The 58,925-nt window shown below is 56.4% G+C and overlaps 2 protein-coding genes across 2 annotated transcripts; one reads left to right on the forward strand and one right to left on the reverse strand.

Annotated features, from left to right (window-relative positions):
• The first annotated feature begins 17,337 nt into the window (after nt 1-17,337).
• ADAR (adenosine deaminase RNA specific) lies at nt 17,338-38,118 on the forward strand. The gene is made up of 15 exons (XM_065420026.1): nt 17,338-17,827; nt 19,650-21,220; nt 26,147-26,333; nt 26,958-27,115; nt 27,572-27,713; nt 27,870-28,087; nt 28,300-28,456; nt 29,503-29,674; nt 30,323-30,416; nt 32,156-32,284; nt 32,760-32,893; nt 33,719-33,901; nt 34,374-34,486; nt 35,140-35,267; nt 36,058-38,118. The coding sequence occupies exons 2-15, from the start codon at nt 19,749-19,751 to the stop codon at nt 36,296-36,298; spliced, it is 3,528 nt and encodes a 1,175-aa protein (XP_065276098.1). The 5' UTR covers nt 17,338-17,827; nt 19,650-19,748; the 3' UTR covers nt 36,299-38,118.
• A 3,849-nt stretch (nt 38,119-41,967) lies between these two features.
• On the reverse strand, nt 41,968-57,123 carry CHRNB2 (cholinergic receptor nicotinic beta 2 subunit). Its single transcript, XM_065420034.1, has 6 exons — nt 57,060-57,123; nt 48,606-48,751; nt 47,950-47,994; nt 46,958-47,067; nt 45,563-46,559; nt 41,968-42,138 (listed from the first exon to the last, which is right to left on the reverse strand). The coding sequence occupies exons 1-6, from the start codon at nt 57,121-57,123 to the stop codon at nt 41,968-41,970; spliced, it is 1,533 nt and encodes a 510-aa protein (XP_065276106.1).
• Between the last annotated feature and the right edge of the window lie 1,802 nt (nt 57,124-58,925).

Here is a 58,925-nt window from a genome sequence, read left to right on the forward strand (position 1 = left end):
GATTGGCTCCAAGTGTTGTCTTTGGTGTGAGCTCTAAAGTGCAACAGACCTTGGGCAAGTGACTGGTCTTTGAGGCCTGGGAGCAACCGGAATATTATTGTGATACTTGGTAGAAGGGACTGTCCATCATGAAGGGAGGTGGCGTCACAGAGCAGAGGACCCGAGGGGATGGCCTGTGACTCCATATTTAGGCTGTTATGGTGCCTGGGAAGTTTACGCTTGATAATTTGCTGGTGAAATCTAAGTATAGAACTCCCAGGCAATTTAAGGTTTGTGCCCTGGCTCTTACCAGTTTGCCCTGAGGTTGGTGCTTATGCTCTTGAGCGACAGCCTGACAGAGCTCAGCTGGGATAGAATATTCTGGAACAGGCTGCAAGCTTCTTTCCTATGCCATGGAAAGCAGCAGAACTAAACAGTCTGGTATCCACCTGGCCCAGATGAGCAAAGTCCTCTTAGCCATTGGAACACCAAGACAGTGCCGCTACTGCCATCGCAGAACATCCGTGTTATCCCCCAATGAGACCCGCACCGGACATGTGCCAGGAGCCCACGGCCCATAGACAGTGAGTGGCTAGGGCTACAGAGCACTCAGCCTCCGCTGTCTATTTTCTGAGCCACGCTGCTGCCCACGTGGATGCCCAGCTCAGCCGGCAACGCCCGTGTCCGCCAGGGCCAGGAAGGGAGTGGGGTGTAGCAGGGGGAGGACCCCGCCTGCACACGGACATGCCCGCCAAGTGCCACTGTGGCGGGCTCCTCCGAATCTGAGTGGCAAGAGGCCGGAGCAGGGAGCAGGACCCAGGCCCACAGGTCAGGAGCGGACGCTGTGGGGTGAGCATGGGGCGGGCTCAGCCCCCCAGCGAATATTTTCACCAGCAGCCTATGCTGAGGCCCACACCTAACTTCCATCAAAAGGGAGCACCGTCCTCTTCAAAACCAAAGGGCAGCCCAGTGTGACTAATGCCCCTCGCACAGTGGGGCCTGGGAGCTTGGTTCTGGATGGCGCACTGCGGGTTAGGACAGGCCAACTAGATACTGCGATTGGCAGCCTAGACATGCTACAGACTAAATTCAATTAGGCAGCCTTGGCCTGCACTGCAGAACACCCCAGGCTGGATCTGGCTACGCCTGCAGCTTCCCCGGGGTGATACGTCAAGGGATGGTCAGCCAGGGAGACTGCTTGAGAATCAGAATGTTCCGATGCCTCTTTGTAATAAGCCATGCTGCCCTGCGGAATAGCCCTAAGGATACTAACACCTTCCACTGCTACAGCTGAGGTGGGAGCTCCTGGATTTCGGCTCCTGACATTGATCCCCCTGCAGTGTCCGCACCTGCTTTGCGATGGCGCAACTTTCATAGACTAAAGGCAGCCTGTGCAAATGGGAGACTGTCAGCACACTGTCGGACCAGGCAAGTGTGTCACCAACAGCTGGACAGATGTGGTTGCTCTCCCCAGAGCCTGGCTTCCCTCCCTCCCCACACCCGGAGCTCGCAAGATGAGTAATTGTTGCTGCCTCGGCTTGATCAAAGCTCAGGTTCAATCATTCATTCAGCAGCAAGAAACCCCGAAAGGAACAGCTTGTGCAATGCCCCAGATAACACAGCTCGTTTCTGGGACCCGCCAGAAAGCTGGGAAACCCACCCCGCTCTAGACATTAGCAAGGGACAAGGAGGTGGAAGTGAACTGGCTTCCCGCCACGTTTTAGGAACGAAAGCCCTCCTCTCTGGTGTGGAGACAGCGGTTCTGACAAAGCAGCAGACAGACCCAGGATGACACAGCAGTCTTCACGCACAGGACAAGCAGACCGGGCGGTACACTGCCGTATGCAACCTACCTCCTAGTGCCTGTTTGGTTAACGGTCCATACCAGCTCATTCACATGCCATTTCACTAGTGTCTTGTGCTCATGTAATGGACACATACCAGTGACACTTTGCTCGGCAGGATTGTTAATTGTCCCATGCTCATGTTTGAACAAACGCACCGTCTTAAACACACCCTGCTGGACATCTGTTCGCTCGCACGTTGTGATACTGTCACAATGCTTTTAACAACAACAACAAATATTGAAAAAAATGTGAAGGGGAACTGAAGGCACATGGGATGCGGAGACTTTCCAGTCTAGGTCACTGGTTTGAACGGGCCCCAAGTGAAGACAATGCTGTCTGTTGTGGGGGCCATGTGAAATGAAGGAGTGACATCAGTCTCGTTTTTAGCGCTATGTGACAAAACCCCTTACTGCTCACTGGGAACCTCTGCAAGGCGGCCAAAACCGATCCTATCTTGAGCTGATCCACCCAGTGCAAAAACAGTGCATGGGCGCGGGAGACGTTTGTACCTATTCCATGGGTAACGAGGAGACGACTCCAGGGCTATTAATCCAGCACCATCCACCCCAGGAATCCATTCATCTTAAACAATAACGTAGGCTGTTGGGTTCGGGGAGCAAGCACTACAAATGAAAGCCCCCAGCCCTTTTCTGCCTGGTGAGAACAGGCTGACGTCAGGAGCAGAGAACGGAGGTTCCAGTGTCCTTGAAAGCCGTTTACAATGAAGCTCTGGGGGAATGGCAGCCAGTTGGATGGGGGAGCTGTGCTGCAATTCTTTTTATTTCAAAAGAGAAAAGCAATACATTGCAATCAGACGCTAGCTGCGGGTTCCAGAATCTCCTTGCCTAGCTGCTTCTTGGGCAAATGCTGCCACCGTGTGGCCTCTGGAGAGCTCTCTGCAACTTTTTAGGAGAGCAAATCATTTGGAACCAGCTCTCCATCTCCCAGGAGGAAGGCCTAAGAAGAATAAGAAGCACTTGGCAGAGCTATAGCAAACCAGCCCCGGATCCCCCACCCTCACAGAGCCTAGAGCTGACTGAGCCCCACGTCCCCCTCAGCCGGATGCACTTGCTGAATCTCAGCAGATAATACAGAGCATGAAATGAAAGCACGTCGTCTTCCTGTGCTGGAACAATGTCCACCAGTTAGCGTGGGCTGCCAAACAGCCCACCGTAATCCCTGACTCAATGAATACACCGTGTCCACATTTTTCTGTACTCCGACCCATGAATGAGTTATTAGACACTGGCCCTTATCTCCAGGATAAACTCACTCGCCCAGCCCGTTCCCAAACAACAAGTGAGTCTTTGTCGTTACAACTCCAGGATGCAGACAGGATATTAAGGTTTCTTTTAAAATTAAATCGATAAAACTGCAGTTATTAAAGATGTGACTTTGGCAACTTGCAATCTGCAGAGCATCGAGCCGCATTCCTATTGAAGGGAGTTTGGAATCCAGCCGATTCTCCATAACTAAGTAGACCTAAGGATGAGCTCCCATTGATTAGCTGATACTCGTTGCATAGAAATGTCTCCATTGCACAATGCTCGATAGCCCCATCATTCCTAGCACAGACTACACATCATTCCTGTGTGGGAAAGAGAGGCTCTGTTGGGTTTTAAGAATAACAAATAAGCACTAAATTAAACAAGATTGTTTCAACTTACAGAATGATCACAAGCAATAAAAAACTGAACCGATCTAGGGCTTGATTCTTCCCTGCCCTGCATCCTGTGGAGTGAGATACACCAGTGCAAAGTGGGTGTAAAGTGCTCCATCCACCCCTCCCCCCTCATCAGAAGGGGAGCAGAACAAGGAGCAATGGTCTCAAGTTGCAGTGGGGGAGGTTTAGGTTGGATATTAGGAAACACTATTTCACTAGGAGGGTGGTGAAGCACTGGAATGCGTTACCTAGGGAGGTGGTGGAATCCCCTTCCTTAGAGGTTTTTAAGGTCAGGCTTGACAAAGCCCTGGCTGGGATGATTTAGTTGGGGATTGGTCCTGCTGTGAGCAGGGGGTTGGACTAGATACCTCCTGAGGTCTCTTCCAACCCTGATAGTCTATGATTCTATGATCTTACCCCTCACTTGCCAGTGTTGCCAATTCTTGTAATTTTATCATGAGTCTCATGATACTTGCGGTCTGTCTCAGATCCCCAGCCCCCAGTCACATGAGAACCTTCACTTTCATGTTTTATGCCAAGGAAGAGAATCAGTTCCCTTGGGTCTAAAGCACAAGGTCCCGATCCTGCCAAGACCAAAGCACCTGCTTAGCTTTACTACTGTGCAGGGTCCCAAATGAAACCAGTGGAACTACTCCTGGTAACAAAGTTAAATACACATGGAGCACGGGGGCATCAATGTGTACTTATGAGTTACAAAGTCTAAAAAACGATGGGTTCATTACATTGACATTTCTCTATAACTGGTTTTGTTACAGTCAGACCCAGGACACATTTATGACTTGCCCAGAGGGTGCTGACTGCAGTTTACCAGGAATCACCAAGCAGAGCTCCTACAGACAGTCATACAAGTTCTGTCAAACTGAATGAAAAGGCTGCCGGAGCTTAGGGAAATGCTCACTGTTAACTGCAATGCAATTCTTTTTCGAAGCCACCAGTAAAGTCTGCTTCGTGCCTTAGGCCCCAGCCCTGCAATGAGCTCCACGCAGAGGATTCCCGAGCGATCCCAGTGGGGGGTCCAGCCACACACAGTGCAGAACTGCGGCTTTACCTTCTCTGTCTGAATTACTTGTCAGGTGCAACTACTGCCTACCAGTTATACCCATGCAAACCACCAAAACCATGGGGTCAACAACATTACACTGGCCACCTTACCCGTCAGGTGGAAAAACCATTCATTACACCGTTACACTTTCTGCCACTTGTACTGTATTCAAAGTAGTTGCTGTCTAGATATTTTGATCTCCATGCCAGATGGTAAATTACACACAACTATTTACAGGAAAGAAACAACGCAACAGACACGAACAATCTGTTCTATGCCACTAGTTTTCATATTAATACAATTAAGAGGGGTTTCACCTTATGAGATGGAGAATCCGCAGTATTTGAGGGATGAGTATTTGAGCACTGGAATGGGTTACCTAGGGAGGTTGTGGAATCGAGTTTTTAAGGTCAGGCTTGACAAAGCCCTGGCTGGGATGATTTAGTTGGGATTAGGTCCTGCTTTGAGCAGGGGGTTGGACTAGATACCTCCTGAGGTCCCTTCCAACCCTGATATTCTATGATTCTATGAAGCTGTTTTTTAATCAGGATGGATGAGTCCGCCTCCATGTTCCTGGAAAGTGACGTGGGGAAAAAATGATGGGGTGATTAGTTTTTGTTTTGTTTTTTTCAAATAGAAATTTTATTAAGAACTGAAAGCAGCAGCAGCAGCAGCAGCTCTTCTCTGCTCAGTGCAGAGGGGGAACCATAGAAATTAGAGATAGCCGACAGTCCGTTAGCACCTTCCCTTAGAATTCTTTGTTGCCACTCACCTAGGGCGAGAGCAGCCTTTACTCTTACTGAAGCTGGAGGCATTCTGCACTTTGCAGACTACTAACAATGCTGGCAATGCAGTGCAAGGTCAGAGGGCCCTTGAATCCAAAACTAGCAACTCAACCAGCTGATTCAAGGGAGACTCCTCCTTAGCTGCTGGCACTTATTACTCCTGCCCTCTCCCAGACTGACCATTGCACAACCCTTCCAGTGGAGATGTTGAAGTGGGGTCCCTTCCCTTCTGTAGCAGATGTCTGGCTGGAAGTTAAAGGCAGTTGGGTATCCACAAAACTGTAATCTTGCTTCTTTGTCTACTGAGGAATAAGGCGGGTCAGGCCCAGATGCTGTTTTCCTCTGGGCTGTCCCTCAATATTAGGATTCACTCATTTCAGCAGTAAATAAAATATTCATGCAAGTGCATTCCTCCTACAGCAGTCTTGTAGCCAGCGTGCGCTATTAAAGAGAAGAGTGCGTGCTACTCACAAGTGAAATGGCCCCTTGCCAAGACGTCTATTTCTCGCCCTAATGGATGACACCTATAAGTAAAACACACTTATTGTCTAAATGACTCTATTTTAGGAGGAACTACGCTCTCAGGAATATTGAACATTCCCATGGCCCTCTTCAAAAAACACTCAAGAGATAACCCAGGTTTTCCAGTCCAACATTATCACTCTCAGTAAAACAGGCTCCCATAGAGAAGGATGAACCTGAGAGCATCCACTCGAATACCCAGGGCTATACCTCTATTTAATGCATGAGGCTGGACTGAACCTCATATCCAGCACTATATCCAAGGCTTCTCCCGTGTGATCCCGCAAGCTGAGTACAGGCCCAGTTTTAGGCACAGGGAGCTGCCTGCCTACATTTCCCCTGGCTATTTCATAACATTTTGATGAAACATTATGACATGTTGATGCCAAATCATCATTAGTGCTTTGTGTGATGAGATTCTGAGATCTCGACACTCTCTCTGAACCCCAGGGATGGTTCATGAGAAGATGCTGGCCCCCTATCCTCCAGAAAAACATTTATTCATCCCATCTGCCCCTGAAAAGTCAAAGATCCAGTGTGTGACTCTGTACATTGGGAGGAGAAGAGGTATCGGTCTCACAGAAGAGGAAGGGTAGGGAGAGAGGCACGTCCACAACTGGGGCATCTACTGGCAGAAGTTCAGGGAAGAGAGGATGGAGGTTTCCTTTTAAACAGGGACTGGGGAGGAGAATAGACCGCAACGTTCACCAGCCAGGACCTCAATAAAGGAGGAGATGTCAGATTACAGAGGGCAGGGGCCAGAGGATACATAAGTTCCTGTTCTGCAGAACTCTGGATCAGCAGCAAGAAACCACGTAGCAGATAATTACAAAAATAGTCTGTCCACAGACTTCCTCCTAGGCCACAGCAACTGGCTTTTATAGAGTTTAAGGCAGGGGTTCTCAAACTGGGGATCAGGACCCCTCAGAGGGTCACAAGGTTATTACATGGAGGGTCGCGAGCTGTCAGCCTCCACCCCAAACCCCGCTTCATCTCCAGCATTTATAATGGTGTTAAATATATTAAAAAGTGTTTTTAATGCATAAGGGGGGTGGCACTCAGAGGCTTGCTGTGTGAAAGGGGTCACCAGTACAACAGTCTGAGAACCCCTGGATTAAGACCAGGGAGGCCCATTACGGTCGTTTAGTCTGACCTCCGGCACAACACGGGCCAGAGAAGCCCACCGTGTAGCGTATCTCCTGACCCAAGAGGTATTCTAGTCCTTATACACATCGCTCCTATCTGATGTAAATGTGGATGTTCTTATTCACACAAATGTCTGATCCCTATCTGCATCCTTAGTGCATTCATTTATAAGACAGTGTCTCTGTTGACCACTCGCTTCTGAGGCTCCAGAGAAAGACCAAGAAACATCTGACAGTTTTAAAAGCTACCGTTAACCTGCCATCAACCTGTCACGTTGCACAGCTCGAGGCAGGGGAAGGCTTGTAGCACATCTCTGAGGTACGGGGGAGTGCCACCCCAGGCAGGCTCCAGTTGGGTGGGAGGCAAGCGCACTCCCATGGGGGCTGAAGGAGGGTAGCAGAGTGCAGTGGACTGTGGGAGTGAGGAGCGTAGGGTTGCTATCTATCCAGGTTTGACCAGGATCATCCCTTTTTTGAAGTGGCTCTCCTGGGAAATCTGTCAGGATGCTCACTACGCACTCCCAGCAGGCCAGTTTTATGGGCTCAGCATCATCGCACATGTCCCTTTTTCTGTACCTCAGAGATGGCACCCAACAGTGGGGGGAAGCCCACCCATCAAAGGATGGGTGTCTCATGAGGTACAGGGAAAGAGGGGGTATCCTAGGGGGTCTGTTCCTGTGGGGGATCCCTAAGGGAAGGGAAAATATCCCAGTTCCAGGGCGGGATCCCTGAGGGGAACGGGGATATTCACGGGGGTATCCACGGGGAGGAGGTGTCCCCTGAAGGGAAGGGGAAATATCCCAAGGGGGTGGGGTCAGTTTTGGGAGGATCCCTGAGGGGAAGGGGAGTATCCCAGGGGGGTGGGGTCTGTTGGGGGGTCCCTGAGGGAAGGGGAAATATCCCAGGGGCATTCCAAGGGGGAGTACCCCAGGAGGGATGGAGACAGTTTCTGGGGGGGTCCCTGAGGGGAAGGGGGTGTCGGGGGGTATCCTGGGGGGTGGGGGGTCCCTGAGGGGAAGGGGAGTATCCCAGGGGGGTGGGGTCTGTTGGGGGTCCCTGAGGGGAAGGGGAAATACCCCAGGGGCATTCCAAGGGGGAGTACTCCAGGGGGGTGGAGTCAGTTTCTGGGCGGGGGTCCCTGAGGGGAAAGGGGTGTCGGGGGGTATCCTGGTGGGTGGGGGGTCCCTGAGGGGAAGGGGAGTACCCCGGGGGGGGTGGGGTCTGTAGGGGGGTCCCTGAGGGAAGGGGAAATATCCCAGGGGCATTCCAAGGGGGAGTACCCCAGGAGGGATGGAGACAGTTTCTGGGGGGTCCCTGAGGGGAAGGGGGTGTCGGGAGGTATCCTGGGGGGTGGGGGGTCCCTGAGGGAAGGGGAAATATCCCAGGGGCATTCCAAGCGGGAGTACCCTGGGGGGGTGGAGTCAGTTTCTGGGCGGGGTCCCTGAGGGGAAGGGGAGTATCCCAGGGGGGTGAGGGCTGTTGGGGGTCCCTGAGGGGAAGGGGGTGTCCCAGGGGGCGGGGAGTCCCTGAGAAGGGGAGTACCCCAGGGGGGTGGGGTCAGTTTCTGGGCAGGGGTCCCTGAGGGGAAGGGGGTGTCGGGGGGTGTCCCAGGGGGTGGGGGGTCCCTGAGAAGGGGAGTACCCCAGGGGGGTGGGGTCAGTTTCTGGGCAGGGGTCCCTGAGGGGAAGGGGGTGTCGGGGGGTATCCTGGGGGGTGGGGGGTCCCTGAGGGGAAGGGGAGTATCCCAGGGGGGTGGGGTCTGTTGGGGGGTCCCTGAGGGAAGGGGAAATATCCCAGGGGCATTCCAAGGGGGAGTACCCCAGGAGGGATGGAGACAGTTTCTGGGGGGGTCCCTGAGGGGAAGGGGAGTATCCCAGGGGGGTGGGGTCTGTTGGGGGGGCCCTGAGGGAAGGGGAAATATCCCAGGGGCATTCCAAGGGGGAGTACCCCAGGAGGGATGGAGACAGTTTCTGGGGGGTCCCTGAGGGGAAGGGGAGTATCCCAGGGGGGTGGGGGCTGTTGGGGGGCCCTGAGGGGAAGGGGGTGTCGGGGGGTGTCCCAGGGGGGTGGGGTGTCCCTGAGAAGGGGAGTACCCCAGGGGGGTGGGGTCAGTTTCTGGGCGGGGGTCCCTGAGGGGAAGGGGAGTATCCCAGGGTGGGTGGGGTCTGTTGGGGGTCCCTGAGGGGAAGGGGGTGTCGGGGGGTGTCCCAGGGGGTGGGGGGTCCCTGAGAAGGGGAGTACCCCAGGGAGGTGGGGTCAGTTTCTGGGCAGGGTCCCTGAGGGGAAGGGGAGTATCCCAGGGGGGTGGGGTCTGTTGGGGGTCCCTGAGGGAAGGGGAAATATCCCAGGGGCATTCCAAGGGGGAGTACCCCAGGAGGGATGGAGACAGTTTCTGGGGGGGTCCCTGAGGGGAAGGGGAGTATCCCAGGGGGGTGGGGGCTGTTGGGGGTCCCTGAGGGGAAGGGGGTGTCGGGGGGTGTCCCAGGGGGTGGGGGGTCCCTGAGAAGGGGAGTACCCCAGGGAGGTGGGGTCAGTTTCTGGGCAGGGTCCCTGAGGGGAAGGGGAGTATCCCAGGGGGGTGGGGTCTGTTGGGGGTCCCTGAGGGAAGGGGAAATATCCCAGGGGCATTCCAAGGGGGAGTACCCCAGGAGGGATGGAGACAGTTTCTGGGGGGTCCCTGAGGGGAAGGGGGTGTCGGAGGGGGTCCCAGGGGGTGGGGGGTCCCTGAGAAGGGGAGTACCCCAGGGGGGTGGGGTCAGTTTCTGGGGGGGTCCCTGAGGGGAAGGGGAGTATCCCAGGGGGGTGGGGGCTGTTGGGGGGTCCCTGAGGGGAAGGGGGTGTCCCAGGGGGTGGGGGGTCCCTGAGAAGGGGAGTACCCCAGGGGGGTGGGGTCAGTTTCTGGGCGGGGGTCCCTGAGGGGAAGGGGGTCCCGGGGGATGGGGGGCAGAGCGCGGCCGGGCCAGCCCCTGACAGATCACCTGGTGCATGTGGAGTCACGTGGTTCGCCTCTGCTCCCTCCCCTCGCCCCTCGTCGCGCTGTGACGCCATCACCCCGCGCCAGGCACCGCGGCGCTGAGGAGAGCGGGGTCTCCGGAGGGGGAGGGGAAGAAGGCGCAGCGCGAGCCCCGGCGGGCAGCGGCCTCCCCAGCCACTCGGCTCCTGAGTCCCGGGACGGAAGCGGCGCAGCGGTGAGAGGCCGGGGCGGGGGGCGGAGGGGGGGGGGCGGGGGAGAGAGAGAAGCGGGAAGCGCCTCGGGGCAGCGCGTGCGCAGTGGGGGCTGCGTGGTGGAGGGGGCGGCGCATGCGCGGTGTGGCCAGCGAGGGGCCCTACATCAGCGCCACAGCCCTGTACACCCCGCGCGTGCGAACCCCTCGTTAGCTGCTTTCTCCGGCAGTTCGGCCCTTCCCGGCTCCCGTAGCGGCTGTTCCTGGGAACGTGGCTATTGCCTGGCGAATGGTCCGTTTCCTCCCCTCAGCCCTGCACCATGGTCAAACCTCTCCTCTCCCTGGGGGCGGTGCTGCCAGACTGCGGCGTTAGACCCGCCCGTTCTCGGACAGTGGTGGGGAACCTGCAGTCACTTCTCTAACGTTCCCGTCTCTGCTCAAAGACGGGGCGGGGGTGGATGGCTCAATTCTCCCGGGTAAATACTCCCAGGGAATCTTCTGAGCCCTCCTCCTCTGCTAGGAATGAGAAAACTGAAAAGGATATTGTGAGAGGTCCGAGTCAGATGCTGCCTAGTTCAGAGTGACGAAGTGGGCATTCACCCACGAAAGCTTATGCTCCAATACGTCTGTTAGTCTTAAAGGTGCCACAGGACCCTCTGTTGCTTTTTACAGATCCAGACTAACATGGCTACCCCTCTGATACTAGTTCAGAGTGTGACTGTTACATAACCTACCCGGCAGACCTAAATGTTGGACTGCCACACAAAATTTTATACTAACTTTTAGGGGGAGAAGAGGCCTGTCTGCTGTCAGAATGGCTGCCTGAGCTGCCGTATCTGTTGTGTAGTACCTTTTTACACAGTGTACGAGGATGCTTTTCAGGGAGACTTAGAGGGAGGAAGTGACTTTTTTTGTCTTAAAGGTCCCAGCATCTTGAAAGGATGAATGGAAGGCTAGTGATTTTTTTCTGTTGGGGGTATACAAGTGAACTTAGCAGGCAAGAGCATTAGTGGCTCTTTTGCTTGGTTGGGGTAGAAAGGAAGGCCTGGAGTTTAAAGCCCTGGAGGAGAGTTTGATTGATCAGATGGGAGCAGATGATGTGGTCCATCTTCCTGAATGTACATAACTGTTTTGATTTGTTTGGCGATATTTTTGGTTTCATTAATGTAATAAACCTTATGAATGCTGACAGAGTATGGGGAACCTAAAAAGAGCTTTGGGGCAGAAGTATTGAACACCTATAGCTCTCACTGACTTTGACTGCTGATGTTGGATGCTCAGCATATCTGGTTGTCATGGAGATCCAGGGCCTGATTTTTAGTGTTACAAAGGTCAGGTAAAAGTACATACCCAATTTTACAATATTTTGTTTCATGATAGCCATACAAGCTGCTCCAAGTAGTGCATTCCTAGGTGAGCAGTAACCACCGGGAAATGTGCTGCCTATTATATCTCATTGTTCAGATATTTATCTGTAATGGAAGCTCGTAGACATCAACACAGTTATTTTGATCTGAAAAGACTGGGCGATACTGTCACTTTCTACTTGATGTGGAAGCTTTCAGGAAGCAAGCACAGTGTTTGGCTGGGAAACCAGGACCTCTCTGTTCAAGTGGATTTAGGAGACACAGATTAGCTAAATGTTACCTGTTGCAATGGAATATGGTCCTTTTAAAGTTCAGATTTTTTGTTTGTTTTTAAACTACAAAATGAACAGATGGTGGCAGTATAGGACTGATTATATGGCATGTGCTTTTTAAAAGGGCTAAAACGTTTTTCCTATCTAGATAGTGTTGTGGCCTCCATCACTCTCATGTTTGTGAGACACTCAGATACTGAAAAAATAACAGGAGTACTTGTGGCACCTTAGAGACTAACAAATTTATTAGAGCATAAGCTTTCGTGGGCTACAACCCACTTCTTCGGATGCATCCGAAGAAGTGGGTTGTAGCCCACGAAAGCTTATGCTCTAATAAATTTGTTAGTCTCTAAGGTGCCACAAGTACTCCTGTTATTTTTGCGGATACAGACTAACACGGCTGCTACTCTGAAACCTGTCAGATACTGAAGAATTCTCCTCACAACACCTTTGTGAGTCAGCAAAGCATTACTATCCTCAGTAATGATGGCTGGTCTGAAAGACATAAGAGTTCTTTGGTGAATCCATTAGCTTCAGTAGCAAATGTGCATGAAGGCAGTTTGTAATTAAAGAGGAACACATCTGCTCATAGTGGAAATAATCAGATATTGACTCCTTTCGAGGCTGAATATAGATTATATGTTGATTGAGGCCTAGATCAGCAGTTATTTCCAAGGCTAGTAAATGTTGGTGACCACAAATAGAAGTCGTATGTAGTATTATACACTGCAAATAATCTCCCTGGCTACTCGATTACAGACCTAAAAGTCGCAATATTACAACAAAAAAACTTCAAAAACAGACTCCAACGAGAGACTGCTGAATTGGAATTAATTTTCAAATTGGACACCATTAAATTAGGCTTGAACAAAGACTTGGAGTGGGTGGGCCATTACATAAAGTGAAACTATTTCCCCATGCTTATTTCTCCCCCCCCCCCTCCAGTTCCTCACATCTCCTTGTTAGTTGCTGGAAATGGGCCATTTTCATTACCACTACAAACAGTTTTTTCTCTCCTGCTGATAATAGCTCACCTTAACTGATCACTCTCCTTATAGTGTATATAGTAACCCCATTGTTTCATGTTCTCTGTGTGTGTGTGTGTGTGTGTGTGTGTGTGTATATATATATCTTCCTACTGTATTTTCCACTACATGCAGCCGATAAAGTGGGCTGTAGCCCACGAAAGCTTATGCTCAAATAAATGTGTTAGTCTCTAAGGAGCCACAAGTACTCCTGTTCTTTTTGTGGATACAGACTAACACGGCTGCTACTCTGAAACCTGCACATAATTTGTTACTCATGTAACTTGATCATTCTTACATTACTGGATACGTAGAACAAAACACAATGGGCTTGCTCAAATACATCGCTGATATATTAAGCACTGGTGCTCAGAGTGTCAGAGAACATGCTACAGGAAAACTGCTGCACTGACCCAGGGCCGGTGGTGGGACTGGGGGAAGACAAGATGTGTCTTGAGAGTTTGTCCATCTCTAACTTCTATATTATGTGCAGCTGATTTGTGGTAACTAGACCTCTGTAGTGTCGCTTGCCTCCCAAGCTCCACCCCTTTTGTGAAAAACTGGAGCTGCCGGACATATGATTGAAGTGAGAGTAAAAGCAAGCTGGGAAAACAAAACGAATTTGAACCACAGCGATAGGAGGCTGAGCTGGACACGCAAGGGGATTTATTCCTGCCCTTTGTAAAGGGCCTGTTACATTGGTTTAGAAACAGTTTGGGGAGGGGACAGTGAAATCTGCTGGCACTTCTGCATTGTCCCTTTCTTTTAGTCAGAGGCGTAGCCAGCAGCTTTGAGGTTCGTTTCTCTCAGGGGTCAAGGGAAGAAATCATTTTGTCAGCGAGGATGAGGTTTGGGTCTCCCCCCGAGCGTGTCTAGCTGGAAGGGGCTGTGGGTGTTGTGAACAGAGCCAGGGTGACTGTGGGTGGGGTAGAGAGAGGAGGGGGCTTCCAGGCCAGGTGGGCCTTAGTGAGGGGAGCTTCTGACCAGCATCTCTCCTTGTTCACAGGGGGGGAGTCCAGCGCCCCGAGCGCGGCGTGTCCCGCTGGCGGAGCGGGGACGGGGCAGGCGGCGGCTCCCCACGTGGCTCCGCTCAGTCGCGTGCTGGGGGGGGGGGGTCGCGTGCATTGCGCGTCATCACTCCTGGCCGGGCGCCCTCTGCACAATAGAGGCGGCTTCGCTGGCGGCGGCGGCGGCCGAGGGGGGTAAGGAGGCCGCTGGGGAGGGGCGGGGCGGGAGCCAAGCTCCCCTGGCCCCATTGTAATCCCAGGCTCCCCAGGGGGGCAATGGAGCCCCGCCCCCTCGCTCATTCTCTCCCCCCCCCCTCCGGCCCCGGTGCATGGCACCCCCCGCCCCCTTGCTCATTCCCCCGGCCCCGGTGCATGGCACCCCCCGCCCCCTTGCTCATTCCCCCCCCCCTCCGGCCCCGGTGCATGGCACCCCCCGCCCCCTTGCTCATTCCCCCCCCCCTCCGGCCCCGGTGCATGGCACCCCCCGCCCCCTTGCTCATTCCCCCCCCCTCCGGCCCCGGTGCATGGCACCCCCCGCCCCCTTGCTCATTCCCCCCCCCCTCCGGCCCCGGTGCATGGCACCCCCCCTTGCTCATTTCCCCCTCCCCCCGGCCCCGGTGCATGGCATCCCCCCCTTGCTCATTCTCCCCCCGCCTTGCACCCCACCGGGACCTGAGGGAGCCCTGACATACTTACCTGTGAGGGAAGGCGCATGTTCCTGGGTTTTCACACACGCAGTGGGGTGCACAGATCAGTAGAAGTGGGGCAGATACATTTACTGTCACCGGGGTGCACCTACAGTAGCAGGTCAAGTCGTTAAGAACGGTGATGTGGGACCAAGGCTGGGAAAAGGCTTTGATTTGAAGACGTTCATGCTCTTTCCTTATGAAATGCCCCTATGAGGAACTGCCACGTGACCACATTCATTCACTAGCACGTCCTCGTCGGCACCAAACACAGCAGCTCGCAGACGGGTGATGCAGGAGGGAGGAACAGGTCCCCCCGGTTGCTGAGGGACTAGAATGATGTGCACGTGAGCACGTGGCAGGTTAGCGATTGGCTGGGCCAGCTGTCACAAAGGAGTGGATGGAGAGCCCTAGACATCCCCATTCCACCGTGAAAGAGAGAGCCCCCTTCCTAATCCAGACAGGGAAATGTAGCTGCTTTCCACCCCAAGAATAATTTATAAATATCTGTTGCAAGGCTTCATGTTTTCACTTAGTTCCTTAACACAAGAACAAGGAGAAATTCAATGCAGTTTAAAAAGGCACATGTCTTACAACTGGTAAAAGAACATTTTTTTAACATCAATATTAAATTGCAGAACTTGCTGGGACAATATTAATTCAGATAGTTTAGCAGGATTAAAACAGGATTGGATGTTTTTATGAATATCAAACACTTAACATTACACTAGCTAAGATAAAATTACCAGGGCTATTGATCTTGCTTCAGAGCATAAACTGTGGTCAGGATGAAATTTCAACCCTTGTTTAACTGAGAAGATTTACTGAGAGCAGGGTTAGGCTGATGTCACACCGGATACAAAACCGATGGACCGCTGATCTGGTGTGACAGGCCCTGTGTGCCTGCCATCTCTCAAGAATTTAGGAGAGCAAATCATCTGCCAGCCTGTGTGCTCACTAGAGGGGGGAAGAAGGAATAAATTGTAGAGGGAAAATAAAGTTCACTCTTCTGCACCCCACGGTTGCCAGTAGGGCAGTGATCCCCAAACTTTTTACCTCTTGTCCCCCCTTGCCCCCGTGCACCCCCCCCCCCCCGGGCTCTGGGAGAGGCATGCAGATGGGTAAGGGGGCCAGGGCAGGACGGGGGCCAAGGCTGGCAACCAGTGTCCCAGGCAGAGGGCCAGCAGCCACGTCCGGAAGCGGAGACCTGGGAGCGGGGCCGGCAGCTGGTGCTCCGGGTGAGGGGCCGCGGCTGGCCCAGGAGCGGAGCTGGGTGGCGCTTCCTCCCCGCCCCCCATGGGCCTGGCCCAGGCCCCAGCCGCGCCCCCTCGGAACATTCCTCTGCACCCCCCGACAGTAGTATGTAGGGGCCTCAGTTGAGATCAGAGCCTTGTTGTGCAGACACTGCATACAGATAGTAAGAGACAGTTCCTGCCCCAGACGGTCCAAACAGACAAGACAAAGGGTGTGGGGAAGGGGAGAAAGGAGGCACAGACAGGGGAAGTGACTTGTCCAGGGTCACACAGCAGGTCATTGGTTCTCTTGACTCACAGCCCAGTGCTCTGTCCACTTGATCCATCGCCTCCCCGAAGGAAAGGCTGGCAGAATCCCAGGCGCTTGAAATTGCTGACAATCCAGGCTAAGCGTCAGGGACAAGAAGTAGCTTTATAGTGATGAATGCAAGTAGTGGACATAGAGCGTATCCATCAGACGTGCTGTACAGGTAGACATGCCCTTAAAAACTACCAATGTCATTAACGCTCTTGACACTCATTATCTTCAAAGCATCGTACAAACAATAGCTCATGAATTCTCACAACACTCCTGTCAGCTAGGGGAGTCATGTAACCCTTTTATACAGCCAGGGAATCAAGCTCTGAGCCCTTCTCTACACTACAAATTACTTTGGTATAATTTATGATGCTCAGGGATGTGAATAATCAACACCTCTGAGCACCATAAGTTACACCGACCGAAGCGCCGATGTAGACTGTGCTGTGTCGGCGGGAGAGCTTCTCCTGCCAACGCCTCTCGCAGAGGCAGGCGATATTAAGCCGACGGCAGTTTAGAGCGTCTTCACCAGAAGTGCTGCAGCAGCGCAGTTGTAAATGATGTAACGTAGACATAGCCTGAGAGAAGCAATTTCCTCAAGGCCACAGAGGAAGTCTGAGGGGTTCAGCCCTGAGCATCCCTGCCAGGCTCTAGTAAGCTTCAGGAGCCACAGGTGTGTGTCCTGGGAATGGAGAGAGGAATGTTCTCAGTAATAGGATTTATGGCTTTAAATTCCTGCAAAACAAAATCTTCCACCAAAGAGCCCTTTTCAAGTCTCATTCCCGCCTCCCCCGCTGCTGCCACTTGGAAGCGCAGTGGAGAGAGAAATGCACACCCTTCCTTTCACTGCGTTCTAACGAGGGAAACTAGAACCACCTGTCTTGAGGGCCAGTTCCCGACTGCAGTAGTACAGAGGGGTAGCTGTGTTAGTGTGTATCCACAAAAACAACAGAAGCTGCCCAAAGAAATCGGTTAGTTTTTAAGGTGCCACCGGACTCCTCGTTGTTTTTGCGTAGTACAGTTTGGTAAAAAGTTGGTAAGCCACTGTTTAAACCAGAGCCAGCTGCAGCAGGAGATGGGTAGAAGGGGGTGTATGTGTGGGCACTGCATGAAAGGGTTCCCTTTCTTTCCTGGAGGGATCCTGGAACAGACCCGCCCTGGTGAAACAGGACACCAGGCAAAACAGAGAAGTGAGAGTTAGCTGGGAGAAAATGAAACCGAAACGTAACTTGGAGCCATTTTAAGTTGATCGAGTGGATGATTACATTGTTAGCTCCCTGCTGGGCAGAGGGGAAGGGGTGACTAGCCTGTTTCTGTTGTTTGTAAAAAGTACAGAGGTACCGAACTTTTCTGTATCTAGGAGCCATTTGTGAGCTCTGTCTTCAGCTGTTTGGCTGGCACAGGGAAGAGCTGCTCCGTTGGTGTTTCAGTTGCTTTCAGCCTCTCCTAGCAGTGTGAGTCTGTGGTTAGAGAGACGCGGTGGAGGAGGCGATAGATATCTTTTGTTGGACCAACTTCTGATGGGGGAGAGAGAGAAGCTTTTGAGTTACACAGATCCCTTCTTCAGGTCTGGGAAAGGCAGTAAGAGTGTCACAGCTAAGTACAAGATCGGACAGGTAGTTTAGCATAAGTAATTAGCACTATTCTAAGGGACCATTCAAGGTGAAGTGGCAATAGTTTACAGTTTGGGAACAGTTCTTTACCTTCTGATCAATTAATGAATTGTACTTGTCAGCTTGGGGAAAAACAAGGTAAGAGCAACTTCTAAACCCTCCCTTCCTCCTCCAGGCGTGTTGTGTGTTCTAAGAATTTCTTTTTAAACTTGACCAGTGGACCAGATCTATGTGACCTGGTAACTAATAGGACCGTGATGGCAGGAAAAGGGATACAGGTCTGTCTCATCTTACGCGGGGGTTCCGTTCCGCGGTTAGCACGTAAAGCGAAAACCGTGTATAGTCAAAATTACATTGAGTTCAATGGCAGGCGGAATCGCCCCCACTACAGGTACAATATTAAAATTGTTATTTTTTTCTTTTTTGTTTTTGCCGACCGCGTAAAGCTGAAATCGCCCATGTTAAATGCGCGTAAGATGCGACAGACCTGTACTCGCTACCCTCTGCTAACAAGAAGGAGATGTAGCGCTCCTACCTGCATCACATGGTATCAGTATGGGTTGAACCAGGGAAAAATGCAAGCGGAGGCTGTTTGTCACACTGTTTAATGCGAGTGAAATTTCAAATGGCCTTAGAACGTTTTTGGCCATGTCTATACTAGCACTTATGTCAACAGTGTCACTCAGGGGTGTGAAAAAACACACCCCTGAACAACATAAGTTTTGCCGTCATAAGCAGTCGTGTGGACAGTGCTGTCGTCCCACCACTGGTTGAGCTGTTTTTATTATGTCCATGGGAGAGCTCGCTCTTTGGATCAGTACAGCTGTGCCACTGTAAGCTTGTAGGTGTAGACCTGGCCTTTGATTCTGCACATTAAGGCTGACGCTAAGTGGCATGGCTGGGGTCTGGGGTACTCTTGAGCTCAGTCCTTTTGCCAGCACTTACTGATTAGCTCACTTGCAGTGTCCTGTGGTTTTCTCCCTATTTTTAAGGTGATGTAATTATCGATCCACTTACATCCCCCAAGTGGTTGCTTTCTGTGTCTGGCTGTAAAGGATCCGTTATTGTCCTGCACAGGTTCCCTTATAAAGATCTGGGGCATAAATGTTCTGTTGGGGATATGGTTTCTGTCACTTTATGTTCACATTCGGCTGCTGGCCCGCTTGGGTAGGATTAGAGCATCCCAGTCAATCGTGGTGTCTATCTTTTTTCTTTCATTTTAAAAAGTCAAGTGCATCATTGGTTCCAGCCTGAGCACTCAGACCAAAATTCACTTGTAATCAGATGATGGTGCCACGTTTGTGACCGGTGTGAGCTGGATCTGAACTGCAGCCCTAAAAGGCTCTGCATCCTATTACCAACCCTCTGCGCTATCTGGTTCCCATGTATCTTATCTCTTTAAAGCATCGTGAAATGAGAGAATTAGCTGTATAGGTCACTCTCCATCAAGGGAGGAAGGGATGTTCTTGTGGACTGAGCCACAAGTTAGATGCTCTGCAGACTCGCTGTGTGAGGCTTGGCAAGCCACTTGACCTCTCTGGGCCTTAGTTTTCCCATATGTGAAATGGGAGAATTGTGCTTGGAAAGCGCGCTGAGATCCTTAGATGTCGGGCACAACGGTAGGGCAAAATATGATCATGATTGATCCAGCCTGAAATACCCAACAACCAGGGAGGGGTGCTGAGTCTTAAGAATGAAGTTGTTTCTCATTGTTAGGCTCATTCAGAATTCCTTTCAGGTCAGTTTTGTGTTTGGGGCAGGGGCTTGGGCCAACACGTTGTCAGTTTCATTTACCTGGCATGCATGAGTAGCATAGCGACAGGGCTTGTAGGCTGTAGGCAAGGTTAGCCAAGAAGATGGTTATACATTGTCTTGGAGTGGAGAGGCTGGTCATACTGTAGCTCTGGGCTCCTCTGGGAGTGTAATTGAGTTTTGAACCCTTGTTCTTTCCTTTTGGCAGGCCTCTGTGCAGCAATTGTGCGAGTGGAAAGCGAACCACAGCTGCCTCTCTTCTGGTGTGCAAGAGCCCTGATTCACACTTGCATTCCAGCAGCACGCTATGAACACAGGTTTTGGTCGAGGCAAAGGCTCTTATCAAACACACCCAAAACATAGCTACTGCAGTCCTAATCCAGCCTTTTTTAACAACTCTCTCGTCCCACAGGGAAATAATCGCGACAGATTCAGAAACCAGCAGGTACAGTTCCTATTGGGACAAATCACTGAAGCTCCCCTGTACCCATTTTGGGAACAAAGGCCACAAGTAGAGCAACACATCAGGGGTCCGCGAGCTGCTGTACCAATTCCTAGAGGGAGTGGGCACAACAGCTGGGGCACAGCTGGGAGATTTAGGCCCCCCTATATCAGTCAGCAAACGCAAAGTTTACCGTCTTATTCCCCAACTCAGTACAACTACAGAAAATCAAAAAGGGAATTTGACCATTTCAACCTGAGTTTCCAGAGACTGACTGTTGCTGGGCAAAACAGGGAGCAAGAAATTTTGACAATTTTAGGGCAGCTCAGGCAGGGGGAGTCCTGTACAGGTCGTGAACTCGCCCATAAACTTAAAACCCAAAAGAAAGAAGTCAATCATTATCTGTACAAACTTCTCCAGGAAGGTAAATTGCATAAAGAAGGCGAGACCCCCCCCTTCTGGCGGATTGCGGACAAATCTGGCTCTGTAGGGGCAGTGTGCGAAGGAAGTGCCACCACCGACGGGAGTCGTTGCAAAGACACAGCTTCTGAGAGTCAAGAAAAGGAAAGCTCCACGGTCGGCTCAGAAGACAGTACCGAGTCTCCCATCATGGCTGAAGTCAAGGAGAAAATCTGTAACTATTTGTTCAATGTCACAGACTCCACAGCAATCAACCTTGCAAAAAACATTGGTTTTTCAAAGGCCAAGGATGTTAACACCACTCTCAGTGCCCTGGAAAAACTGGGAGAAGTCCACAAGGAGAACACAACCCCCCCCAAATGGTCCCTCACTGAAAAGAAACGGGAGCGGATGCAGATCAAGTTAAAAGCCAATGAAGTAACGGAAATGGCACCTCCCGCCCCAGAGCCAGAGTTTCCAGCTGCCTGCATAGAGCCGGATCCGCAGGAGAGTGTGTTGCCTTTCACAGAGGTAAAGATGGAAGAAGAAGAAAATGTAAAGAATGGACAGCAAGCCCCTGAGCAAACCGAACAGACTGACGCCAGTGCTCCTGACCCAGGCCTGCGGGCCCGGAAGCCCAGATACCGCTTCATGAACTATGACAACTCGGAAAATGGCAAGTGGGCCACCGATGACATTCCAGATGACTTGAATGCCATCAATAAGCAGGCGGATGAGTTGAGATGCATCATGGAATCCCCCTCATCTCCCAGCTACGCTGCCCAGTTTGATACGGCTTTCCAGTGTACGCCCTTAGAAAAGCTGATTGCCTGTCAGGAGAAGAATCCGGTCAGCGGCCTCATCGAGTACAGCCAGTACACTTATCAGCGCTGTGAATTTGCCCTTTTGGAGCAGAGCGGACCCTCGCATGAACCACGGTAAGCAAGAGAACATGGGTTTCCTTTGCTATGCTTTTCTGATTAAAGAGATGTACATAAGCTAGATTATGATTTAATTGGTATCACAGAGACTTGGTGGGATGAGTCTCATGACTGGAATATTGATATAGAGGGGCATAGCTTGTTCAGAAAGGACAGGCAGGGAGAAAAGGGAGGAGGGGGTTACATTATACATAAAGAATATAGACACTTGTTCTGAGATCCAGAAGGAGGTGGGAGGTAGACCAGTCGAGAGTCTCTGAGTAAAGATAAAAGGGTTAAAAAATAGGGGTGATGTCTTAGGTCTGCTATAGACCACCCAATCAGGAGCGGAGGTAGATGAGGTATTTCTACGGCAAATAACAGAAATATCTAAAACATAGGACCTAGTAGTAATGGGGGACTTTAACTAGGCAGACATCTGTTGGGAATGTAATATGGCAAAACACAAAATTTCCAATACGTTCTTGGAGACAACTTTTTGTTCCAGAAAGGGAGGAAGTAACCAGGGGGCACCCATTTTAGACTGGATTCTGACCAACAGAGAGGAATTGGTAGTGAATCTGAAGGTGGAAGGCAATGTGGGTGACAGTGATTGTGAAATAACAGATTTCATGAGTCTAGGGAAAGGAAGGAGTGAAAGCAGCAGAATAAGGCTACTGGACTTCCGAAAAGCCGACTTTAACAAACTCAGAGACCTGGTAGGTAAAGTCCCATGGGAAGAAAATCTAAGGGAAAAAGGAGTTCAGGAGAGCTGGCAGTTCCTTAAGGAAACAATATTAAAGGCACCACTGCAAACTATTCCAATGCGAAGGCACAAAATGAGTTCCACCTGACAAGAGACATAAAAGGCAATAAGAAGCGGTTCTTTAAATACATTAGGAGCAAGAGAAAGATGAAGGAAAGTGTAGGTCCTCTACTTGGGAAAGGAGAGCTAATAACTGATGACATCAAGAAAGCTGAGGTGCTTTGTGCCTATTTTGCTTCAGTCTTCACTAAAAAGGTTAATTATGACCAGATACTCAACACAAATAATATTAACAACTGGGGGGAAGGAATGCAAGTCAAAATAGGGAAAGAACGGGTTAAAGAAAATTTGGATAAGTTAGATGGATTCACGTCGTCAGGGCCTGATCAAACTCATCCTAGGGTAATTAAGGAACTAGCTGAAGCAATATAATAATTAGCAATTATTTTTGAGAACTCCTGGAGGATGGGAGATATTCCAGAAGACTGGAGATGGGAAAAGTAATACCTTGCTTTAAAAAGGGAAGACGGAGGATGTGGAGAATAATAAGACCAGTCAGCCTAACTTCAGTACCTGGAAAGATACTGGAGCAAATGATTAAACAATCCGTTTGTAAGCACCTGGAGGATAACAGGGTTATAAGGAATAGTCAGCATGGATTTGTCGAGAACAAATCATGCGAAACCAACTTAATTTCCTTCTTTGACAGGGTTACTGGCCTAGTGGATGGGGGGAAGCAGTAGACTTGATATACCTTGTTTTTAGTCAGACTTTTGACACAGTCCCTCATGACAGTCTCATAAGCAGACTAGGAAAATGTGGTCTAGATGACATTACTATAACGTGGGTGTCACGGAGCATGGGGGACTCAGGGCCCTGCACCCCCGGCTTCCTGCGATTCACCATGACTCTCAGCCAGCCAGTAAAGCAGAAGGTTTATTTAGACGACAGGAATACAGTCCAAGACAGGTCTTGCAGGCACAGACAACAGGACCCCCCTCAGTTAGGTCCATCTTGGGGTCCCAGGGCACCACAGCCCCCTTGGGAGATCAGAGCCCGGTCTGCCTCCCAGCCACATCACCAGCCAGCTCCTGAGACTCTGCCTTCAGCGACCCCTCCCACAGCCTTTGTTCAGTTTCCCGGGCAAAGGTGTCACCTGGCCTCTAACCCCTTCCTGAGTTCTCATGTTACATGCTCAGGTATTCTCCGTCGGTCAGTCTCCCATCCCCCAATGCAGACTATCCTAGCCACACTCCCCTGTCAGCATTCAAAGCCCACAGTAAGAACAGTCCCAGTTCGTCACAGTGGGTGCATAGCTGGTTGAAAGACTGTACTCAGAGAGTCGTTATCAATGGTTTACTGTCAAATTGGGAGGACATATCCAGGGGGGTTCTGCACTGGTCAGTCCTGGGTCTGATACTAGTCAATATTTTCATTAATGACTTGGATAATGGAGTGGAGAGCATGCTTATCAAATTCACAGATGGCTCCAAGCTGGGAGGGGTTACAAGCACTTTGGAGGGTGGGATTAGAATTCAAAATGACCTTGACAAATTGGAGAATTGATCTGAATTCAACAAGATGAAATTCAAGTAAGACAAAGTGTCAAGTACTTCACTTAGGAAGGAAAAATCAAATACACAACTGTGAAATGGGGAATAACTGTGTGAGTGGTTGTATTGCTAGAAAGGATCTGGGGGTTCTAGTGGATCACAAACCGAATATGAATCATCAGTGGGATGCAGCTGCAAAAAGGCTAATATGGTTCTGGGGTGTATGAACAGGCGTATGGTACGTAAGACACAGGAGTTGATTGTCCCGCTCTACTTGGCAATGGTGAGGCCCTAGGTGGAGTCCTGTGTCCAGTTTTGGGCACCATGATTTAAGAAAGATGGGGGGAAATTGGAGAGAATCCAGAGGATCAACAAAAATGATCAAAGGTTAAAAAAACTGGGCATGTTCAGTCTTGAGAAAAGAAGACCGAGGGGGGACTCGTAACATATTGGAAGGTTGTTAAGGGCCTATAATGAGGATGGTGATCAGTTGTTCTCCATGTCCACTGAAGGGAAGACAAGAAGTAATAGGCTTCAAGGGAGACTTAGGTTAGATATTAGGAAAATCTTTCTAACTCTAAGGGGAGTTAAGCTCTGGAATAGGCTTCAAGGGAGGCCATGGAGTCCCCATCATTGGAAACTTTTCAAAACAAATTGGATCAACCCCTGTCAGGGATGGTCTAGGTTTACTTGGCCCTGCCACAGAGCAGGGGGCTGGACTTGATGACTTCTCAAGGTCCCTTTCAGCACCACATTTCTGTGATTCTGTTTGGCCTCAATTAACTTCCGATCTAATTGCCTCATCCTAGATTTGCAGGGCCAGTGCGTCAATATTTGCTGTGCTTCCTCCTGTGGCAACCAGTCTAATCACCCGCAAGGTTCGTGTGCCTCACCCAAAGGACTCAAGGTCCCTTAACTAAAATAGGAAAAACCATTCACCAAAACAACCAGCTCTTTCCCTCAGAAACCCCATAGTCACCAGTGAGCAGGACAGAAAAGGAACACACAGTGCTGTCCTTCCTGGTATTTTACACAGCTGAATGGTTCAGCTGGAAAGGAAACCGAAAACAGCTGAGTCTAAAGGGCCCGATTCTGCTCTCACTTACTCAGTTGCAACTCCCATTGACTCTAGAGTTGCCTCTAGAAGGACTGGAATAAGAGTAAAATGAGGGGAAGTCAGTAAAGGCAGGGGAAATAGAGGAAAATAACCTCTAGAGCAGTGGTTCTCAAACTGTTGTACTGGTGACCTCTTTCACATAGCAAGCCTCTGAGTGCAACCCCCCTTATAAATTAAAAACACTTGTTTCTATATTTAACACCATTATAAATGCTGGAGGCAAAGCGGAGCTCGGGGTGGAGGCTGACAGCTCGTGCCCCCCCCCCCCCATGTAATAACCTTGCGACCCCCTGAGGGGTCCCGACCCCCAGTTTGAGAACCCCTGGTCTAGAGAGAGAGTTCCCCCTGAATAGGGATGAACAGAAGCTGATGTCTCTGTCCAGGGGTGGGAAATCCTCCGCAGCAACTTGCTGGGGGGAGGGGGAGAAATGGCCTCCAGGTTTCCTATGGTTTCGTGCCCTTGGGTCTTTTTTCTGATCCCAACACCCTTTGCACTGCTGGAATTTAACCTCATGGAACCCCTTGTTAGCAGCGCTGCAGCTTGTCACTAGCTGCAAGCGTCTCATTGGTGTGGCAGTTCGGAGCATCCTCTGTCTGCACGAGCAAAGGCGTAGCACGTCCCTTGCAGTCACAGAATGGGGTTTTTTTCTGGGCTTTTACGGTTAGTCTGTTGAGGATACTTTTTGATAGTGTGGCCATTCCTGGGCACTGATGTGACAGTGAAAGGCACCGTTTATGCCACACTGGAATATGTCAATAGGCCCACTAGACAGGAAAATCGGCCTACTTTCCAAAGACAAAATCCAAGCTTTCTCTTTAGGGAAAGGTCTGAATGGAGTTAACCCCAACGGCTTGTCTTTAGATCCAGTTCAACCTGCTTTTTCCTCTGCAAAAGGCTGGGTGCCAAAAAGGAATCTAGCTGGCGTAAGCTGTCATTGGGGTCTGCCCCTGAGAGAGAGGCAGGCACATCTGTCAAAGCCAAAAGATTTAAACGAGGAAGTGCCTGGCAAAGATGCTGTGCAGAGAGTTGGCAGGCAGGTCAGATCCTGTCTGAGGGACAAACTGACACAAAGTGACTAGGCACAGATGTGACGACTGGCTTTCAACCTTTCTTTCCCCCGTGCCGGAGACTGTCTTGGATTTGCACTCTGTGCGGTGAGAACAGCCAATGAGTTAATGACTCATGCGGCCTCTGGTGCCTCTGGACCAAGGAGACTCATTCTGCAGCATTAGGGCTAAACTCACTGGGGTCTCTGCCGCCACATCTGCTGTGGAAGGCTGTGTAAACTTCTAAATGAAGCCTCTGAAGGCCTGCACGAAAGTCAGATTGCATCTTCAGTGCATCTGGCCCTTCTGCAGCCATGGCTTGTTTGCTTCTGCACCACGGGGACCAGCAGCTCCATCCCACTAGAGTTCCAAGAGCTATGCTAGAGGCGTAGTGCAGGAGGGGCAGGCTGGTATCTGGAGTGAGCGGTCACATGTTTGTCCTTGTCTCTTCCTCTACAAAGATTTAAGTTCCAGGCCGTGATAAACGGGCGCCGGTTCCCACCAGCGGAAGCAGGTAGCAAAAAACTGGCCAAGCAGGAGGCAGCTGCCAACGCCATGAAAATCCTGATGCGCGAAGCTGAGAACGAAGGGGAGGATGGCATGGAAGGGGAGGAATCATTCATCCCAGACAGCTCCGAAGCAGAGTTGGTGAGTCCCATGCTGTTTGTTCTGGGTGACATGCAGGCTGAAATCAGTGCCTTGATGCCCGTGTTCTTAGCCCCTCTCTCCCAAAAGAGCTGTCCTCTGCTGCTGCTGAGAGTTTCCATTCACAGATGCAGCGCGAAGCAGACCGTGTTTGGGACAGGCTGGCCCAGCACTAGCTGTCAGGGGAGGGTGATGTAAAGGAGCTAGAAATTGTCCCTTCCCAAAAGGAAATGTGATTCCAAATTGTGTGTGGGGAAACTGTTTCAAGCCGTAGGAGGGCACCCCGCCTTTCTCTTTCTGGAATTAGCGTGCTCAGGTGCTATTTGGGTATTGCCCAGAATGGCCGGAACGTTCCACAAAAGGCCCCACGCTTCTCTTGCTTGTCACAAAAGTGGCTTCGTATGAGTATACAAAGGGGTGCGGAAGCAGAACCACAGCTGTGAAGCTGCCATGCTCTTGATGCAGTGTGGTGCTCGTTCTCTTGGCCGGGTTGGCTTTGTCCTGTAGTTAGCATCTCTGAGTTGACAGAAGGTTGCAGCCCCTGGGCTAGTGCCTGACAACAGCAACCTGTGAGTGGGAGCTGGGCTGAGATCTGTGCTTTAGTCGCCTCTGCGTTTCTCACCGTAGCCTGCATGCCCAGAACCAGAGCCTCCATCTGCAGCGGCACAGCTCAACTTGTCTTCCGGGAAGAACCCCATCAGCATATTAATGGAATATGGACAGAAATCAGGGAGCACATGTGAATTCCAGCTGCTGTCTCAGGAGGGACCACCCCATGACCCCAAGTATGGCACATCATGTTAATTGGGGGGCTGGCGGGGAGTAGGGATTCTTCTTTATTTCTTCTCCAATCAGAGGAACCAGCCATGTTGCCCCATCTGTCCAGGTTCCCATACACTTCACTGTTATTTGAGTGCTCATCTTGCTCAGGGACGTCTGGACCTGGCTCCCCCGAGGCCCTGTGCGCCCCAGAAAGAGGTCAAGGAATGCCTTCCTCTGGGAGGCTGGGCGTCTCCAACCCAAGGACAGGTTCAGAGCTCAGGGGCCAGTCCTGAATACCATGCATGGCAGTGCCGCGCCAGTGCTTTTGGAGCATCCAGTCATCCTGATGCTCTTAAACTGCTGATAACTTGGAAATGTTCCTTGTGCATCTTTAGCCCGACTTGAACTGGGAGTGGGTGCAAAGAACAGACTGAAGCGGCTGGGTTTAACATTCTTCTCATGGTGTAACATCCTGCCAGGTTCAAATACTGCGTGAAGGTGGGTGAGCAGACATTCCCCGCGGTGATAGCCAACAGCAAGAAGGGAGCAAAGCAGATGGCAGCTGAGGTTGCTGTGAAGATCCTCCGTGGGGAGGCTGGGGGGCAGTTCTTCCCAGAACAGGTAGAGACACCCTTGCACCCTTTACTCCTCCCTCCAGCAGGATTTTATCCCGGGCGGGTCAGCCGGCAGTAGCCAAGGCTGACTGTGTGCAGTTCCCCTGCTGTAGTACATACTCCTAACTATTTAACTGGCTCCTCTTGTCTAACTCTTCTACAGCCCTCCGTAGAGGTCCCAAGCGAGCCGACCCTGGATCCGCCTGTTGCCCAGCCCCTGAATCCGGATGAGTCAAAGGCAGCAAAAGCCAAGGGCATCGGGGAGCTGATCAAATACCTCAATGCCAATCCCGTCAGTGGCCTGCTGGAATATGCCCGTTCCAACGGGTTTGCAGCAGAGTTCAAAATGATCGATCAGACGGGACCGCCTCACGATCCGAAGTAAGTGGCTGTGAATGTCCATGACAAAACTGGCACTGTCTGGCCGTCCTGAAGTAGGCGCAGACTCCTGCCTAGCATAGCAAATTCCTGGTGAATTTGAGCTAGCTACTGTCAGAGCGTCATCTGCCTCCCTACAGTTGGCAGGTACAAATAAAAACCACTTGGTTTTTCAACATTGCTCTCCCAGTGACATGCTGCTGCTACCTCTGTAGGTTTGTCTACCAAGCCAAGGTGGGAGGCCGTTGGTTCCCAGCCGTGACTGCACACAACAAAAAGCAAGGCAAGCAGGAAGCGGCCGATGCAGCACTCCGAGTCCTGATTGGGGAAACGGAGAAGGCTGAGCGCACCGAAGGACTGAGCATCACAGAGGTAATTTCCCTCTCCCCAGAGCTAGGCTGTCATTTGTCCTGCTGTTCAGTCTGCTGGGAGCGCTGTCCCAGAGCTACCCCCTGCTGAGCGCTGACTTGTAAAGGTAGAGCCAAGCTGGGTCTGTTATCCATTCCTGGCACGTGCTAGAGCTGCTCCCGGTAGGACACACACCTACTCTGACCCTGCCTCCTGCCAGCATCTGGTGCTGGACTGAGCTAGCCCCAAACTCTGACCCATGAGCAGCTGAAGCATGGTCCTGTGGGTGAGAGCAAGAGCACACACTGTGATTCCGCATTCCAAGGTCAGTCATGCTTACGCCGCCTTGTGGCACCTTCGGATATCGCACGGCAGCTCCAAAGGCGCTATGAACAAAGCTCTGGCAGAATTGCTGTCCCAGTTCTGTGCCACTCTGAGTCCTGCTTTGAGGTCTGCGGTCTCTGAGATGTGTGTTCCCTGCTGCAGTGCTGATCCTGGCAGAGGAGATCTTGCCTAGTCAAAGCGGATTCAGAGCAGTGCCAGAGAAGGCAGCCAGGTGCGCACCATACACTCTCCCCGCAAGCACCCCGAGGAAGAATTCCTTAGGCGCTAGTGATAGAGAAGTCCTACTAGCTAAGTCCCAGGGAGCTGGGGCAGAATTGTTTCTTACTGTTCAGTTTTAAACGTTCTCAGTGATGGGGGTTTCCACTCCTTCCCTGAGGAGACTGTTCCTCACCCCAGCGCACCTCGCTGTCCGGAAGCAAGACTATCCACTGATGTGTGGCTCAGAGCTGAGCGTGGGTACAGCAGAATTCTCGAAAGAGGTGTCCCCTCCACGCCGTGGTAATCTCTGCGTTTGCAGTCCAAAACTGCATTGGCCTTTTGTGCCCATGGCAAACTCACCTCTATATACTCACCTGCTCTTTCCCTTGGCATTTGTGTGCTCTGGATTCTACCCTCCCACTGAATAGCTGTCTTTCTGATTGGCTTCCTTCTTGATTCTTTATTTACGTAAATGAATGACCTGCCTGTGATCTCTGAGCAATGCTGGTGTTGTGTCCCCCTTCCAGCTCCCTGTGAGCGGCAGTACCCTGCATGATCAGATAGCTATGCTCAGCCACCAGCGCTTCAATGCCCTCACTGCTCGCATCCAGCACAGCCTGCTCGGACGGAAGATCCTGGCTGCAATCATCATGAGGCGAGGAGAAGAGGGCCTGGGAGTTGTGGTCAGCATTGGCACGGGTATGAGCCACTACTTCCAGCATGCATTGAACTCGGACTCCCTAGCTAGATACATTTCTTACTCGAAGTAGGCACTGGCCAGTCCTATGGGCTCCTTCAGGGAGAGTGGGACACGGTCCCCTCTCAGCATCCTACAGGGTTAAAGAACGGTCCCAGGGTTCACACGGTGTCACCAGTGATTTAGTTACAAAAGGAGAAAACAAAGCGAACGTGCCTTCAGCTCTGTCGCTCGTAATCTTTGCTTGCACTGCCACACACTAGTCTGTGCATCAGAGCGTGGATTTTCCCTCCTGGTGTCAAACAGCACGAGGTCCTACGGCTTCCCTCAGCTTTAGATTTCTAAATCCCCCTCTCCTTAGGTGGCTGGCACTGCTTTGCCTCTCCTCAGAGGATGGGCAAATGAGGCCTCCAGGTTTGAAGGGACACAGGGTAGATCTAGATTTGTGCTGCTCATAAAAAGAGGCAAGTGATTTGTGTGTGGAGTAGAATTCTGTCCTGTTCATTTCTAATGGATAATGAGCCCGGTAACTGGGGCCGTGGTGGTCAGGAGCCCGGAGCAGTAAGGCTTGGTGAGATCAAACACTGCCTTTTCAGAGGACCCTGTGCGTTGGCATTGTGAGACTTTTCCCTCCCTCCCTCCCCCTCTAGGTAATCGCTGCGTGAAGGGGGAGGAGCTGAGCCTGAAGGGCGAGACTGTGAATGACTGCCATGCAGAAATCATTTCCCGACGAGGCTTCGTGAGGTGAGGGACGGGGGAATCTTTGTTCTCTGTTTGGAGGGAGTCTCGGGAGAAAGGCACGAAAGGGAACACCCAGCTGCTCGTATTGTCCCGGGACCTCTGCCTCGCAGGCACACCCCTCTCCAGGAGCACAGCCAGTGTCAGTTTCTGCAGAGAACACTCTGGTGCGTAGGAGCTGTGGTTGCCAACACTTGCTCTTTATCTATCTGGCTGTGAAGCACAGGGACACTGTTTTACAAGGAAGGGTCGTGTGTGACTGTTGCCCACATTACTGCCATGTTGGCAATTTGTCAGGACCCCTGGGCGGTACTTCCCATCCCTAGGAGGGATCGGATTGCAGCCACACTCATGTGCAATACAATGGAGAACCAGGCAGAATGCCATGCACCATCTCACCCACGCACAGCGCTGCGCCGCCCAAGATGGATAGAGCCTTGTGCGCATATACATTTTTATATTTATATCCGGTACCGCCGCGCTGGGGGAGCTGCTGGTGCGGGGCGCTGACTCCTGGCAACGGCGGCCCCACATTCTGCTCCTTTCGCCGCTGCGGTTCCGCAGATATCCATTTGTAGCCGCGCAGGGCTCTAAAGATGGAGCACTGTCTTCTGAGTCAGAGCATCTCTTCAGATCCAACCTCCACGCTTGGGCTCTTCCAGTTCGAATTGCACCATCAAACCTTATCCGTGCAATCTTGCCATAGGGGGTAACAAACCCAGCCCAGTCTGCGGGGCAAGGCTTCCCCAAGCTAAGTCCCACAACCCCGATTGCTCGCTCCTCCCTCATGCATTTAGCATTGCACCTTATAAATAGCGAGAGAGAGAATCTGGACTAGTTCCAGTCCTTATCTGTACCCCATCCAGCCGTTCAAAACAACACCAGCCCCTCCCTGACAGCCTGCACCTGTGTCTGTGCTTGTCACTACACTTGGTGTGTTCCTCCACCCCGGGACGATGGGAGCAGGTCCCAAGCTGATCGGTGAGTTAGAGCAACCGTGTGCTTGTGATCTGCAGCTTTCTTAGTGATTTGTCCTTCCCATGAATCCCTGGGGCTGTGGTGGACAGGCTGTTCTGCCAGCTCGGGTACAGCACAGGCCGTTCAAGGTGAGAGCAGGGGGACGTGTTTCAAGCTGAACTTTGCCTTACTGTACAAAGCTGGGACGGTCTCGACACAGACTCTGCTTTAAGCACCTCTGTGAAGCTGCAGTTTTCCATTAGTCCTTGACAGTGTGTAAGAAACCTCAAGGTTTCCCCTGCGCTTGGACCAAAGTAGCTATAAAAGAGCCAGTGATCGTACAGCCGCAGGACTGGTTTACAAATGATCCTGCCAGCGCTCAGCCCTCCCCGGGACTGTGTCGTCTTAAGTGAACTTTGTGCTGAGGAAATCTGCTAGCTTGGCAGTCTTGGCGTCGTCTTCCCCACAGGATGAGTACATGCAAGCAGCAACCGGGTAAGCATCCCGTACTCTCCTACAAGTATCCCTCTCCACTGACCTGCGAGGATTTTGATCTCTGTTACCTGGTCAGCCCTTGGCTTCTGGGCTGAAACCTCTCCTGGGTCTTCCGCCCTCATGCGCCCGAACCGACAGACACAGCTAACCACATCACGTGTTTCACTGAAGCTCTTTTCCACCTTCAACAGAGACAGCAGTTGGGGCACTGCCTGTCCTGGTCACGTGTGGGGTTGGGGTGGTTCTGATCTCTGGAACGAGGCCATCCTCTGACCCAGCGTGTTTGTTTCCAGGTTTCTCTACAGCGAGCTGATGAAGTACAATCCCGCCGATCCCTCCTCCACCGAACAGAGCATATTTGAGTCAGCAGGAGAAAACAGGCTCAAAATAAAAGACGACGTTACCTTTCACCTCTACGTCAGGTCTGCACGGCGCAGAGCGCTGCTAACCTTTACTGGGGCTGCCCCATTGATCTACCCCAGCTGATCTGTGTCTTCTGATGGGCATGAGCCCCAGGCTCTCCCCTGACCTTCCCAGTCCCCATGTATCGATAGGCTTGGGTGCTGGATAGCAGGGGTTGCAGTGCCTTTCTGAGAGGGCTGCATGGTGCACGCTGTCATGGAATGATGCTGATACCTCGCTTTTCTATAGCATTCAAAGGGCTTTACATCTGTAGTGTATTTCTCCTCCCACACCCCCGGGAGCTAGGGAAGTAAAGGTAAAGCCGCACGTATAGCCAGGTCTGGAGTGGAAGTGACTAGAGCAAACCTCACTAACAAACTCCCCTGGTGCAGTAACTGTCGTGCCGAGCCAGCGTAGGAGTCTGGCATAGCCTGCATTATTTCCATGTCCTTTGGGTTTACGCTAACTCAGCGGGGGCTGTTGGTTTGCTTCTAGCACGGCGCCGTGTGGAGACGGGGCCCTCTTCGATAAATCCTGCAGTGACCAGGCAAGCACAGCAGGGCAGAGCCAGCATCAGCCTCTCTTTGAGAATCCCAAGCAGGGTAAACTGCGCACCAAGGTGGAGAATGGTGAGTCTTGCAAAGCCTCAAGAGCCCTCGCGCCGAGCATGCTGCAGCGCCGAGAGTGCCGGCGTCTGTATCTTCCAGTCACACGGAGGATGCGCTGCGGGAAGTGCTCCCTGCTGGTAACCCCTGGCCAGATTGGGGGCTTAGCTCCATTAAGCTCTTCCACGTGGTAGCGTGATCTGGAGAATCAGAGCCCTGGGGCCAAAGGCTCGGAGTTTCGCAGCTACCTCTCTAGGAAAGGACCAGACTCTCCGCTCTCCTGTGTCGGACAGAGAGCTGCAGGAGGTGGGAGAGGGGAGCTGGCGTGTATCCCCGGGAGTCTGAGCCCCCGCGGGGTTAGGCGCTGGGGAATTGATGTCCTGCAGGCCTTTCTCCCGTTTGTGCTTGTTGCTGCCTGAGGATCAAGTGTGCGAAGGCCGAGAGGGTCAGAGGATGGGTGAAAGGGGCGGGCAAGGGGCTGTGTAGGTGGAAAGTCACGCTCCGCTCTCCGTGCTTTTGTCTGAATCCAGCACCCACGCTCACGTGGCACTGACCTCCTTTGCAAGCGCAAGCTAATTGGGCTTCAGCCGTGTGAAAACCTGCCTCTCTCTAGTCTACCCAGCTCTCTCTCTGCTTGGTGCGAGAGCTTGCCCAGCAGAACCGGCAGCAGGGCACTGGGTGCAGGAGCATGTTGTCCTCTGTCAGCGTGGGGTCGTGCCGTCTCGGAGGTGGGCGTGTTCGCTTCAGGGAGCTCGTGGAGTGTGGCGTGCGCCCTTGGTGGAAGGGGGGTTTGTAGCCGTGTGGGCTGGCTGGCTCTTTGCTAATTCCCTTTCCTCTCCTCTCCCGCAGGGGAAGGCACCATTCCCGTGGAGTCGAGTGACATTGTGCCCACGTGGGATGGGATCCAGCATGGGGAGAGGCTGCGCACCATGTCCTGCAGCGACAAAATCCTGCGCTGGAATGTGCTTGGCCTGCAGGGGGCGCTGCTGTCGCATTTCATGCAGCCAGTGTACCTCAGCTCCGTTACGCTCGGTACGAAACCCTGCGCGCACTCAGTGCATTCAGGGGCTGGGCTGCGAACGCCAAGGGCCAGATAACCTCCTTACTGCAGTAATGGAAAAGAGATTCAGCGGGGGGCGTGGGAACCGAAGGCGAAAAGGTTGATTCCAGCAGAGCTGCACCATTAGGAAACACATGGGACCTTGTGGATTTTAACCACAGGGATACGTGGGGATTTTCTCCTTGGCTCTTGGTTTGGATGTGTGAGGACGAGGGGGAGACCGAAGTTGCCTGTAAATGTTTTATGGCCACAAATGTTGCAATCTGTAAAACTGAACCCTTCACGTGTTAATGACCAAGGACGTGTCTAGTGATAGGAAAATTGTTGTCCTGAACTTTTCCGCCTCCAGCTTTCTGAGCCGAGCGGTGCATCTTCTCAGATTTCTGCCTGCCATTAACAATGCAGCTGCTCTGTTTCCTAATGCCTGCATGTGTCTTTTCCCAGGTTACCTATTCAGCCAGGGTCACCTGACACGTGCAATCTGCTGCCGCATGTCGAGAGATGGGAGCACGTTTGAAGCAGGTCTCCAGGCGCCGTATCGTGTTAAACATCCCGAGGTACCGTAGGCTTGGCAGCTCTCCATGTTTCCATTCTCTCCTCTCCGCACAAGGGTCCAGCCGTCTGCACTGGTGCATTCTGTATTAGTGTGACTTGGTAGACTACCTGCCGGAAGGTTAATGCTCAGTGACCTGCCACCCTCCAGCTGTAGCAGGAAAGTTTAACTTCCTTCTGGTATTTGTGGGCCCAGCGACCTGGTTCAGGACAGAGATATCATAGTGGCTGGTTCTGGACTTCCCTGTCTTTCAGCCCACTGCCACATCTGGCCAGGTGTGAATGGTTAATGAGACCTTTGTGCACATGATGGTGCCTGGGCACGACTCAGTGGACTCTCCGGATTCCATGCATGCCAGGTCTAACCAGAGCCCCGGTGACCCATCTCTCGAGGGGCTGTCACGGGGCGATCTTTGAATTGGGTAGCGTGGCGTAGCTGAGATTGAGAAACATAATAAATGCTTTGCCGGTGGGGGAGCTAGAATGCAAAGCAATTGCTGGGCACTCCAGCTGGCAGGTCGCTAGTGGGGGCCACAGGTGAGAGGGTTCAGCTGCATTACCCGTCTACCAGTGCTGAGAACCATGCACCCCTCCCAGCTGTGTGCATGTGCCACACAGTCTGCTGGGCCAACCCTCTTGTCTCCCTCTGGCCATCTAGGTGGGGAGAGTTAGCGTGTACGACTCCGCCAGGCAGACGGGCAAGACCAAGGAGTCGAGTGTGAACTGGTGTCTTGCCGACGAAAGCGAGGTGGAAGTCCTGGACGGCACAAAAGGCAAAGTAGACGGGTAAGCGAAGAGCTTTGAAGCCTTGCCAGAGGCTGGCTCTAGGGGAGCTTGTGAAGGGGCCGGTTCTCCGTGCTGTTCCTGCGGTGTGGGAGGACCTGGCGGACTAGAGCCCCAACCCCAGCTAAAACGGGGATTCATCGCAATCAGAACAGCTGGGCTCAGTCACTGCGCACGCTGCTCCAATCGCTCCCACGCACAGAGCAGTCCTGCCAGTGGGCCTTCGTTTCCCAGCCCCGGTAGCCAGAGCACGCCGACAAGTCCAACGGAAGCCATGGCGCGCAAGGGGAGGAGCGCTGTGCTTTCACTGCGGCAGCGCTCGTTGTTGCTAGAGTAGAAACGTTTAGATAAGTTTGGAGGCAGATTTTCCCTGTGAAACGTTCTTGTCGGTTGTGGCCCAGGCCTGTGTAGGCGCCAACACGCGGGGGCCCTGTTGTGCTGAACAGGCACAGAGCAAAAGACAGTCGCTGCCCCAGAGAGCGCCCTGTCCACACATGGGCCTCCTAAGTTCTATTCCTGACTCTGCTGGTGATCTCTGGTGGCCATTACCCTTCTGCCCATGTGCGAGGGTATCCCCGGGAACTGCAAGGTGTGGCTGCTGTGTGCGTAGCACTTGGAGATCCCGGCTGCTGCATCGCTTTGCTTGTTGTTACAGCCCTGATCCTGCCATAAGACTCTGCCCACGTGGATCTGATTGCAGGACCACGCCCTACATCTCCAGCTGCTGTTTGCCCCTTTGGCGCCGTGCCATTCCCTGGGGTTCTCATTCTGTTCATGTTCTTCCCCTTTCCAGACCAAAGCTAGAGGTGTCCCGCGTGTCCAAGAGGAGCATGTTTGCTCTGTTCCAGCAGCTCTGTGCCAAGGCTGACCGCAAAGACCTGCAGAGCCTTGCGCTGTACTCAGATGCCAAGGAGGCAGCCGGGGCCTACCAGGGAGCCAAGCGGCACTTCTTCAGAGCGCTGGAGGAGATGAGCTATGGGAGCTGGATCTGCAAACCCCAGGAAGAGGAGAACTTCTCTCTCGCCGAGGCGTAACAAGCTGCCCTCTGTGTGTGTGTGTCTGTGTGTTCCTTTGGTTTTCTTTTTTTGATTTTTTTAAATGGAGCCAGGAATGTTGAGTAGGATTGTGGATTTCCCCTGGGTCTCTCCTCCTTTTGGTTATCCTGGCAGTACATGTTGATTCTGCTGGGAGGGACTCCCGCGTTCAGATTGCATTCTTTCTACGAGTGTACACTCAGCACACGAGAGAATCCACACTGTCCACACATTTAAATGAAACCACAGGCGAGCCCGCTCCCCTGTGTCCCTTCATCACAGCAGTTGGGGGGAACTCAGCTTTTCACTTGTCAGATGCATTGTCTCGATTGGATCCTTTTAAACAGTCTGTGTGTACTTCCCAGCGTCTTATCCTCTCCCGAAACACTTCCCTCTGATTTGCAAGAGGATTCCTGCAGCTATTGGCAAAACTCCCCCGGGGACTTTTCCTTCCCAGCAATCCTGCTGGGTGGGCACAAATCGGTTTGAAGACAAGGTGATCTCTTGCAGCTGCTATTTAATTCTGGGATCTGCCTGTAGGGCATAGCACAAGCCGGGTGGGGTTCAGGGCTAGTGGCAGATTGCATGTACTACCTGATCTAGATCCCCATAGTTAGCAGGCGTATTCCTGGCTTTGGCGTGGTAGCCTCGTCTGACATACCCTGTTGATTATGAGGGTTGGGGCTTGATTTCTGGAGTCCTGCTGAGATGGGCCATTCTAAAACCCTGCCTGACACTTCCCCCTGCAAGGGGGGCGAGTGGCACCCGAGGGTGGGGTGCCCCAGACTTGCTAGGTAGGGTGACACCACTTTAAGATGCACGTCAGTGACATGGAGCTTTTCCTCCTCACCCCAAACACCCCTTTGGACCATTTTCATGACTAGCCCATGGCTGGTTCGGCCGCAGCACAGCCCCTTTTACTGAAATGGGACCAGGGATCTTTTTGAGCCTGGCCTCTGTTTTTAAACCGTGCCTTGAAACGGTCATGAATTTTATCTTGTCTACAGGCCTCGGGCCCAGCCAGCCTCTTCTCTTGGTTGTTTGCAGGAATCTAAGACACCTTCGTGGGTGATGGCATCTAAGGCAGGTTCTGTCTGTGTTGGGAACGCTGATTGGTGGCTGTGCTCCCGCCTGCCCTCTCTGCAGGCCTGTGTCTGGGCAGCCCTGGGGAATGGGGGTTGTGGGGCTGCCTGCCGGCACTGGGCTATCAGGGCCAGCAAATCCCATCCAGCCTGCCTAGAATCCCAGGCCCCGGGTTATGGGATCAGCTTGCTCCGGAGGTCGATTGTGTTTGGCCTGAGCTGGCCTGGGCTTTGTCAGAAGCTAGTCTGGGTTAGCCTGGCCCTGGGGGAAGGGGCGAATTGAGTGGCGCTGTGAGCAGTCAAGTGCTGCGCGGGGTGTACGTTGCAGTGCGGGAGGCTGGGGGCAAGGTCAGGGGGCGGGCTGCCCCTCTGAAGTCATTGAAGAGAGACCCAGACCTGTTCCTACTCCACAGTTCTGGCATCTCCTTGTGCCGTCTCCACCCCGCCCCCATTTATTTTATTTGTAATTCGTTGCAATGTCAGCGGGTCGGAGCAGTTCCCGCCGTGCATCATTTGGAGACTGTCTCCTGCAAACTCGTCCTACCCCCGCCCCCTTTCTTTTCTGTCATGTCGGATTCCTTCTCTTGTCGCACTGGCTCTGGAGAGCTGAATGGAAACATGTAAATTTATTCATGGGAGAACTGTAACCCTCCTTTTTATTTTATTTTAATTTTTGTAAGTCTGCTTTTAAGTGCCCCTCGGTATCGATGAAAAAGTCCTAACATTCCGCATAAAAATAAAAAAAAAATCTGTATTGTTAGAGAGCTCCGCTCTGTGGGTTGTTTTAATTGCTGGGACACGAACAGTGGGGCCAAAGCTGGTGTTAATTTAAATGGCAGCGAGCATGGAGATGGAGTCGCTCAGAAGGGAAAGGGGGGGTTAGTTGATCGTCAGCTGGACAAGTGCGGACGGCTGCACCGTGTCCCGCACTGATTTCATAACCAGGTGGGGCTCTGCCCCCGGATGGCGGGTCTGTGCTGAGCAGCAGCTCGGCAGGGGCAGGTTCAATCTCTCCCCCCTCAAAGTTCTCGAGTGACTTCTGAAGTGACTTGCTCTGCCATCCCTGGAGCTAGGGGCACCTTCTGTCCATCCCTGGGTACGTACCTGCATAGCCCCAGCTGTGCTGAAGCAAGGGACTAACCCCTCCGACCCCCCCCCCCCCCAGGGGAGATAGTTGGCGATTCATAGATTTAAAGGCCAGAAGGGACCATCAGATCATCCACTCTGACCTCCTGGGTGACCCAGGCCAGGCAGTTTCACCCCCGTGCTCCCATATTGCGCCCCGTGACTTGTGTCTGGCTAACGCATGGCAAGCTGGATCCGAAGCCCTCAGCAGATCAACTCCACCTCTCCCCTGGTTCCAGTGGCTAATCGCCCTCCACATTAACAATCTGCCCCTAAACTTGCCCGGCTGCCTTGGGGATTGGCTGAGGAGTTGGGCTTCCCTCTCCGGGTGAGGAGGGGAGTAATTCTCTAACTCTCGGAGCAGGGCCAGTGGGCGAGCCCAGGGCCCTTGGGGCATGGAGCCTTGTCAGGCAGCCCCCCAGCTAGACTTGAAGGAGCCCCTTGGCCAGACAGCTCTGACCATGTGAGTCGCAGCTCTGTGGGTTTCATAGTGCTGGGAGTGCTGCTAACGTGCTCCGCTCAAAGACGTCTCCACGAGGTGCCGTGGCTGACCGACCTTCCTGGGAGGGCAGCATCTGCCCAGCGCGGCCCCGTAGCCCAGGTTCCTGTTACATTTGAGCTCAAGCTTTTTTAAGACAGAGACTGTCCTGCCCAAGAGCGGTTTTATTACATGTCAGAACAGTTACAGCCCCCCTTCGAAACAGACCCCGTCCTGGAGCACCCTTGGCTCTCGCTTTGCTCGGAGCAGCACGAAGATGCTGGTGACCAGCCGTGCAAGGTGTAGTGCCAGGGACGGACGCGTAGGCCATTTTGAAAACCAAGGAAAACAGCAAAACTCTGCTGACGCCTGGGTCTCCTGGCCACAGCCAACTGGAGCAGAAGGTGTCACTCAACCCCCCTGCAGGGCCCACGGCTATTGCTCTGCTGTAGGGTTTTGCCTCGTGACCGCCCAGCAGCCACTCTTGTATTTTTAATGGGGTCCCACTAACCACTGGGAAACCAGGTGCCTTCAGAGCTAAGCAAAGGGGGACTTGAAAATGACTCGGTGAAAACATGATGCAAAGGGGCTAAAGAGACTCCTTCAAAGCGCCCAACCGCTGCCCGAGCAGAGTTCACCCTGCCCGCCGCCCACTGCATGGTGCTGCTCACGCCATGAAGGGACCCTGTTACATACCCGGTGAGTAAAGACTTGGTACTGCCCCCTCCCGTGTCTGGGGGGTGGGAGGGGGGAGTTAGAAGTAGAACCCAACAGCGTGACTGATCCGCAGTTTAAAGCGAAGGGGTGGGAGTAGGCAGAGAACGGGAGCTGTCTTCATGCATCCAGTCTAGGGCACATGGAGGCAGCATCCCACCTGGCTGCCTAGTGCCGCTGCCGTCTCTCTCCCGGCGTGGGCCAAGGCGCTGTGCTGCAGCCGGAGGTGGGGCTGGATTCCCGCTCTGAGCCATCCCGCCCCCGAACGCTAGGCTGGCATTGCAGAGCTCTGCTCCGGCTGAGCCCCAAGACTTTGGATTCTACCACCGTGCAAAGGCAGGAGAGGGCTTGTGCCTGAGCTGCTCCGCAGCAGAGCCCGGGGCTGAGCGGTCAGGGGGTGGGACCGTGATCCTGACCGCTCCATGGGTAGCTGACCAGCAAGGCCAGTGGTCTCCGGCCCGCGGGGACTCATCTGCCACGGCAGTTCCATACTCAAACAGCTTTAGATTTGAAATATCACTAAAATCTAGTCCCGCTCCCCCTGGAGGGCAAAGCTGGGTGCAGTGTAAGTGGCCATTTACCAGCGGCTGGCCATTCGGGAGCAGGCCGGGACCCTCTATGCCTGGCTGGAGGGAAAGCTGAGAAATTACTGGCTGGGATTGTTTACAGAGCGGGATGTGCTCAGCCTGTCCCTCTGCTCCGTGCTGCCCTTCCACCAGCCTGGAGGATTAGCGCTATTTATAGGAGATGCTTGATTTCAAATTTCCCCCAGGGAGGCTAATTCTTGCCTGCCCAGGGACCGCGGCACTGGCCTTGGGTTTCCATTCTGCACATGCACTGTCCATCTCCCTCCACCCCACATCAGGTCCAGGGCACCAGCCAGAGGCCTGGACATGGTTTCTAATCAAGCTGCGGCTGTATCTGCTGCCTCTCGCCCCCCCCGCAGAGCTGGAACCCGTGAGGGGACGGCCCTAGGGCTCCGGCAGAAGGAACAGGCAGTGGGATCTTTCACCCATGGACTGATAGTAATACTGAGATCTGACGAGCCACCCTCGGAGTCTTGCAGAGGGAAACTGGGGCCACGGGCGACTCCTGGGTGTGTCTGCAAGGATCTCGATCGAGCTGGCTCGTGGCTGTAATAATCACTCTCGCTCCATGGAAGTCCCAGTGGCATCAGCTGAACCTGGCTCCCCTTTGCCCCGTGCGCCGCCTCGCAGCACGACGCACTTTAACACCCTCTATGACACTGGTGGAATCCAGCTTTGCTGCACGTTCGCGCCCGTGTTTCACTGACCTCTTCCACCGGCATTGGCACTGACGCCGCAGCCTGGTGCAGCCCGATCGTGATCTGCGGTGGCACAAGAGCCCTCGCCGGGGCATGGCCAGGTGCAGTGCCCCCACGTGCGCTCTGGCTCGGAGTTAACAGCGTGTAAATCGCAACGAGACGGGGACGCTGCTCTTCCCCCTGTGTTAAAGTTCCCAGCCCACCTGGAGAACTGCAGCCCTTGTGGCCTCCCGGCCCTGCCTCTCCCCTGCTCCGGGGCGCCCCATGATGAGGGGGGCTTAGAAATAAAAAGGGGGTCAAATTAAACCAAGTTTTAAACAAATTCCCCCTCCCCCCGAGTCCGTGTGATTATTTATTGGGCTGCGGTGACATTGGAAGCAGCAGCGGACGTCTGAGGCTGCCCCGGGCAGCGCCCCCCCCCGCCCCCGAGCTTCCAGGGCCACAGTTGGCTGAATGCAGCGACGGGCTCCGGGCTCAGTCCAGAGGACGTGTCTGGGGCGTGTTCACCCCCAGCTGCCTGTGCCCTGCCCTGCTGAGCTGGAGCGTCCCCAGCCAGCCCTGCCCCGGCCGCATGCGACCTGGCAGCAGCTTCACGGCAGAGATCCACGGCCCCGCTTCACTCACGCCTCGCTAATCTATCTCTGGGGGGAGGGAAGCCCTTCTTGACCCCCAAGCGCAGTTGCTGGAGCAGTCCTGTCCCTCCCAGGAAGGGCCGGGGCACCTCGAGCTGCGCCCGGCTCCCGGCCTGTCTCCTTCATCAGCTCCTGGGGCTTTGCTCTCAATGGGGCGGACGTAGAGCGCTGCCCCCCCCCCCGCCCCCCCCAGCAGCGGGAGCCAGGACTGAAAACAGCAGCAAGGCCCTGAGACCCCCCTCCCCGGACTCCCCCGGGCCTGCATGCTCCAGTCACACGCGCCAGGCCGCTGTCTTTGCCGTGTGGCGATGGCTCCGCGCGCACGGGGCAGGGCTTCCCGCCGTCCCCCAGCCCTATTTGGAGCTGGGCGGGCCGTGGTTGAGCTGCAGCAGGGAGTTGGTGGCGTAGTTCTGGAAGAGCGGCTGGAGGAACATGCCGATGGTCCCGAAGACGCAGACGAAGATGAAGATCCACAGGAAGAGGCGGTCGATCACCATGGCCACGTATTTCCAGTCCTCGCTCACCTGGAAGGAGACGGCGTGTTCAGAATCCGGGGCACGGCCGCCCCACCCCACCCCACACACTGACCCTAGGCGGCGCGAAGAAATGGGGCCAGGGCCGAGCTGCGTGTGGCTGAGGCTCGAGGACAGGGCGGTTACATGGTGCTAGTCCGGCCTCCGCCGTCGCTCCTGCCAAACCTCCTTCCCCATCAACCCACCTGGGCCCACGAGCCCCGCAGCAGCACCAGGGGCCAGGCCTGCTGCCCCCGGACGGGCTTGTTGTGACGAACTGGGACTGTTCTTAATGTGGCCTTTGAATGCTGAGTGGGGAGTGTGGCTGGGACGGTCTGCATGGGGGGATGGGAGACTGGCCGTGAGGGAAGAGACCTGAGCATGTAACATGAGAACCCAGGAAGGGGTAGAGGCCAGGTGACACCTTTGCCCAGGAGAAAGGCTGGGGGAGGAGACGCAGGGGGAGGGAGAGTTTCAGGAGCTGGCTGGTAATGGAGGAAACCCAGACGGGTCTCTGCCCCCCCCCAATGGGGCTGTGGTGTAGTGCCCTGGGACCCCAAGATGGACCTAACTAAGGGGGTCCCGTTGTCTGTGCCTGCAAGACCTGTCTTGGACTGTGTTCCTGTCGTCTAAATAAACCTTCTGCTTTACTGGCTGGCTGAGAGTCATGGTGAATCGCAGGAAGCCGGGGGGTGCAGGGCCTTGTGTCCCCCCACACTCCGTGACACTTGTCCCCTCTGCTTCCGAGCCAGCTGGTGCAGTGATGGCCTCAGACTCTGCCCGGCAGGCCACAGCTGGGTTAACACAGAGACCCGGCCCCAGGAATGGGCACAGAGGGCAGCCCTGCGCGGCCAGGAACAGGTTAAACGAGACCGGGAGAGACGTGCTCCGGGAGCACCTGGAAGGTGCTGTGTCAGTCTCGCTCCCACGAAGCCCAGGCCGGGAGCGGGCGGCCCAGGGCAGCGTGTGGACCTGGGCGTCAGGACTCCTGGGAGGAGTGAAACGGGACCCAAAGAGCCCTTTGTCTGTGTCACTGCCCTGCCCGTGGGCGGGAGAGGGTGGAACGGCTCCGAGAACGATCTCCCTTCTGTGTCTGATCACCCACTCCTCTCTCAGAAAGCTCGCACGTCAGCCCGTGGATCCGGGGCCTTTCTGGTGCCCCCATCACTGTGGTATCTGGGCACCTCTCCATCTGGTGGGGCTTGGGGCGGGTCGGCAGCAGATGCACAACATGCTGCCCCACAGGAGGATCTGAACTCGGCTCCCTCACCATCCGTGCAAGCTGCCTCAGCTGCTGTCTCGCCCCTGCCCGTACGGCAGCATTTAGGGCTGGCCAAGCGCGCCTGTTCTGTGCCGCTTGCCCCTCTTGCTATGGGTCTGGGAGGGAGCAGTTTCATGCCTGAGTCTTGCTCTCATTGGCCAACAGCATCGGCTTCGCAGGGAGCCTGGCTGGGACGCGACAGATGGGACCTCCGCGCGGCTTGGAGGAGGGACAGGCAGGGAACGAATTAATTCCGCTGCCTAGAGATCGTGGCAAGACCTGAAAATCAGCATGTGCTGGAGGCAGGGCGGAGAGGAGCCCGGTAACCGCCATTCACCTTCGCTTCCACCAGGCCCTGGGACCGGCAGCTTCCTCCCCTGGGCTGGATTTGTGCTAAGGGAGGCAGAGCCGCATGCCCTGGCTAACGGCGAGCCAGGCCCAGGCAGAGGCAGTGCAGCCACGTGGCAGGAGCAGGTGGCCTCAGCACTGGGTAGCTCTGGGCACTGCCACGTAACTCCCAGGCAGTGACTTCCCCTGCGGAGGCCTCTCTGTTCCCCTCGGTAAAGTAGGGATCGTTCCAGGAATGTGGAACTCGACCCGTGGGCTACACAGCAAGGGCTGCGCTGGCATCCCCCGCACCGCTCTGCCAACGCCCCACGCTCCCCACCTGCAGCGCACGCGCCCCTGGGCTACCCTCGCACACGCGGCTCTGCTCATGTCTCAATCCCACCTCCCCTTGCAAAGCCACAGGTGCCTAGAGCTCCCCGGCCAGGCCAGGCCAGGCCCGCCCGCGTCTCCCCCAACTCCCAGAATCTCAGACTAGGCACCGTGCTGTGACGTGGGCCGGAGCCCCTCTGAGCTGGGCCCCTCCCTGGATCTCTCCCGCCCACCCCTCATCCAAAAACTGCAGCCTCCCGGGGCTGCCCAAGTCCTGGGCTGCTCTCAGATGAGACAGTTCTGGTTACTATAGCAACTCCGAAAGCGGGGCCTGGCTGGGGCAGGTGCTGACAGTCTGGCAAGGCCCAGGAGGAAGGGATGGGGGGCGAGGGGCTGGGCCTGCTGGAATCCAGCCGCAGGGTTACCCCGGCACTTGGCATATTTGCATTTCAGAAGCCCCCACCCTCTGGGTGTTGGCAGAAACCCCACAGACACAGCCAGCTTCCCTGCCCCCGGCCTGCATCTCCCATGAATATTTCATGGGCCTTCCACAGGGGCCCAGCCGAGCAGAAGGAGGATATTGATTTTGGACCTTGCCATTTGCGTTGAGAGCTCAGGGCCGGCGCCTTCCCGCCAGTCCTGCAGGCCGGGCTGGGAGGAGAGGGCAGCTCCGACCGCCGCCCCCTTGGCACTAAAGCTGCGCCCTGCCCGGGTCGCCTCCCTCCAGGCCCCCAAGCACAGCACAGCAGGGGACCGGGGTGTGGGCACACCGTGCTGATTGTCCCTGCAGGGCTCGTGGGAATTTGGCAGTGCTCCTGTGCAAACCTTTAGGTGAATTATGGTTGACACCCCCTCCCCTGCAGAGGGGTGGAAGTTGGGGGGGGGTCTCCCCTGTACCCCAGGGCAGAGGGTCCACCCTGCTGAGCAGCAGGTTTGGGAGTTGAAGGAGTCTGTTGTACTGCCTGGGGTACCGTGACACTGCGGGCTGGGGGCACAGCGCTTTCACCACCTCCCTGGGAGACCCTGGCTGACTCCAGGGATGAACGTTGCCCATCACAGCTGGGGAGAGGCCGGTGCAGAGACCTGCTCCGAGCGGGCGGGTTTGCCATGGTGTCTCTGCCCCAGGTTCGGCAGCAAAGGGAGCCCAGCGCGTCTGGGGCAGGACTGGTCCATGCTCAGGTCTGAGCCCACCCTCCGTGGCCACGCATGTGCCCAGGTAACACTTCACACCGCCACGGAGCAGAGGCCCTGGCCAGCAGCGGGGCCAGGAAAAGAAACCAACATGCACAGGGATGGGGCGGGCAGTGCCAGGGACACGTGTGCTTTTGTACACACACACACACACACCGGCTTGCACACAGCCGCCTGCACACAATCCCGGCTGTGTGTGCACCACATACACACACGCAGCCTTCCATGGGTGATTGTGCACCAGCACACAGACGTGTCCATTCCCCCTTGCACACCCTCCCCCCCCCACACCTTCCCTCTCTGCCTCCGCCAGCTCCCCCGACTCACGCTCTGGTCGTCGTCCTCGCTCCTCATGTGGTCTGCGATGAAGCGCACCCCATCCACCGCCTCCTCCACCCCACAGCAGCACTGCTGGCTGGGTGCTGGGGCCTGCCCCTGCCGCTCCCGGTAGCCATTGGCGCTGTCAGCCGCTTCGGTGAACTGCCGGCCGCCCCCCGCACCGAACTTCTGGATGGTGGCCTGGTTGGCAAAGCAGGTGCAGGAGCGGGCACTCTCCCGCAGGTAGAAGCTGCTGCTGGCCCGCTCCTGGTTCTGCCGGCGCTGGCGCAGCCGCTGGCGGGCACAGTTCTGGCGCGGCTGCTTCATGAAGAGGACGGTGGGCAGCTTGTCCAGGAAGACCACCTTGACCCAGGGCGGCATGGTGTGGGTGGTGGGCGAGCGGTGGTGCACGTTGAGCACACACACGCTGGTGACGATGGAGAAGGTCACCAGCACCATGGTGAACATCAGGTACTTGCCCACCAGCGGCACGTCCAGCGAGGTGGGCGGCACGATCTTGGAGATGAGCAGCAGGAAGACGGTGAGGGCCAGCAGCACGGAGATGCAGAGCGTCATCTTCTCGCCGCAGTCGGAGGGCAGGTAGAAGACCAGGATGGCCAGTGAGGTGATGAGGATGCAGGGGATGATGAGGTTGATGGTGTAGAAGAGCGGCTTGCGGCGGATGATGAAGTCATAGGTGATGTCCACGTAGGTGGAGTCGTCGGGGTTCTCGTTCCGCCGCCCTGGCAGGGCGATGATGTCCCACTCGCCGCTGGGCGTGAAGTCGTCCAGGCTGGCCACGTCGCTCTTCAACACCAGGTCGATCTCCGTCCGGTCATAGGTCCACGAGCGGAACTTCATGGTGCAGTTCTGCTGGTCGAAGGGGAAGTGCTTGACCTCGATCTTGCAGGCGCTCTTGTAGATGGCCGGGGGCAGCCAGAAGATGCTGCCGTCGTAGGAGACCACCGCGTTGGAGTAGAAGGAGACCTCGTACATCCCGTCGGCACTGGGGAGCAGGAGAAGGGCCGTCAGGCGGCAGGGATCTCACGCCCCACCAGGACTGTTCTGCCCACCAGCCCAGCGGAGCCGGGCTCCGTCCCCCCGGGCAGCAGCCGCCGGGAGCTGAGGGTAGGGGTGGAAAACACCCAACTGGGTTCCCAGCTCCTGGGGATGGGGCAGGGACAGCTCCTCTGTGGGTCTGGGTGGAGCTGCTGGGATCTGGCATGGCTGAGAGCGGGGGAACAAGATGCTGCCTCTTCCCACAGGGGATCCGCGTCCCACCCCTGAGGCTCCCCCACAGATCAGGCCAAGTCCGCTCTGGGCAGGACCCTCAGCCAAAGCGAGTGGGCCCAGAGGCTGGGATAGAGGCTGAAGCCGCTGGGGGACGGGGACGGTGGCACCTACTTGTTGTAGAGGACAACATCCGGCAGCCAGATGTGCTTGGAGGGCAGGCGCACCTTCCGCATGTTGTCAAAGTCCCCTGGCTTCCAGGTGAGGCGGTAATCCTCCCACTCCTGCGGAGAGCGCGGCAGGGCCTCAGCACCGGCCCGGCCCGGCCCTTCCCCTGCCGCCCAACCGGCCCATCCCCTGCCGCCCAACCGGCCGTGCCCAGCCCTGCCACCCAACCAGCCCCGCACTGCCCCTGCCGCCCAACCGGCCCTTCCCCCGCTGCCCAACCAGCCCCGCACTGCCCCTGCCGCCCAACCGGCCCTTCCCCTGCCGCCCAACCGGCCCTTCCCCTGCCGCCCAACCGGCCCTGCCCGGTCCTGCCGCCCAACCGGCCCTGCCTGGCCCTGCCGCCTACCCGTCCCAGTCCTGTCGCCCAACCGGCCCGGCCCTGCCCCTGCCGCCCAACCGGCCCTGCCCCTTCCCCTGCCGCCCAACCGGCCCTGCCTTGCCCCGCTGCCCAACCGGCCGTGCCCTGCCCCTGCCGCCCAACCAGCCCGGCCCTTCCCCTGCCGCCCAACTGGCCCTTCCCCTGACGACCAACCAGCCCCACCCGGCCCTGTCGCCCAACCGGCCCTTCCCCTGCCGCCCAACCGGCCCTTCCCCTGCCGCCCAACCGGCCCAGCCCTGCCCCTGCCGCCCAACTGGCCCGGTTCTGCAGCCCCAGCTCTGGGGCGATGGGAGGGACCCCAGGCTGGCGCTCCCCCCACCCGAGTGCCTGCACACACCCCCCCGCAAGCGGCCTGGGCCTCAGGCCAGGGCGTAGCTGGGGGGAGCTTCCTGCCTGGCTTAGGGTCGGGACCCTCCCTCCCTTTGTTTCTGGAGCAGGCAGGAAGCTGGGGGGAGGGTGTATGGGGGATGCAGCGCAGTGGGGGCAGAGTGAGCTGTCCAGGGGAAGGGGTGACCCCCACCCTACCCAGCTCTGCTGGGCCCCACGCCAGGCGTCTCACCTGTGTCAGCCACACGTTGGTCGTCATGATCTGCTCCCGCTCGTGCTGCAAACAGGACCAAGGTGGCGTTAGCAGGGTCGGGCACAACGGGGAGGCAGGCCCAGCCCTCAGCAGGGCGTGGGGGCAGAGGGCAGGGCTGGGCCTGTCCGCTATGGGCAGGGGCAGCCAGGCAGAGAGAGCTCGGAGAGGTCAAACCACACCCCCTCCCCCCCCGCGGGCAGCTCAGCAGCAGCCACCGGTGCAGCCCGGCCCCCAGCGCCCCCCAGGAGCGCCGGAGCCTCCTGTGCTGGCTGGGCAGGGGCGCGCCTGGCAGAGGCGGTGCCAGGAGGGGATTTGCTCTAGCAGCAGAGCTGGGCCAGACGCAGGCCATTGAGCGTGTGCGTGTGTGTACCTGCGTGCAAATGCACGAGTGTGCACAGCGAGCCAGCGTCTCCCTGCGCACGGGGGTGCACATGCACTGGCGTGTCCCCGTGTGAGGGGGCTACACACACGTGTGCCTGTACTGGGGTGTTTGCAGCCCGTGACTGGCGTGAGAGACTGACGCTCAGCACAGCCCCCCCCCCCCATGCCAAGTGCCTTCACCCCTCCAGCACCTGGTCTCTGCCCAGGGCGGCAGGTGCGAGCCCCGCGCTGTGCCGCAGACCCAGCAAACTCACCACGCTGATGAGCTGGGCCAGCGACACCATGAGCTGCACGGTCACCAGCTCCGAGCCGTTGGTGGCCGGGCGGATCAGCTTGTTGTAGCGGGACGGGTCCAGGAGGTGCTCAACCAGCCGCTCCTCCGTGTCGGTGCCCAGGCTTCCTGAGGGCAAGGGGGGGACAAAGGGGTGAGACCCCAGTACCCAGCCTCCTTGTCCCCACACAGCACCCCTTCCAGCCTGGCCTGCCCCACACCCCACTGGCCAGGTCCTGCCAGTGGGAGCTGAGCTGCTGGTCTGGCCCCAAATATTCCTCCCTCCCCAGCTCCCAGCTGCGGCCCAGGGGGCGGGGATCCCAGCTGCAGCATCTGGAGAAGGGTCCAGCGAGGTCGCGGCTGCTGAATGCCAACCACCAGCTCTGAGATGGGCTCGTTCGGGTGCCTGGGGGGCCTAACGCCCGGCTCGCCCAGCCCAGCATGCAGGGGGCTCCTAGCTCAGACTGAGTGCGGTGGCCATACCCCCGCTGCCCCGAGGGACGGGACCCCCACCAAGTGCTGGGCACTGCCCTTGGGCCCCCGCCAGGAAGAGCCCTGACAGACGGGCAGGCTGGACAATAACACTGACCTGCTACAGTTTGATCAGCCAGGAGCACGACCCACACCGCTGAGCCTGCAGGATGCACCTGCCGTGGGGCAGCCCCTGAAGGCTGCGGTGGGGCGGGGGAGAGACCACTCCGAGCCTGGCCTGGCTGGGGCAGGGACAAGGGCAGCCACCCGTCTCTCTCGGTAATTACAATGCACCAATGGCTGGCCCCTCTAGGCTAACCAGGCCCCTGGGGCTCGCCCCCCTGGAAGGAGGGAGGGGGCTGAGTGGCCTTTCAAAGGACCTGGTTGCTTACTGGGGGTGAACAGGCAACACCTGTTTGTACCCCCCCACCCCGCTCCGAGAGTGCTGGACAGAGACAGGCCCAGCCCGCCCTGCGTTGTCTACAAAGCTCTAAACAATGCTGCAGAAAGCGGCTGAGCAGAGAGCTTGGAACCGCCCCCCCGGCACCCCGCAATTCCTACGCCCAAGCCCCCCACCTCTCCCTGCCCCCCACTCCCTGCCCCCACCGCCACTCTGCAGCCCAGGGGCATACACCCTCCTCCCTGTGCTGTGGGCAGAGGCTCCGGCTCGGAGGGGAGGGGGGGACAGCAGGCTGTTCCCATGGAGGGTTCGTTCCAGCTATGGGGGCCCTTCAGCCCGTCTTGGGGCCCAGCCCCCTCGTCACCAGCCCCGCTCGGGGAGGGCCGGGCATGGAGGGGTAACGGTCCGAGCGGTTTTCAGTGAGCGGCAGGGTGTGACCCCTGGTGTCCCGGCCAAATCTCAGCGTGGGGTGTGATGTTCACCCTCCCTAAACTGCCCGACAGGCTCCCTTAGATACAGGATTTGCCTTTCCAGTCAAACTCTTGGCAGCGTTGCTGTGTGGCTGTTAAACAGCCCTCGTGCCCCACCCCAGAGGCAGCTGCATCTGGGTGCCGGGTGAGAAATCCCTGGATAACCAGCCCCCGCACCTCACCCCAGAGGTGGCTGCATCACGGTGCTGGGTGACCAGTTCCCTCTCTCAGTCTGTAAAGCAGTTTGGGGTGAAAGGGGAGTTAGAAATGTGACCTATTAATATAACTGCGATAGTGGGTCTTGCAGCTAAGACAGACACACAGAGAGAAAGCAGACCTACAGACAGACAGCAAGAAATGGGGCTTATTCTACAGCCCCCCCAGCTTTGCCCCCTCCCTCTGGTCCCACATACCCCCAGCGCCCTGTGCTCAGAGCCCCATGGCTGGGAATGGCCGCCCGCATGTGCACACGGCTCCCGTCCCAGCAGCCCCCAGCCTCCTGTCGGAGCCAGGCCGGAGCCCTGGCTTCTTGGGCCGCTCGTCCCCAGAGCAGCTCGGCGCCCGCCCGTCCTTGGGGATGAAGGCGCCGGTGACTGACAGGCCGCTTCAAAGGGCCTGTAATGAGCCTCGCCCGCGGGGTCAGGGCCTGCGGAGGATTCTGGGGCTGGCGCTCGGGCGCCGTCTCATCTTGCCTCCTCCTGGGCGCCGCTGATAGCTCTGTGCTCGCGGGCCCTCTGCCCCTCATTACGCACCGCCTTTGTAGCCAGCCCGCGCAGCCGGCTCCGGCCTTATCACTAATCACCAAGGAGCCAAACCCAGCCGCAGCAGGGTTACGCCGGGGGGGATTTGGCCCAGTGAGTGCAGACGCTCACCACGGGCAGGGGGATGCCAGGCAGGGCGGAGGCCTCATGCCACTGATGTCCCCCCCCACCCCAGTTCTGAGCCTCAGCGAGTGGGGCCTGGGCCTGGGGGCTGCTGGGGGAGGGGAGCGTGCAGGGGGGTGAGTGCCTGGTGGGGAGGGCCCAGCTGCAGGGGTGCTTGGGCCAGGTGCTGGCTCTGGTCCGGAGGCTGCCCTGTGCTCAGCCTCACCCTCCTGCCTTCCCTGTGCCCGTGGGTTTAGTCCCTTGTTCCCGTGTCCCGGGCAGGCTGCTCTGCAGCCCCAGACGCCGCCCTGGCCTGGTGCAGGGGTGTGTCCGTCTGTCCGTCCATGCGCCACCTCCCCGGGCACTCCCCTCTTGTGAGCCATGTCGCTGGCTCCGGGAGCCCCAGCAGGCGTGCGGGGAGAGCCCGGGGGGCCAGGCTCAATAGCTGAAGGGGCCCAGCCTGCACCCCCCCTCAGCCTCAGCAGCTGCTCCATCCTTCCCTACGTGGGGCTGAGGGGGCCGGTCTCACCAGCCTGCTGGGTACCGGCCAGGGAAGGGGAGAGGGAGGCAGAGCAGGGGGCTGCCCCAGCCAGGGGCCCAGCTCTGCCCTCCCTTGGTGCCTGTCGCTCTGCATACCCCACCCCCCTCATCCCAGTCCTGCTTGTCAGTGTCAATCAACCGCTCCTCCTGCCCTTCCAGCCTGCCCCACCCCACCAGGAGCTGCCCCAGCCGGATCCCGACTGCCTCCCGGCCAGGCTGCAAAGGGTGCAGCGGCTGCTGAGTTTCAAAATAACCCCTCTCAGCTGGGGGGCAGCAGGCCCGGGGCCTGCCGGGCACAGAGCTCGCTCTGGGGCTGGCCCTGTGGGGGCTGGAGGGTGAGTGCAGGGCTGCAAGTAAGACCCAGCACCCGTTGCACTAGAGACACCTCCTCCGCTCCTAGAGGGCATGGCAGCTCAGCGGGGGAGCAGGGCGAGCTCCCGGGCCCAGGAACTGAGCAATGGCAGGGAGGGATGCAGCCCTGGTCGGGGCTGGGCGCTGGAGGGAATGGCTGCACCACGTGTAGATCTCAAAGCACTTGGCACAGGAGGCCAGTATCATTTTATAGGTGGGGAAACTGAGGCACGGAGACAGTAAGTGACTTGCCCCAGGTCCCCCAGCAGAGCCAGGCATGGAACCCGCGTCTTCCGAGTGCCGGGCCAGTGGGCTAGGGCAGGCCAGTAAGCCACACGGCCGCTCCCCTTCCAGCTGACGCCCCGGTCCAAGCCTTGGTAAGGCTCTGCTTAGCTGCCCCCCGCCCCGCTGGCTAACAATCCATCACGCTCCCCTCCGAAGCCAGGACACGACACCAGCGTTTCCGGACAGTGTAACCGCGTGTCTGGGCCGGGGCTCAGGCAGGCCGCAAAGTGCAGCGAGGGCTTGATACCGAGAGCTCTGAAATATCGATCCAGGGACAATGCCAAGCCCGAAAATGCATTTTCCAGACAGAGATGGGGGGAGGGGCACAGAAACAAACTGCATTTCTCAGACTCGTTTTCCCTGACCGTGCTGACCGGAGCTCGGAAATATGTACACAGGGGGCTGGTCCGTGAGAGGCTGAGGATCGGGACTGGGACATGGGGCCTTTCCCCTGTAGGGGTCACCGACTCCTATCCGGCCCCAGGGCGGGGACTGCCTGGCTCAGGGGGGCAGGGAATGGGACACGGGGCCTTTCCCCTGTAGGGGTCACCGGCTCCGATCCAGCCCTGGGGCAGGGGACTGGCTGGCTCAGGGGGGCAGGGAATGGGACACGGGGCCTTTCCCCTGTAGGGGTCACCGGCTCCTAGTCATAAAGTGGGTGGAAATGCCCCCCTCAGAATCACACTCCCCCGTGTGGGGCTCTGCACCTCCCCAGCCAGGCCCCTAGCAGAGGGGGTGGATCGGGGCATGGCTGAGCGCACTGCACTCTGGGTAGTCTCTGCTTCCAGGGGCCCATAGGGGAAGCCGAGGAGAAGAGCCTTGAGGCTGCTCTTATTTATGCCTAAAGCCACCTGCCCCCCCGCGCAGGGACAGGGCGACTGAGAACTGAGCCCTCAGGCTTCATCTGAGAGCCTCTGGCCTGCCTGGCCCTGGCTAATGGCCTGCCAGCCTGCGAGGCCGCCCGGGGAGCGAGGGGGATGGGCCAGGCAGTGGAGGGAATCAGGGCATCTGGGAAGGGACCTGCCCTCACACTGGGCGAGAGGAGGCTAACGAGCTCCCCGAGGCCTGCGTGCGCTAACGAGGCGCACCTGCAAGGCTTGCGCCGCCGGGAGGAGCTGAACAGGGGAAAGTTTCCAGGGGACGGGGCGCTGCCACAGAGGGAAGGCTGCCCTGCCTAGGACTGAGGGTAACCAGGCCAGGCCAGCCGAGGAGGAGACGCTGCCGGAGCCACCCACGCCCCAGGCCGAGGGGTGGAAGGTAAACCCGGGAAGGGACGAGAGACTGTGAGAGGCTAAGTGGATACAGCCAAACACCCAGGGGCTGTCTGAGGGCCCTGCCCTGTTCCAGCCCCCCACCCCCAAGTGTTGCCAGCTGGGGTAGAAGAGAGGGTCAATGAGGGACAGTGGGACTTTGGGGGGGGGGACTAGGGAACCCTGCCCCCGCCCCAGTGTCTCAGCTGGGCCCTTCCCGAGTGAGTCGGCTTCTCCTGCGTGGGGCCGTGTTGTGTCACGCGAATGGCCCGATCCTGCGAGCCAGCTGGTCCCACCAAAGCCGGTGGCGTGAGCCAGGCTGCAGGATGGGGCTCGCAGAGGGAAGCAGCAGGTGCAGAACGAAGCCCAGCTGAGCTTTGCCCTCTCCAGCAGCAAGGGGCCACTTTTCCTAGCCACCACCGAGTGCATCTGGGAGCTCCTCCCCGAGCCGGGGCCTCGGTCCCAAGTGTCAAACAACAGGAGATAAACGGCCCCAAGAGCTCCCATTGATCCGAGGAAGGAACAGAAACCTCAGCCGAGCCGGGAGGGCCTTGCTGGTGGCGTTCAGCAGGGAGGAGGTCGATATTGCTCAGCCCTGCCCTCGCTGCTGCCAGCCTGCAAATCGCTTGAGAAGCAGATGTGGGTTTGCAGAGGAAAAGGGCAGAGCAGAAGGGTTCTGCTCTTGGCCTGCCTGGGTCCAGGGCCAAGCAGGAAGGACACGGTGTGAGACGGGGCGTATTTCAGCCAGGGGCATCTCCAGGCTGCTTTGGGGGTCACCAGGTCCCTAGGGCTCCTGGATGCTGTCTGCTGCAGCTAAGCTAAAAGTTTCCACTGGTTAAAAAAGGGCTTGGCGTTCCCTTAGTCTGTCAGCTGCAGCTCAGAGCGAGGGGAATCTCCCTGCACGGCCTGGGCTTCACTTCCAAGGTGTGAAATATCTAATCCCTCCCGAGCCCCAGCTGCAGCCCCTGGCCCAGCCGCCTCGCAGCCCTTCACGCTTCCAAGATGAATTGTGTTCCTTCCGCTCTACTGCGTATTGAGTGAGAACTTAAACCCCGAGATCCTCGCTGGTCCCTGCAGCACATTTCTGTAAGCACACGGTTTGCAGCAGCGGCCTCAGATCAAATTTCCCCTCCCCTCTGCACTGTGGTGCTAGTTGGCTGCTGCTCTCTGCCCCAGACACAGCCGCATTTTAGTGGGGTGGAGTGGGTTGTAACGTTCTTGGAGACCCTTTTGGCTGTAGTGCTGGAGGAACTCATGTTTCACAGAGGTGGGGGGAAGGTCAGTTCTACATCCATCGTCTCACTCCAGAAACAAGCTGCAAGTGCCGCTGCTTCTCGGAGAACAGTTCTCCTTAGCACTGCAGCACTTGGGAATGGATTAACCCTCGCACACCCAGGAGAGCTTCCCCAGCAGGCTGAGGGGTAACAAGTCAGCAGCTCCCAGGGCCCTGTTTGTAGCACCAGCCTGGGCTCTTCGACCAGCTAAAGAGTACGGAAGCCACTGGGGGCTTTTTCACGGACTGCAGTGGACTTTGGATCAGACCCACTGAGCCAGGCAAGAATCCAGCCTCCAGCAATGGAGCAAGGAGCCCCCAGTCCTGGGAACCAGAGTGAGAAGGCCTGGGGTGGAAGGAAGTGGGGTCAATCCGGCTACCCAACACACATAGGAATTGCCATCCCCAACCAGCCTCGCTCACTCGCCTGACAGCCACAGTGCTGAGTCCCAAGGTGCAAGACGCCCCAGGAGGCGGGGGGGGGGGGGAGGAGTTTCCCAAAGGCGAAGTACGTTTTCCCTGCCCCCCATCAGTGAGCGGGTGGCTCATGCAAAAGAGTTTAGGGCCCTTCTGCACTATTTTTATCCTGTCTAATGTAATGGCAGCTGCTGTCATCATCCAACGCAGCATCCAATCCTGCTAAACATTCCGGCGTGGTTATATCTTGTGGCAAGGAGTTCCACAGACTATATATGCATTGTGAAAAAAAGCTTTCTTTTCTCAGTTTTACATTTCCAGCTGTTCAATTCCAAGTGCACGCATGGGTGTGTACACACCTAGCCCCACACACCTGGGGCTCAGATTTCCAGCAGCTGCTTTGGTCACAGCTGGGGAGTGCTGGGTGTTGGACACCTTTGAGAATCTGGACATATAATATAGATACACATGCGCACACACAATTGATGTACAGCCAGAAGAGAGTGTTTAGCACTGCAAGATATAACCTGCTCTGGGAGCGTAACCAAACCGCTGTCTCTGCTACAGCACAAGGCAGCCAGGGGTGACTCAGGTTCGGAAATCATTGAATTCGAAGTCGGCCCCGTATGGGAGAGTTCCCCGGCAGCCTGGGCCTGGCAGGGCTTGTCAGTAACTTTTTCTCTCTGTGTGGCCTGACGGCTGGACGCCTGCGACGTGTCACAAAGACCCCGCTGTCACCGCCGGGGGGCCCTGGCTCAGCAGCCCTGGCTCTGTGTGTGACTCAGGGGAGTCAGGGCAGCCAGCAGAAAAGCTGGGGGGACATGTCTGGGGCTGAGCCCCGCCCGGTTCGCACTGCACCACCCTGCACTGCGAGAGCTACAGCTGGAGTCTGCCTCTGGCACAATGCAAAGGCCCAAACAGTGTCTGTCTGTCTCTCAAATCTCTGTTCACCCCGGCCTCTGTCTGTCCGGCATGCAGCCAGTGCTGTGGGATCTGAGCACTAGTTCCATCTGAAGTGGGGGGCAGAGGGGGGGGTTGGAAGTGCCTGGCTAATAAGGGAGATTTGACTTTTTCTATTTTCTTAATAGGATCTCGCGCCTAACTGAACAGAGCCGGCCTGCTGCTGATTGTTGCCTGGGGTGAGTGTGTGTGTGAATGTCAGGGGTGAGTGTGTGTGTGTGAGTTTCAGGGGTGAGTGTGTCTGGGATGTGTGTGTCTGGGGTAAGTGTGTGTGTATCTGTGGGCGTGTGGCTGCACCCGCTAGACACACACACACCCTAGAAGTGGAAATATTCCCTGACAATCACTTCTCCCGGACAGTGGTTTGGAAGAGGAATGGCCATTCATGGGCAGCCATTCTCTTTAGCAACAAGCAGGCAGCTAAGGAGAGCAGCGGTTCTCGGGTGCACCGATCTGAGCCCAGGGGAGATCCATGGAGCGATGGCCCCTTACACCAGCTGAGGCCCCCCCCGTTGGGGGCAGCAGAAATGGGACTAACCCGCTAGAAACAAACCTGCCTTTGAGAACTGAAGCCGGCGGGGAGGCAGAGGCGCAACCCCCCTTGGCCCGGCCTGCAGGTGGGGCCGATGAGCGGCCGCCGTTGGGGGCACGAAGGGGAGAGAAAGGCCCAGCCCCGGCGCCGGTCAGTGTGAGCCCCAAGGGGCCCGTGGTACTCCCGGGCTCGGCTTCCTTCCCGGGTTAGGATTCGCATTCATGGCCACCTTGCAGCTGTGGGACCAGGGTCCTGCTATTGTCCGGCCCCTCCCGATATTAGGGGCTTTATCTGATACACACAACGCTCCCCCCGCCCCCAAACTCCCCCAATTTCCCCACTGGCTCTCCGGTCACCCCTCGCCGGCCCGGCCCGGCCCGGCCCCCCCCCGGCCCCGGGCTCGCAGGGGCCCGCCCCCCCCCGGGCCCGGGCTCGCAGGGTCCCGCCCCCCCCCCCGGGCCCGGGCTCGCAGGGGCCCGCCCCCCCCCGGGCCCGGGCTCGCAGGGTCCCGCCCCCCCCCCGGGCCCGGGCTCGCAGGGGCCCGCCCCCCCCCACCGGACCCGGGCTCGCAGGGGCCCGGCCCCCCCACCGGCCCCGGGCTCGCAGGGGCCCGGCGGGCACTTACTTCTCAGGAGCCCGAGCAGGAAGAGGCACAGGAGTGAGGCCATGGGGGCGGGCGGCGGCTGCATCCTCTAGCGGCGGCGGGACATGGCCCGGCCGGAGCGGGGCGGCCGGGGCTGCAGAGCGGCGCGAAGCGGCCGCTGTCCCCGGTGCTGAAGCGGCTGCGCCGGCCCCTGCGCGGCTCTGTCCCGGGTGCTGGAGGAGGCGGGAGCGCGGGGCGGCTCCGGGCGCTGCTCAGACCCCGGCTGCCTGCGCCGCCCCCGTGCGCCGCCCCCTGCGCGCAGCAGCCGCTCGCGTCCCCCCCCCCCCCCGCGCTGCGCTGCGCTGCCCGGGCCGGCGGCTCCCAGCGCGGGGCGGCTGCGGCGGGGACCGGCCCTGCCCGGGGCTGGGGAGCAGCCCCCGGGAGCCGCGATGGAGCGGGCGGCCCCCGGCTGGCAGGGGGCTGAGCTCACGGGGATGCTCGTCTGTGAGAGCAGTGTGGGTGGGTGGGTGGCTGCGTGTGTGATTACTGTGTGTGTGTGTGTATGTGCGTGTGTGATCACTGTGGGGGGGGAGCGTGTCTGCGTGTGATCACTGTGTGTGTCTGTGTGTGTGTGTGATCACTGTGTGTGTGCCAATGTGATCACTGCGTGTGTGTCTGTGTGTGTTTGTGTGTGCATATAATCACTGTGTGTGTGTGTAAAAGAGAGAGAGAGATGTCAATGGGTCACTGTGTGTGTGTGTGTGATCACTGCATGGGGGGTGCATACAATCACTATGTGTGTGATCACTGTGGGTGTGAATATGATTGTGTAGGGGGGGGCATGCGTGCCCCACAGAGCCGCCTCCGTAGCTCGTGTCCCACTTGGCTTTGCCTCAGTCTCGTCACTCTGGGCACCGTACGACACCCCGGGGTGCTGGGCTTGGTTTGCTGCCTGCTCTGGGGCTCGGGGCCGTCATTTGCCCCAGTGGGTGCAGGGTGCCCCATGCTGTCTGGGCACCGTCCAGCTCCTGCAGGGCTGTGTCAGCCGGGCTCGCACAAACAGCGTGGCGATGGGAGGCTTCCCGGAGCGTGGCACAAACGAAACCCCCATGGGGCTCGGCTGGGCAATTGACTTCCCTGCAAACCCAGGGCTGGAGCCGGGTGGAGGTTTGCAGCACCCTCAGGCAGGAGAGGCCTGTTTATGGGGCAGGAGCTCCTTGTCACTTTGTCACATTCCTCATCTCCGGGTAATTCTGGGCCTAGCACGGGGGATGGGGGGGACGCAGGGCTCTGGCTACGGCGATGGAGGCGTGGGCTGCTCCCTGCTTTTAAAGCAACGTATGAAATAGTGAAGCCAAATCTTACAGCCTTTTCCCGAGACCAGCCTGCTGGTCTGGTGACCTGGGGAGCGCTCAGATACCGGGGGGATGGGCACCGAGGCACAGCCGGAAGAGAGACAGGCCAAGGCACTCAAACGCCGGGGGTAGGAGGCAGAATAGCAGATTCAGTCCGGGTTTTTGCCCATCAGGAAGGATTTGTCTCTGTGCAGGGGCCAGCACAAACCCACCACTTTCTGAGCCTCCTGCTAACCGGCTGCACAGGGCCCAGATCACTGCAAAGCATGTGGGGCGCTCATACCCTCCTGCAGAGCATGTCACGGGCGCCCTTTCCCCTACCGCTCAGTGACATTCCTTTAAGCATCACCTGCCTGGCGTGTCCCTAGTGCCGGGGTGGAATCACCAGCTCCATGGTCCAGCCCATTAGCCGGGGTGGCCAGGTCTGGCTGCTTCCCGCAGAGAACCCCCTTGTAGGCCAGGCGTCCCTTACCAGCCTATGGGGGGATGTTTCTAGGGGTGGTTTGCTCAGTGGTACCTAGAGGCCCCAGCTGGGATCAGGGCCCTGGAGTGC

Source organism: Emys orbicularis, chromosome 20 (genome assembly GCF_028017835.1).
Source record: "Emys orbicularis isolate rEmyOrb1 chromosome 20, rEmyOrb1.hap1, whole genome shotgun sequence".
NCBI classification, from domain to species: Eukaryota; Metazoa; Chordata; order Testudines; family Emydidae; genus Emys; species Emys orbicularis.

Coding starts and splice junctions, on each gene's coding strand:
- ADAR (XM_065420026.1), top strand. CDS start 19,749: ATGAACACAGGTTTTGGTCGAGGCAAAGGCTCTTATCAAACACACCCA. Junction 21,221..26,146: donor GGACCCTCGCATGAACCACG/GTAAGCAAGAGA, acceptor TCCTCTACAAAG/ATTTAAGTTCCAGGCCGTGA. Junction 27,116..27,571: donor GGACCACCCCATGACCCCAA/GTATGGCACATC, acceptor ACATCCTGCCAG/GTTCAAATACTGCGTGAAGG.
- CHRNB2 (XM_065420034.1), bottom strand. CDS start 57,123: ATGCAGCCGCCGCCCGCCCCCATGGCCTCACTCCTGTGCCTCTTCCTG. Junction 48,752..57,059: donor CCTGCTCGGGCTCCTGAGAA/GTAAGTGCCCGC, acceptor CCTTGCCCTCAG/GAAGCCTGGGCACCGACACG. Junction 46,560..46,957: donor GATGTTGTCCTCTACAACAA/GTAGGTGCCACC, acceptor CCTGCTCCCCAG/TGCCGACGGGATGTACGAGG.